Source organism: Aegilops tauschii, chromosome 5, assembly GCF_002575655.3.
Source record: "Aegilops tauschii subsp. strangulata cultivar AL8/78 chromosome 5, Aet v6.0, whole genome shotgun sequence".
Lineage (NCBI taxonomy): Eukaryota > Viridiplantae > Streptophyta > Magnoliopsida > Poales > Poaceae > Aegilops > Aegilops tauschii.
Window position 1 is genome coordinate 531,132,640 of NC_053039.3, and position 71,446 is coordinate 531,204,085.

Below are 71,446 nucleotides of genomic sequence, written 5' to 3' on the forward strand. Positions count from 1 at the left end.
TTATAATTCGTTTTTTATTATTTTTCAGGGGACTGAAATGCAGAATCCAAATCTTACTAATGTTGCTCAGCTCATGTCCATGCGCCGAGAAGACATGCTGGTAACCATATGATGTTCTTTTGTTAACTATATGCTACTGTTTTTTTTTCTAAACTATTTCTTGCTTACAATGTATTCTTGTTCTTGTTGAGGAGGCACAACCTCAAAATGTGGGGTCTTGCTGACTTTCCTCAAGGCATTCATACGCCTCCAGGAGCCATACTGGTTACTTTATTCCTATTTGCTTTTGTTGTTCGGTGTTGTTGGATCTTTAGTTCTTCTAAATATTGTCTATCTTTCATATGTTGTGTTCTTCATGTCACCATATGATCGTATGCCTTTCTTTGAAAACTTTGTATAGATTGCGTTCCTGAGGCTTTTATTCGTTTTTTAGCAAACACAGTCCCATAACGTATGCACTGCTGATGTGCCGGACAAGACTAAGGTGAAGGAGACCAAGAATAAAAGGTTTGGCTACTATTGCATATGATTTTCTTTTTGAGTGAGCATCCTGTAATACAGATGATGTTATGGTATACGCGCAGGTCACGTTGGAGTAATGCAAAGTCGATTGCATCTAAAAACTTGTTCGTTGATGGGAGCGACACAGCTGGACATAGGTATGCTTCAGCATCTGCTATCTTTCTTACTGTTTTCTTGTGAAATTCTTGTGAAAAGAGTAAACTTTAGAAAACACTACTTATGTAATGATTCACCTTTCACTATATTTTTAGGGTGGACGATAAGTGATGGGAGCAGGTGGTTTGCAAGGTGGACGACAAGTGATGGAAGCAGGCTGTTTTCTTAGGCACTTTGTCAGGATTTCGTGTTCCCTAGGCTAGGCATGCTTATATGTGAGAATAGGATTTATGTAGTGGCGGTGCTTAGTGTCTTAGCCTCTGTAAACAGTATCTGTTGCATCCGTGGTGGTATGGTCTATGCGATGGTTAAAAAAGATTTCAGGTAAGCCTGTGTTTTGGAGTGTTGTTGTATGAGACGAGTAAGCCAGTGTTTTGATGTGTTGTTGTATGAAAAACGGGCGCGGCGCAAGCGCGCGTATCCCTCTAGTCAGTTACCATAGCCGACAGAATTGGAACATTGCGCAAACATTTTATCCATTTACAGCCATCACTACTACTATTCGCTTTGTAAACTTTTTTGCCAACTTCGAGCAGAAAACAGGAGCTGATGTTCCGCCTCCTCAAAAGTTAATGGTGCTACTTTGTTACACAATATATATAATAAACAACAGAAAAAAGAAAGAAGAACAAACAGACAGACAGACAATAAACCGTTCTTTTCTATCTAATCTGAAAATAAACAAGTTGAGCTGCAGCCGAGGTCCCTAGGAGAAACTACAGGTTGAACATGCTGGAACACATCTCACGGGCCTCTCTTCAAAATTTCACACTAGCTACCAACTCTATATCTCTATTCAGGACAACTGACAAGGGGGGCTGAATCAGTAGCCATTCAGCCACATTTGGTTAGCCTAGGCGGCGGCGGCAGCACTCAAGTTTTCGTCGCTGGGGTTTCGGTGTTCGGGTCCTAGGCCTGGCTGCGACTGCCCGAGCGTTGTGCCGTACTGCGACGGCATCTGCCCCTGCCTAAGGCCGCCCTGGTGGCCCTGCTGCCCCTGGTAGCCTTGCTGCCCTTGATAGCCATACAAGGGGTTGGCAGCAAGAGGCGGCATTCCTCGCGAACCAGCTCCATGCATCCACATTGCAGGGTTCTCGCCCTGCACAGACAAACATGGAGGTTAGCAATTTTCCTAATATAAATCTAGTTCCCCCACTCTTGCGTGAATCTCTTACCTGCTGTAGAGACATGTAGGGGTTTCCATCCTTGTATTGGGAGGGCATTGCTCCATCAAACCCAGGAGCTGTGGTTGCCGACGGATTGCTTTGGTTCAGGGCAAAGTTTTGAGGCATGCCATTTGCAGTTCCGAAACCTCCAACGTAGTTGGAGAGCATCGAGGCTGGCTGTGGAAGGCTCCCAAGAGGAACATTGCTCTTGTATTGTGGCATTGGGTATTTTACGCCCGAGTTGGGAGCTGCAGCTGCGCCTTGGTGGAATAGACCACTGTTCATGTATGGTTGCTGATAGGCAGCAGGCAGGAGATACGCATAGCTTTGCGGCAAAGATGGGTATCCGATCATGTTTTCATATCCAAGGGGAAGCCCTCCTTGAGCATAAGGATGAAGGGCAGCAAGATGGGAGGCAGAGGGGACCTGGGGCAATGCCGGTGCTTCCCTGAGAGTGGGTCAACTGTGGGTTGGATAAACCACCTTGATTAACATTCTACAAGAACAAACCATATTAGAATGGTGCTGCAGAAATAACTAAGAAAACTGAACATCTAACGTAACAAGAGAACAGCATAATTGCAGCTTTTTCAGTAACAAAAATAACAGCATAATAAAATCCTAATGAGTAATACAACTACAATTTAGCTCTCTAGAGCAAAAATGCCCACGCAGAATTAGACACAAATGTAAGTGTTGCTAGCCACAAGACACAGAACTGAACAAAATAAAGCACGAGGCAGATGTAACTACAACAGGATTTGACCAAACATGACCAAAAAATTGATTGCTAACACTCTGGGCATAGTTAACAATTAACATGCAGCATAGCTGCACTAAGAGCAGTAAGCAAGAGTTATCCTGGTTGCAGGCTGCAACTTCCAGACACATTTTAGAGTGCAGCAAGTAAAACTGTATACAACTAACCCATGTTCCTCACCAAACAAATATATTTTACCCTTTTACCAGAATTCGTACATATAGAATTTGTAACACATGGCTACTCTCAAAAGAGTTGTCGTCTAGTCCATGATTCAGTGAAGTGTTCATACCTCTTGTGGCTGTGAAGAAACAGTTGCATTGTTCACGGACGATTGTGGTGTACCATGAACCATTGTAGCCAATGGAGGGTTAGTAAGCAGCAGTGAGAATGCTGGATCCAACTCACGGAAAGGCGGCATTGCTGGTGCATTGGCAGGCATCATGGAGATGCATCGAGTGTCCCAGACACAAAACTACCGAATGTCAAGTGCGCAAAATCAGCATTGGAAACCTGAAGGTGGCCTGGGATTATTACAGCTGGGTTATCATCAGATGGTTTTGGTCTGTTTTCCTCATGTATGGTCAAGTCTTCCAACTGATACGCTGTAGTAGACATATCACCATTTGAATCTGCATCTAGAAGGATGAAATCATTAAAATTGAGAAAGACGATCTATATAATTAACAAAAGAGAAAGTGACTAGAAAGACAGGGAATTCTGGTCAGTTAGACGAGGGAGCATGCAACATGAAATACAAAAAGAGGTATGCATAAGCTCTACAGTCCGGGAGACCCAAGGTAAAAAGAATTCAGAAAAGAGGCACAAAAATCAGGGTTTGATGTACCACATCACACTGAACCTTGTGTTTGGTAGGTAAGGCATGCTTGTTTGCCAGTGGGTGAGCTGATAATAGGCAATAAACATGCATCAAAAAATAAAAACAGCTCAGGGTCATACAGAAATAGTAACTCCAACATGTCCTAGCATAACAGATCTTCACATAGGCACAAATGAAAGTACAGATAAAAAGAGGTAAATGACATCTTTCATAACTTACTTTGGTTGTGTTCAAATGAATGTTCATCAGAGAGATAGCCATCTGTTTTCTCTATCAAGTCATTATTCAAGACCGCGCCTTCATCAGACGGGGATAATGGTCCTAGAGATGCTAGGCCAATGGCATTGCTTGCACTTGTCTCCTTAGTTTGCTCGTTGGCATCTCCAGCGCCGTCATTCTTGACCTCCAGGGTAAATGATCTTGGTGCACTCACATTTGCGGAAGCAGCACCAATGCCTTCTGGCACATCAGACCCCTGTCCTGGAGGTAATATGCCAACAGAGTCCTCCTTAGGTACAGAGGGGGGCTGAATAGTAATAACTCGAGGCTCGAGTATCCTCAGCTCCTGTTCTTCTTGTTCCACACGACAGCTGTTAGCAAGAGTCTTCCCAGGTTGTTGCTTGGCAGTTTTAGAAGGATTCTTCTTTCTGTGAAGAGATAAAGAAGGTGCAAATCTTTTAGCGTAAAAAGACGACCTCAGGTGATAACCTGCTTACACTAGTTGATAAGATGTCACATGTATATTGGCAAGGAAATAGCAGGTCCAAAGGACGACATCACTCTGATTAAAACACTTATTGGGTTACCATTTGTGTTTCCACCTTCAAATTTCTGCTTCATTTTATTTTGACAAGACCTAGAATCACCCCCCGTTTCCCTGCCATATTTGCAAATACCACAGGTTTACGCAACTATACTTGAGGGGCCAAAACAAAGACATACCTTGCAATGAAGGACATAAACCTTACTGTGACCAAATAGTTACTACTAATCTACTCGATCCAAGGGCAGGTTGCCCCCGCTATCCAGGGTTAGTGAACTACTGCCTGCTTTAGTCCCCTAATGTCGAACAAGTGCAATACTATTTCAGAAATACTAGATAGACGGAAATATATGTAGTAGGACTTGCGTGAGGACCTTTTGCTTTTGGGCGGAAGGTTGAAGACCTCGGTGTTTTCGCTTGTGGCCACCAGATGGTTGGAGAGGTCACTTTGCAGGTACATGAATCTAAAACCCAAGCTTCTTTTACTGGTGAGAGCAGCCACTCCTTTCAGAGTCTTGTTCCTCATGTCAACAGCAAGCATCCACGAGTCGTCGTCCATGTGGTCAACCTTGGCCATGATGTAAACAACATCATCATCATGCAAGCTGAGAAGGATGCCCTGTGTGAAGTCTGCTCAAGGCTGCATTCTTCGTTGTGGCCTTGACATCATGCTGAGGAAGCAACTGGGAGTGAGTCTCGTCCACGATGATGTCCGAGGCTTTGAGCTTGAGGTCGATGTGCCACTTCTTCTTGGACTCCAGCCATGTCAGTATGGCAGCACCCCAGTCCTCGGAGATGTAGGTCGGTGAGCCAGGGACAGGATGAGCCCACACCTCTGAGTATTTGATGGAGCCGTCTCTGCTGACAGAGACGTCCCGGTCACAGGACAAACAGCCCGGGGTCATCTTGTTGGGCGCCAAAAGCACGGGCAAACGGATGAAGCGGAGGACGTTGTTGTCATCGCCGTCGCCGCCGGGGAGCAGATCACCGATGAGGATGCCATTCCATAGGTCGACCCAGCCGACTGAACCGTGATCGCCACCGAGGGCGATCACCTTGGTCGGAGTGCCGTAGTAGCAGTCCTCGTGTGGAGGTTCTGTACGCATGGACCTGGTGATCCATGTGCCTGACCGGGAGTCAAACAGGTCGAGGGCGTACTGCCCAAGGTCGTAAGTTGAACGGAGATTGGCGACCAAGAACCTGCCGTCGTCGGGGCAGCGCAGGAGGGCAACTGACCAGTCGGCGAACAAGCGGGTGGGGTGGGTGGGGAGCACCTCAAGCTTGTTGACGCCGGCACGGTAGATGATGTAGTTGTTGTGGTCCGGGTCGATGTATGAAGAGCCGATCATGACGCGAAAGAGGGCGAGGTCGCCGTCGGTGCGGACAAGGCGTGGCAGAAGGGTGAGCGAGGTGGCGGATCCGTCCTGGAGGAGGGTGGGTAGGTGGACGGTGAAGTAGGAGATGAGCGGCGGATGCGCGGGCCAGAAGGTGAGGCGGATGGCGTCGCCATTGCTGGTGAAGCCCTCGGCGGTGGAGGCGTTGGTGCGGTCGTCGGCGTAGACCAGGGTGTCGAGGACGACCGACTTTGGGGGAGGATCGCCGCAGTCGTGGGGGGCGTGCGGAGGGAACCAGGACATGGGGCGGGAGGTCCGTATCTTCTCCTCTTGGTCGTCACCGACTGCAGTATGATTGGCCATGGAGGATCCCTCAGTCAGAGTCATGGAGGAAATCCGCCGGTGGGGGGCCGCGGCGGCGGCGGGGGGATCAGGGAAGGCGAACCCTAAATCACAATTCTATCAATCAATATGTGGCCAGAGTTTTCGCTTTCCCCTTATTTCCCGCGTGCGAGCGTCGGCAACCTCCTCCTCCTGTCTTTGTTGGGCTGGGCTTCTACCACCTTCTGGACGGGCTCCAAACCGACCACGGCTGGGCTTCCCTTCACTGCCAGCAAATTCTTACCCTAAAAAAAGAACAAGCCCAAGCCCACCGCTAAATGAAGGATGGCGCTACGCGTTATCCGACTGCGTCCCCACTTCTGATCAACTCCCACCATACGTCCCGCTGCGTCCCCTGGTCTGCAAACACTGATGATGTTTCTGAAACATGGGCGACGTTCCAACCGCCGACTTGCATCAACAGCTTATATGCAACATCGAAAATGTTCCTGTAGTTGTAGCAATGTTACAATCCCGTCCGAGCTCTGCATCACCGGCGTTGTCCGCACTGGTCACAAGTTCATGCCGCGGCAGCATGGCCAGGACGGTCAGAAGCCGACAAACCATGGGTGATCGACGACGTCGGGTGAGGGAAGGGGAAGATGGAATGAGGGAGGGTCGCGGCGTGAGAAGCGGAGGATTTGTGTGGAGGGAGTGGATAAGAATGAAGGGATTTTAAGGGTGCCACTCTCAGGAAGCCACGCCACTAGTACGGTTTGTGAGTGATGTTGGCCAGCACGGGGATTACCGGTGGTAATATTTTTCTATAGTGTGAGTGGGAGACATAAATTTTCAAATATGTTAATCAAGTATAAACATTTTGATTTTTTTATGGTATGCTGATCTGACCTTTAAGGGATACACTAGTAGAAAACGGCCCATTAGTCCCGGTTCCAGAGGCCCATTAGTCTCGTTTCAGCAATAAAGGCAAAAAGAACGGGACTAAAGCCCAAATATGTTAGTCCCGGTTGGTCTACGAACCGGGACAAAAGGGGCTCCACGTGGCTGCTGCGCAGCACTCACGTAGGAGGACCTTTAGTCTCGGTTGGTAACACCAACCGGGACCAAAAGGGTTCTTTTTTAAGGGGGGTTTAGGGGTTTTGGAGGGTTTAGGGGTTTCATATTGTGTTAGCTAGCTACTACATATAAAGAGAAGTGACATCTCTTTCTCCGTGCTTGGTCGACCCTAGCTACTATGTAGCTAGTTAGCTAGTGATCTTGGTTGGTTAGTTAGCTAGTGATACCTCTCCGTCGTATCTATAATTGTTGATTGTTTCATGCCAATATTATTCAACTTTTACATACTTTTGACAACTTTTTATATGATTTATTTGGACAAACTTACTTATCCAGTGCCCAATGCCAGTTCCTATTTGTTGCATGTTTTTATTTCGCAGAAAATCCATATCAAACGAAGTCCAAACGCGATAAAAATTTACGGAGAATTATTTTGAAATATATGTGATTTTTAGGAGGTGGAATGAACGCAAACGGGGGCCCACAGTGCCCACAACCCACCAGGGCCCAGGCACGCCCTGGTGTCTTGTGCCCTCCTCGAACGTCGGTTCGAGCCCTTCTTCTGGCGCAAGAAAGATAATTTATGGAAAAAAATCGTGTAAAAATTTCAGCGCAATCGGAGTTACGGATCTCCTGGAATTTAAGAAACCATGAAGCACTACAAAAAAATACACTTCCGTGATGATACGTGTTTGTCACAGTAGGTCACGTTTTGGGCTGGGCTTCTACCACCTTCTGGACGGGCTCCAAACCGACCACGGCTGGGCTTCCCTTCAGGGCCAGCAAATTCTTACCCTAAAATAAATAACAAGCCCAAGCCCGCCGCTAAATTAAGGATGGCGCTACTTTTTCCGACTGCGTCCCCACTGCTGATCAACTCCCATCATACGTCCTGCTGCGTCCCCTGGTCCGCAAACACTGATGATGTTTCTGAAACATGGGCGACATTCTAAACCTCCGACTTGCATCAATGGCTTGTCTGCAACATCAAAAATGTTCTCGTAGTTGTAGCAATGTTGCAATCCCGACCGAGCTCTGCATCACACCGGCGTTGTCCACACTGGCCACAAGTTCATGCCGCGACAGCATGGCCAGGACGGTCAGAAGCCGACGAACCATGGGTGATCGACGACGCCGGGAGAGAGAGGGGGGAGATGAAATGGGGGAGGGCGGCGGCGTGAGAAGCATAGAATTTGTGTGGAGGGAGTGGATAAGAACGAGGGGATTTTAAGGGCGCCACTCTCCCTACTTTGGGCCGGGCCAAATTTGTGGCGTTGGCTCAGGAAGCCACGCCACTAGTATCGTTTGCGAGTGACGTTGGCTAGCATGGCAAATGCCGGTCGTAATATTTTTCTATATTGTGAGAAAGAGACATAATTTTTAAAATGTGTTAATGAAGTCTAAACATTTCGATTTTTTATGGTGTGTTGATCTGACCTTTAAAGGATATAGTTAAACTATTAGAGTGTTGCACACAAGTTCCCTGATGTCTACTACGCAACCTTCTTCTTGTAGACGTTGTTGGGCCTCCAAGTGCAGAGGTTTGTAGGACAGTAGCAAATTTCCCTCAAGTGGATGACCTAAGGTTTATCAATCCGTGGGAGGCGTAGGATGAAGATGGTCTCTCTCAAACAACCCTGCAACCAAATAACAAAGAGTCTCTTGTGTCCCCAACACACCCAATACAATGGTAAATTGTATAGGTGCACTAGTTCGGCGAAGAGATGGTGATACAAGTGCAATATGGATGGTAGATATAGGTTTTTGTAATCTGAAAATACAAAAACAGCAAGGTAACTAATGATAAAAGTGAGCGTAAACGGTATTGCAATGCTAGGAAATAAGGCCTAGGGTTCATACTTTCACTAGTGCAAGTTCTCTCAACAATAATAACATAATTGGATCATATAACTATCCCTCAACATGCAACAAAGAGTCACTCCAAAGTCACTAATAGTGGAGAACAAACGAAGAGATTATGGTAGGGTACAAAACCACCTCAAAGTTATTCTTTCCAATCAATCCGTTGGGCTATTCCTATAAGTGTCACAAACAGCCCTAGAATTCGTACTAGAATAACGCCTTAAGACACAAATCAACCAAAACCCTAATGTCACCTAGATACTCCAATGTCACCTCAAGTATCCGTGGGTATGATTATACGATATGCGTCACACAATCTCAGATTCATCTATTCAACCAACACATAGAACCTCAAAAAGTGCCCCAAAGTTTCTACCGGAGAATCACGACGAAAACGTGTGCCAACCCCTATGCATAAGTTCATGGGCGAAACCCGCAAGTTGATCACCAAAACATACATCAAGTGAATCACGTGATATCCCATTGTCACCACAGATACACGCGGCAAGACATACATCAAGTGTTCTCAAATCATTAAAGACTCAATCCGATAAGATAACTTCAAAGGGAAAACTCAATCCATTACAAGAGAGAAGAGGGGGAGAAGAAACATAAGATCCAACTATAATAGCAAAGCTCGCGATACATCAAGATCGTGCCAAATCAAGAACACGAGAGAGAGAGAGAGAGAGAGATCAAACACATAGCTACTGGTACATACCCTCAGCCCCGAGGGTGAACTACTCCCTCCTCGTCATGGAGAGCGCCGGGATGATGAAGATGGCCACCGGTGAGGGTTCCCCCCTCCGGCAGGGTGCCGGAACAGGGTCCCGATTGACTTTTGGTGGCTACAGAGGCTTGCGGCGGCGGAACTCCCGATCTATTATGTTCTTCGATGTTTTTAGGGTACGTGGGTATATATGGGTGAAAGAAGTACGTCGGTGGACCTCCGGGCTGTCCACGAGGCAGGGGGGGGCGCCCCCCACCCTCGTGGGCAGCCCGGGACTCCCCTGGTGCACTCCCGGTACTTCGTGGGCTTCTTCTGGTCCAAAAATAAGTTCTGTGGAGTTTCAGGTCAATTGGACTCCGTTTGATATTCCTTTTCTTCGAAACACTGAACTAGACAAAAAACAGCAATTCTGGGCTGGGCCTCCGGTTAATAGGTTAGTCCCAAAAATAATATAAAAATGGAGCCTGACTCTGGAGTACGGCCAATTTGAGAGTTCCTCCAGAGCCAAGCCCAAATATGCTTTAAGGTTCGTGTGGGCCAAGATTTAGGTGCAACTCAAGCAACCAAACAAGCCAAAATTGCGTCCATCGGCCCTGACTAATGTAGTCTACCAAACGCATCCTAAGAGAGGCTGTGATTTTATTTTTTATTTTTTTGAGGCTGAGAATTTCAATTACTTGTATAGTGATGATGTTTAGTGGTTTAAGTCTTTTTTTCCTTTGCGCGGATATGTTTATAGTAGTTAAAAGTTATGCATGAACTCGGAATAGTGTTACAGTACAAATTGGAAATCGCTGTTCAGAACGAAATATACAATAACTGAAGTTATAAAGAACCGTGTGGCAAAAATATTTGTCGTTTCATGAGTACTGTATGTGAATGTATCGCTCGCCAGCTTACCTCGCTAGGCAAGGCAATCCTTGCGACGGAGGCGAGCCGATTTGACTAGCTCAGTCAAACCAAGAAAAAGCTGGAAACCGCAGGATACGAGGCAGGCTCGCTCGAGAACCAAATCCCTTGCTTCCTTGCCGAGCCAGGCTAAGCCAACGCTTGCCGGATAACCAAACGCACTGCAGCACGCTGTGGAACCCTTTGCTTAGCATGAGAGGCAATGCCCCTTTTATGGTAGCGACAGCACTAGTGGAAGACTTCTTTCCCGTCTGCACAGGTTCGGTCATCGTACTGCAGATTCCAAAGCCATCGTCGTGGTACTGTGTTCCTTTCCAAGTCAGTCGTGCTCCTTTCAAAGCCATTTCTTCTATCGAAAGTTTGGTTCCCTCATAATCGTTCACACAAGCATTCTCCCACTGTCACTGAAAACCCAGCAATCAGCTAGTAAACTGATTTAATTTGCGAGTACTAGTACCACGAGTGAGCGATGCTCCTCCTCGCCAAAAAAAAAAACGATGCTCCAATGGCCATCGATCAAAATTTCGACGTGTCAATCACACTCGTACAGAATAGCATGCATTTTTCTCTTAGCCCCCCTTTCTATGATTTTTTTTCCCTGTGTTCGCAGAAATAGGTTAATTTTTTACTATGTTATAATCAAGTAATGTTGCTATGTCTGTGTGTGTGTGTGGGGGGGGGGGGGGGGGGGTGGGGGGGGGGACACACACACTAAGGGTATGAAGATATTTTTCATATCACGACTTGGTGAACCTTTCTAATTGGTTAGACATATCAATTAAACAGGAAAATGTGTGTGTGTGTGTGGGGGGGGGGGAGATAATCAAGATAAAAAAATTCATATATATTTTTCATTTATAAATGTTTCTTATCATACAAAAATGAGTGTGGATTAACTGAAAAAAGGGTCATCTTCCTCTATTGGGTCGAGATTGTATATTTCTACACAAGAAACCATCATTGAGTGTAAATACGTGTGGCGGTTGAACGATGCAAGTCGGGTTGGCTGGTAAGATGAAGATGAAGGTGGTTGGCAATAGAACGTGATGGATCCGGCGTCACCGTGCTAAGATCTGAGAGGCGACGGTCACACACGACAAGGTGGGGTGGCCGATAATAGGAGGAGAAAGAGAGGGCAACGAAGTAGGATTGGCAAGGATGGGTGAAGGCGGCACTCGGTAACGGGATGTTGGGTGGATCGAGTCTGAGGTAGAGCATGAGTGAGAGGAGCGGGGGCGGGGGGGGGGGGGGGGGGTAGAAAATTAGTGGGAGGAGGAGAAGAGATATATATTTGAGAATGTTGTTGAGCCTAGTGGGCCATATTAGCTACAAGGCAATTATAAGATAAGGCCCGTCTCAAACGTTTTTAATTATGGAATGTCTCATATGTTTGTATATTGGTGGAGTTAAAAAAAAGACATGTGTCAGATGCTTGGATATTCGTGGCGGTAAAAAAGAGGCATGCTTCGGATGTCTGCTGAAATAACCCGCCTCGGGTAGGACCTATCCGAGACGGTTTTTCCTAGCATGGACCTATCCGAGACATATAGCTCCTTTTGTAGGAGTGCTGAAATGTTAATTATTTGTGTTTAAAAACTAAAATTATGAATAAAAAGTAGCTTTATTACACTCAAACAAGACAATGATCCCAGTGAACCGCAGAATTGAGAGACACAAAAATAATAGAGACCTTAAATGTCTTATATTTGTTTAGTACAGTTACCTAAAACGTCTTATATTTGTTTAGAGAGTGAGTACTAAATATTGGATCCTTATATATGCAAGGCATGCAACAAACCGATGTGTAGTGATTTGGGTGGCGCCCATTCTTTTTACCCAAAAACTATTACTTGTAAAAATTATAAGAAAATTAGTATATATAATTCTACATGAATCTTGTCAAATTCCTGCAAATGGCCTTAGAAATTACTAAACCACTTCAACCAGAAAACCATCATCTAACACTCCTCTCAAATGCCAAAAAAGAAAGAAAGAGAAAGGAAAAGAGCATCAAAAAAAGATCCATTGAGAAAATAAAGCGTCCTCTGCGACCGCAAGGGGTACCCAATAGACGCACACCCAACTCCTTAAAGCCGGCGAGGAAGCCCAGGAACAGCCGCCCACTCCTCCACTTCCCACTTCCCACCTCCGAAACCACCCAACCATCTTCCTCCCCTTCGGAGCCCGATCGACGAGCTCCGGTAACGGTGCAAAAGCTGGTCGTCGTCGTCTCCGACGACGATGGTGGCTGCACGGGCGCACGTGGAGAGGCTCCGGCGGGAGCGGTACTACATCGGGCGCGGCGAGCAGAACCCGCTGGCGGAGGACATGCACCAGGCGGTGAACTACCTGAGCCAGGAGCTCTACTCCAAGGACGTCCACTTCCTCATGGAGCTCGTCCAGGTGACCCTGCTTTCTTGCTTTCTTCTTCCTTCGGCACTCTGTTTTTGTACTACTGTACAAAAAAAATTATGTGGTTATGTACAATGCTACTTACTATACTACTAGTACAAAAAAAATTCAGAGTGTGGATTCTATTATGTGCACTCAGATTAGTGTGGATTTTATTTCTATGCATTCTCAAGAAAGCGTACGGATTTATTTATTTTTCCTGAAAATGCTTTCACAAATTATTTTATGTGCATTTGGTTCATCTTGTGCCTACAAAAATCTACAGTTCTGATTAATTTCGTTATTATACATACCCCCCCACCCCCACCCCCCAAACTGAACTTTCTGGCCTTTTTCATTTATAACTTTATGTTTTATTATTTGCGCAGAAACCCGGTTATTTTTTCCTGCAAAAAAATACGAAGCAACAAATTCTTTTTTTTTCAGTTCGAAAAGGCAGCAATATTTTATTAATGCAGGGTAATTTCCTTTACTTTTCTAAGCACTGTTTAGTAAAGTGACTGTTGGTTTTTCTGCTCACCGCAGTTTCCTGTGAGCTCATTTGATGTCAAGTAGGGCCTACCCTTCAGTTGCATAGTATAGCTAGGATCAATTGATAAAGATGTTTTCCTTGGGATTAGGCACTGTGGCAGCACAAAAGTCACATTAACTCTGAACATATAAACTCGCATTTTCTGTGTTTACTTTGCATTTTCAGTTTTCACACCACAGTACATTTATTCAACAAGCATTTGGCTTCTTCTTTTTTGGCGGGGGGACTCGTATTTGGATTTATGGTGGCTGGTGGCCATGTTCTCCAAAAAATGGAGGGCTAAATGATCTCTTATTTGTATTTATGAAGTAACTGTTTTAGGAACACTACTACGGTAAAGAAAAGAAAAAATAAAAGACCAAATTCAGATCCAGTGTAACCATTTTCTGCTTTACGGAAAACAGAGATCTCCTTTATTTCTTTTCCACATTAAGAAACTATTGCAGATCCGATGTAACCATTGTAGCTTTAGCCTTGAGAACATTTTCAGTTTGCCTGTTGCCTCCACGCTATTTTGCGACCTGTTTGATTTGAAAACTTGATACAATTTTGCCGTCAAGACTGTTGAAATAACTGTGACTCTGACAAACTTGTGTGTTGCTACATGGGCTTGTTTTTCTCAAATCTCATTAACGTTTCGGTATATATATATAGCATTTCAGATTAATGCACTTGATTCAGCTGTATTTGCTCAATATCACATTCATGTTAACATTTTATTCCTGAATAACTAGAACGTTGAAGACAATGAGTACCCTGATGTAGTAGCACCTTCATTGGAGTTTCTAGTAACATCACTGGATCTGGTGCATCGTCAACTTTACTCATTTTCAACAACGAGAAGGGCTTCTCTCCATCGAATATTCAGTCTATTTGTGGCGTGGGCAAATCAACGAAAAAAGGAAACAGGGACATGGGTTACATTGGAGAGAAAGGTGAATCTTTGCAGCTCATGAATCCTTTTGTGTTCACTCGGCCAATTTGAAGCATTTTACCTTTTAATGTTAGAACTTCAATTTTGTTAGCGCGTCACCGGTTGGAATTTTCCCTGTCAAACGTTATGATAGCCGATATATATCAAATGACATATAAGATGGGCAGAATTCTATTTAGCACTTAATCTAGTGCTTAGTTAGAATGGTGGTGGAGCAAATATTCTCATAATGTATATGTATTTTGCAAAACAAATTGGGTGCAGCATGCACAGTATTGCTTGAGATGATTTGTGGTGCAAGATATCATGCGTTCATTTCCTGACACTCAGAAACAGAGATGTGTGCATGTTTTGAAATATTAGTGTAAGAAAATAGCACTGAGTAGAACATATTACCATTGGCCTTTTAAGGTCCATTGTATCTAGAAGTAAGACTTGTTATTTATCATATATATTACTACATCAAATCTTCTTGATGTTAAGTTGTCACTTCTGTATTTCACTATTGTCTCGAAAGTGTGTGGATCTATTTCTTTCTTAGCCTTTCTAGGTAAAGTTTAGTTTTTGACAGGCTCCTAAAAATCTGCCTTTGCATGGCAAATTCATGCACATGGCACATCAACTTTATTACCAATTTTCCCCCTCCTGTAGTATGTTTCTGATTGAGAAACATTACTCTTCATCAATAGCTTGTAATATTGAAACTCACAATTTTTCCCTTCAAGAGTTAGTCTGTGGTTATGTACATGCTTAACGTATATGTTCCCCTTATATTGAAACTCAAAATTTGTAATATCAATGTCTCTTTTTATATAGGTATTGGATTCAAAAGTGTGTTCCTGATATCAAGCCAGCCCCATATATTCAGTAATGGGTATCAAATCAAGTTTAATGAGAAGCCGTGTCCAGAATGCAATATTGGATACATTGTCCCAGAGTGGGTTGAATCCAGGCCTAGCCTTTCAGATATCAAACAGATATATGGGTCTACCAGAGTCCTTCCAACAACCTGTATCGTCCTGCCTTTGAAGGATGAGAAGGTCACTGCGGTGAAGCAGCAGCTGTCAAGCCTGCATCCAGAAATGCTACTGTTTCTGTCAAAGATCAGGCGGCTTTCTATCCATGAAGATAACGGCAACGCTAAAGGAAGCACTGTTAGTGAGATTGCAATATCGAGTGAGAAGAACTTTGATGTGAGGAAGAACATGCACGCGGAGTCTTACACGGTCTTTTTATCTGCTCAGGAGAATGAGAGTGAAGCAGAGTGCGGGTACCATATGTGGAGGCAGAGGTTCCCTGTCAAGGCAGAGAACAGGGTGGACAAGCGTACTGAAATCGATGAGTGGGTCATCACCCTAGCCTTCCCTCTTAAGGAGCGACTATCCCGTGGGAAGCAGCTATCCCCTGGCGTATATGCTTTCCTTCCCATGGAGATGGTAACGAACTTCCCCTTCATCATTCAGGCTGACTTCCTCCTTGCATCATCAAGAGAGGCAATACTGTTCGATAGTCCATGGAACAAGGAAATTCTGGAGTGCATCCCAAGTGCTTTCATGAATGCTTTTGTAGTACTTGTCAAGTCCAAAGCAGATGCGCCAGCAATGTTGATTCCGTCGATGTTCCATTACCTGCCAGTCAGTCCTTCGCTGATCCCTTTACTTGAGCCTGTTAGGTCTGGCATCAAAGAGAAGGTTCTCGTCGAGGATATAGTTCCATGTGAGTCTCACACTCCACAGAAGATGTTTTGCAAGCCTTGCGAGGCTGCGCGGCTCAAACCAGCATTTTGGGATATCCTTGTCAAGGCAAGAGAATCTGGAGTGGACCTTAAGAACCCGTCAACCCATGGAACCTACATTCTGAGTTCCCATTTTGACAAGAGTGCATACAATAGTGTTCTTACATTTCTGGATGTCAAAAGTGTGAGCCATGAATGGTATGCAAAATGCATCGAGGGGTCTAACCTTGTCAGCAATATAGATGAACAACTTTATCTTGAACTTCTATCTTTTGTCGCAGACAGTTGGCAAAACTTTTCCAGTACAAAGATGATGCAAATTCCTCTGCTGAAGTATGTTGACAGGAACAAAAATGTATCTGTCTGGAGCATATCTAGAGCTAGTCAGTGGAGTGATAGACTGTGCATTGCATCTGATGGGAAGTGGATGTCATGGCTTATCAGCTGGAACCAGGAGTTTCCATCTTCTAACCGCCTTTTTGTGTCTCCCCGTACACAAACAGCTCTGCAAGGTTTCGCGCAGAAGGAAAAAGTGACATACTGACTTCAGAGCCATGCAAAAGTGGAGGTTGTACCTGTATACAGTTTCGGGAATATTGTGGTTAAATCCTTGAACTGTGATAGAAGGCCTGCTTTCTCACTTTCTGTACCATTCATCCAATAAGAATTACATGGAGAGCTACCAGTTAGCAGACCTGTGTTGTATCATGCCGGTAATTGACAACTATGGCAATGCCGTCACGGAACGACAAAGCATTCTAGTTCCTGCAAATGGTAGCAAATGGGTTGGACTGATGGGCATAAACCCATGGAGGAATGAGAAATACATCGAACTGTCAGCAGATTACAAGTCAGCAGGTCATTTCGCCGGGAACTACACACCTGAAGATCAGATCTAGGATTTTCTCAAGACAAAGGTGCAGGCCTCAGATGTGCCGTTCATACACCCCCCAAATGCAAGTTTCCCTGCAGCATCGTCACATCTGACTGTGGACAATGCAATCTTGCTACTGCAATGGATACGCAATTTGAAGTCAAAAGGTGTACAACTACCAGCTAGTTTCTTGGCTTCTGTGAAGGAAGGAAGTTGGCTGAAGACATCAGTCGGATACCAGCCCCCGGCTGAATCATTTATGTCCAGTTCTGAGTGGGGTAATCTCTTGCAAAATGGGTCTTCCTGTGTTGATATACCAATGATCGGTCAACAGTTCTATCAAAACGAAATGCATGCGTACAAGGAGGAACTTCAGGTGATCGGGGTAAGATTTGAATTTGGGGAGGCATCCGCTTACATCGGCAGACGGCTCATGTCGATGGCTGCAAGCAATATGCTGACCAGACAACATGTATATGAGCTGCTTCGGCTGATTCGGTTTCTTCAACAGAAGGTTCTGTCACCAAGTAAACTAGTCAACAGCGTGAAAGATGGTCGATGGATGAAGAGTACTCTGGGCTACAGGTCTCCTTCTTGCTGTATAATATATGATTCAGACTGGGCAGCTGCATCTTGTATCAGTACCCAGCCATTCCTTGATGTTGGATTCTATGGCGAGTCCATCCTTGACTACAAACAAGAGCTGAAGTTGCTTGGTGTTCAAGTTGGGTTTGAAAACAGTGAAAAGGTTTACAAGCTTGTAATTGATAATTTCAAGTTCAGTTCTTCATCCATTACTTCAGATGCTACTGCACTAATCCTCAAGTGTATCCGGTATGCTAGCCCATGTGATGATTTCTTGAGGAAGCTCAGAGATTTGAAATGGCTGAAGACCAACGTAGGATTCCGTGCTCCTGGTGAATCTTTTCTTCTGGATCAGGAGTGGGAGTGCCTTCTAAAGGTGTTCGACGTAGTTCCTGTAGTTGATTCTTGGTTTTATGGGAGTAAGATCAGCCCGTACAAAGAAGAGTTGAAGAAGACAGGGTTGATCACAGGATTTGACCAGGCATCGAAGACTGTAGCAAACATTTTCAAGCAGATGGTCCTGAAGTCATCGCTTACAAAGGCAAGTGTCCTGGCTCTTCTAGCTTGTTATCGGAAGCTGAGAACATGCAACCCAATTCCTGTTGATCTTTTCAACTGCATGCGGAGTGAGAAATGGCTGTGCACATCACTGGGATTCAGGTCACCGTCGGAGGCAATCTTATTTGATGAAGGTTGGCAGTCTCTGTCGCCAATAGCAAGCTTGCCTTTCAGCAATGATGGTGACTCTAATGGTGGTTTAGGCAAAGAGATACATGGTTACAAAGCTGAGCTTAAAGATTTAGGTGTCACAACAGAAGTGAAGGCTCATGTTGCCAGTCCTACCGTCACTGGTCTCAACATTTGTGATAACCCTGTAGACATTTCTGCAGCTAGGTTTGTCATCAGTGGTCTCAACATTCCCGCAGACCCTGCAGCCATATCTGCTGCTACCGTGTTGTCACTGCTTGGATCTGTCAAGAGCTGGCTAGCCTGTAAGCAACATTTCCCAAGGAATTTATGAAGGAAATCACTAGCTGCAAGTGGTTGAAGACAACACTTGGATACCAATCTCCTGATGAAAGCATACTCTTTGACCCAAAGCGGTCTTCCATCTGCATAACAGATGGCCCTTTCATCGATGAATCTTTCTATGGTTCAGAGATCGCCTCATTCAAGGATGCACTGGCGGCAATCGGAGTAACTGTGGATGTTCGATGTGGGCATGGCCTTGTTGCTCAGCATCTGAGGAGCCACAAAGAAACTGCTACCATCTCCAGGATCTACTTGTACCTCAAGGAGTGCAGCTGGGGGCCTGGGAAGAACAAAGAGGGTAGTGACTGGATCTGGATACCAAATGAAAAAGGAGGTGGAGAATGGGTGAGGCCGGTAAGCTGTGTTCTTCATGATCAGAACAACCTCTTCAACCAGCAGATGCATGTGTTGGGCAGATACTATGATGACAGGAAGCTGCTGGACTTCTTCTCATCTGTTCTCCGCGTGAGGCATGGCCCCGATGCCGAAGACCACTGCAAGCTCTGGAGCGCATGGGAGAGCTCTGGCGGTGAGATATCCGTAACCAATTGCTCTGCTTTCTGGCAATTCACCGCAAGGAACTGGAGCAAGAACACGGAGAAGCTTCTCTCTGGCTGCATGAAGGTCCCGGTTTGCACTGATGGGAAGATCATCTTATCGCGGAAGGAGGACGTGTTCATTCCTGATGATCTTCTGCTTAAGGATCTGTTCGACAAGCTTCCTCGACAATCCATTTTTATCTGGTACCCTCCTTCCATCTCTCGAGCAAGGCTCAACAACGTGTATGGTAGCATCGGTGTTCAGGCAGTATCCAAAGCCACTGAGAAGAGCGATTCTTTTGTCGCCTTGGGCCAGGATGGCAGTTGCAAAACGGCTGCTGGCCAGCGTGAGGTGATCAGTGCCGGTCTGGTCCAGATAGTCCTTGCTTTCCTTGCTGATCCGGCTCTTGACATTGCTTCCAAAGAGCAGCACACCATGGTCTCTCGCCTGCTGAATGTGAGCGTCCTGGAGACAACGAAGCCGATCACGGTGGGGTACCGCGTGAAGCTGTCCTCTGGAGAGGCTGTGGACGTGGAGGCCAGCCAGATGATCAGGTGGGAGAGGGAGAGCTCAAAGCTGTATGTTCAGCAAAGCAATGGTGCTGGTGCTGCAGCTGGTTACAAAGAGAAGATCGAGTTTGCGACAAACTTTGCTGACGAGGTAGCCCGAGGACTGCTCTTCGAGACGCCGGACCGCATCCCTTCGCTTGCTGAACTCGTGAAGGTCGGCAGCCTGGTGGACTTCCAGGATGATGCTGTTAAGTACCTACTGAAGTCAAAGAATCTGCAGCTGTTCCCTAAAGACGAGGCATTCCTGAACGCTGCATCACTAGGTCTGTCCCTCCCTGACAAACTCAGAGAGTTCATCTCACTATAGCACGTCTGGATTTTTGCCTAGTGATGATGCCACTGTATACAAATCTAATCTTCTTCTGTATGGACAATAGGTGGCAGCAAGAAATGGTAGGGGTCTTCGGATTTCGGATGCTCCGTCGCGTTCCTCCGTGCGGATTAAATGGTGAGGGCAATTTTTTTGATTCTTTTGGGCTTGGGCATGTAGGATGTTGTAAATATGCTGCAATGGAGGCTGACATTTGTCAAATTTTCCTTGATACAGGCTGTTAATGGCCGCAGTGGCAGGGAGCTTTGGTGGTGCTGCTATCTCAAGGCAATTTATTGCTTTCAGTTCAGCACTAAACTAGCTGATGTTTTGCTTGTTTTCGTAGTAACTTGTGTGGATATCTGTCCTGTGGGCCAGAATCTGTTTAAAGTGTCTGAGACTTCTTAATGCTGTTGGAACTGATACTAGTTAGTTATGATGTCTCTCGTTAACTTTCCATTAGTCTTTGGTGTCTGGGATGAATGCTGCATGCACAGTTCTTGTTGGTTAAATTTAAGGGAATTTGTGACCGCCTTTTCGAACCCTGGGTACTTGGTACCAGGTTGCTGATGAATGCGCTGCGAATGTGGGAAAATCGACTACCTCTGTTCAGCCGGTGCACTTTGATTTGCTGAATTATCACGCTAGTTTTCATTGAGTAGTTCATTTGGGAAGCCAGGGTTACCTCTGAAGATCCAAGTGTTTGCTTAGTAGTTGCAGAGTGAGACGATTGACTAATCATGCTCACGGCCACTTGCTTGTGTGCAGTGCTTCTCATCTTCTAAAAACAAGACAATGTATGAGTTTTCGACAAAAATTGAACAATCTGTCAAGAACAATAACAAACGGACCTTGATCATAATCCTTCCAGTTTGTCAGCTGCGAAAACTTGGCGTCAAGTTTGTTTGAGTTTGCTGATGGTATCCGCTGTTTCATGTGCATGTAGAAAACATGGTGCTCTGACAGCAGATAAGGTGTTTTCTCTTCTTTCTTTTTCGAGGAAACGAGAAGGTCTTGCGATCTCAATACATCGATAGAAGAAGAAGCAAAAAACTCTGTTCCACACCAACAAGGATGACCCGGGTTTGCAAGAGCTAGCTAGGCGGCACCGGAACAATCGTCGCCTACCGACCATCGCGCCCACACCCCCGCGGATCTGACGTCGTCAAAGATGGCCCTTATCCAGTTCGTCATGTGGATGCTGAGAACATAATAGACAGGTCATCATTACTTTCTGGAGTGTGCAACGGGGCAAGAAACAACTGTGCCGTGTGGAGTGACCAGCAAAAAAAGCTGACTCGCTGTTGGAGCAAATTGGACCGGCTTTCCACCGTGGCAACTCAAGCGATTACTAAAATTTATTTAGTCTACAAAACTGCCCTTAGAATAAGAAGAACCTTCTGTTCCAACACTCATCAGCAGAGTCACTCACGCTACTTCATTAAAAAAAGTGCAAGGAAATTACACTGGTAAGGCTATCACTGTCTCTGGGTAATCAGTCAGTAGGACTCTTATCCCTCTCTCTCTCTCACACACACACACGCATGGACATTGAAGGTTATGCTAATTAAGTACAGATTACTATTGTCATTCATTATGCAATGCCCAAAACCTAGACTAATCAGGAAACTGCATATAATTATCACATGAATCGGAAAATTTTCGTTTCAGGTGTCAAAAGAACATAAATATTCACTGACAACAAAAACATATATATTCATTGCTGTTAATAAAGCTAAAGGTGCTCAATAAAGAGTTGCATTTATAGTTTCGGTCGGTTATTGCCGTGTACTAGAATTGCATGTCTTTTTCGTTTATCAAAAAGATGAAACAGAAAATCAAAACTAAATCTACAAGGCAAGTGTTGCTGTACTACAGTTTAAGAATGTTTTTACTGCCGTGTGTGAATATTCTAAGTGTGAACTGAAAGTGACTGGCATCCATCTCTTCATGCTGCTCGGCCTGTCTTAGTTGAGATACTAATCCAGCATTAAACTAATCGCGGCAGCTTTCAAACAAAGAATGAACTAAAAGTGATTATTAAAGGAAGAACAAGACCCTTCAGATCTGTGGGCCTCATCCAGCCGCTCCAGGTAGCATATAAGCACATCTCTCGGCCGGTGATTGTCTTCACCTCAGCTCAGCAGCTTCATCCCAAGAAGCCATTCACTACTGCATAAGCTAGCCTTTGTAGGATTACAATGGAGGGCATAAATGATGTCAACATGGACAAATCAGATGAGATCATCATGCCGGGGTTCCGGTTCCATCCTACCGATGAAGAGCTCGTTAGTTTCTACCTCAAGAAGAAGATCCAGCAAAAGTCTATCTCTATTGAGCTCATCAGGCAGCTGGACATCTACAAGTTTGACCCGTGGGACCTCCCAAGTAAGATTGCATCTTCTTACATCTCCTTGTTATACATCTTTTTTTCTCTCTTTAACAGATTGGAACACAATTGACTTTTGAGAATTCCAAAGATTGTACTAGTATCTTCCAAGGAGAGGCTAGGAATTAGGATGCTGATTCAACATAAGTTGGTTTCACCCTTAATCTTTAGTTAAGTAAGTCTTGGGCTCATCCATTCACTGGAGGTTCAGTTTAACAAAATCAGTAGTAGTATTGACCATCTTCTCATCACAAGCTAACCTACAGTACATAGATGGGTTACTCACCTTACTACTGCAAAGTCTAACTTCCATGTCCCTTCTCAACGACAGAGCTTGCGAGCACCGGTGAGACGGACTGGTACTTCTACTGCCCAAGGGACCGGAAATATCGCAACAGCGCGAGGCCAAACCGAGTCACAGCAGTTGGGTTCTGGAAAGCCACAGGGACAGACAGGCCGATCTACTCCTCCGAGGGCACCAGGTGCATAGGCCTGAAGAAGTCCCTTGTCTTCTACAGAGGCAGAGCAGCAAGAGGGATCAAAACCGACTGGATGATGCATGAGTTCAGGCTTCCTTCACTAACCGATCCATCACTTCCCAAGAGACCGATCGACAAGAACATCCCGCTCAACGTAAGCACTTCATTTCATATTATGTAGTTACAGAGCTAAATTCAAATGTTATGTCAAATTCTTAAGGTCACTTTTCTGTTGCCAAAAACAGGACTCTTGGACCATATGTAAGATCTTCAAGAAGACCAGTTCGATGGCACAACAAATGGCGCTGTCCCACACTTGGGGGCCTCCACTACCTGAGACAACTGAGCAAGATCTCTCCTCCGCAATGCAACCGATGCAAGCTTCAAATTTTGCTTCACAGAGCTCCTTCTGCTCATCGCAAGTTGCAGAGGCACCAGCAAGTCAGTTCAACAACAAACATGGGTTCCAGGGACAGCAGCAGCTTCAGAAACCCAGCAACACACAGGATGGCTCTTCATGCAAGGTCATAAGCTTTAACTGCAATCCATCTCTGGAACTGGAAGGTCCCACCATCTTGCCATTCCAAACACAGCCATCACAGAAGCCCGAGCACACTGCACCGCCGCTCTTCAACATGCAGTTTGGGCAGCCTGAGCAGCAGATCACTGGATTTCTGGCTGATTCTTCTGCAGATGTAAATGTCGGCATGAGCAGCAGGAACCAAGATTCATCCACAATGAAGCATGGCAATACTTTCAGTATGAACAATGAGTTGGACGCTCCGGGGAGACTCAACTTCCCATTCGATTTAGGAGCAGACTCTTCAGATGACTGGAAGTGCAACATACCTTGGGAATCCTTTCTTAGCCCAACTGTCCCTGCTGAGATGCCACAGTACTAGATACCTTGCCCTACACAGAGTCAGAGGTGTGCGCCACCTTCATCTGTTAGCATTTCTGTTAGCAAAGATAGACACCAGCTATTGTTGTTCAGTTTTGGGTTAGATGTACTGTACATAGTGAGTTATATATACCCTTGTTAACAGCAGAGCTAACAGAGAGAAGATGGGTGTATTGTGTATATCAGTATATATTTTAAGCTGAGTGCTATTGTGATGCTGTACTTTGTGTGGAGAGTAATGAACATATACAGAAATTACAATATGGGCAGCTTCACAAACTAGCAATGGACTGACTAACTCTGAAACTGATTTTTTATCTGAATTTTGAACCGAGATTATCCTGTTTCCAAATTCATGTTTTTATTCTTTTCCTCTAAATGCATATTACCCTTATCAAACACAAGCTCTTTCCTTTAATCCGCAAATACCAACTAAGAATATCCGCAGCCAATACATGGTCACACAAAGCAGAAAATCATACAAACTTACAGTTCTAAGTTCATCGCCAAGGTCAATCTCTCCGATAAATGCAACCAAAGATGGATTTTATTGGTAAATGACAAGTTAAATCAAGCTCAACATGATACTATTACACTACGAGACAAAGACAGTATGAAGTGTTGGAAGGAAAATAAATCACAACTCGAGAATGATCATCATATGTAGTACCTGAACTTTACTAGCAAAGGTCTTGGATTCATAAGAAACAACAGCTACAGCAAGCCCAGCCCAGTATTTCGAAATCAGAGGCATGCTCAGTTAAGAACATCTCAGTAAGATTCAGAACAGCTTGCACACCAATTTCTGACATTTCAAATACACCATCTGACCAAAAAAAAGGAGGCATAAGTGGCATACATTTGCTTTAGGGTTAGTTTGTGGATGATGCACTGTGCAGTGGAATCGTTACTAATCCCAGTTTGATGCTGTTATTGCGCGAACAAAAAAATTGGAGAGGATTTTATTTCTATTTATTTTCATTTTTTAAGAGACTGTTAATTTTTAATTTTTATTTTCTTTAAAGTAGTTTTGCCCCCCCCCCCTTCTCTTTAAATCCCCTTTATGGCCATTTTCCTTTTCTTTTCGAGAATCCTTTATGGACTAAAAAATCGGGTTGCGGTGGTACCTAGCACAGCCGCGCACGCACTTAACGGAGTGGCCACCGGCCGGCGCCTTCCCCCACTTTCTCTCTTCGGCTCCGGAATGCCGAAGACTGCCGTCCCCAAAGCGCGCGCCTCCCTCCCCCTCCTCCTCCTATCCGGTCGCCGGCTCTCGTCTCCGGCGCCATCCAAGAAAGGCAGACTAGTCTGTCGAGCGTCGACCGCGGTAGCCCGACGGCGGCCGATCGGGGATGGATAGGTGGCTTCGAGGGAGGAACTAGGACGGAGACAACTAGCGACGGAGGATCCCGGCCGGCCGGCGACGTGTCTCCGATCTCCAATGTGGTGGGGGGTTCGAGCAGAGCATCCACGGGAGTGAAGAGGAGCTCCGCTAGTGTGTGGTAGCGCTAGCCCGCTCGGCCCATGCAATCGAGGCCCAGAAATGAACCCGCGCCAGCGAGGCAGCGACTAGGTTGGTTCTGGAGAAAAGAAACCCATGCAATAAAAAGATGTGCACAACTTTTTTTAATTAGCTACCATAACACTGAAAGAAACAAAAATGGGCACACAAAAGACAAATGTGTGTTAAATTTGTCAAAAAGATCCCGTATTTTCAGCAGTAGATGTATGAGGTAGGGTTGCTACTGGGTCGTACTAATAAGAAAACTAATTAGGGCATCCACAATGACGCTATCTTAGAAGTGCCATCTAGGAAACATGCTGAGGTGGAGGAAAGAGAAAGCTAAAAAAAGATTTGCCCTTTCTTAATTAAGAGATGATTTCTTAGCAACAAATCGATCACCACATACTTAGGGGATATCTGTTTGGTAGAGATAAGGCTAAGAGATGTGGATCTCTAAGTACGTAGGGCATTTCGTTCATTCGCTTCCACCTCTCCCTTGAACCTAACCCCTCCCTTGAACCTAACCTCTCCCTCTTTCCAAACCACCTTAAATTTCGTAATACATATACAGACGTGTCATGGCAATCTTATTTTGTATTCAATCTATGTTCATTTCAAGGAAATTTATTTTGCTTTTTAAACTATAAATTATCCATGGCAAACTTTTTTCGGATGTTTTTGCAATGGGCAACTTTTGTAAGTTTATACTACATTTTAAATAACTGTTCTCATGGCATTTTTATTGGATTGGTCATGGCATTTTTATTTATGGCTACCTGCAAATGTATTTAAAACACCATGACAATTGTGTTGACAATGACATTTTACTTATGGCTACCATGGGGGGAAATACCATAGCTATTTTATTTACACCTACAATACATGGCATTAAATATATATTTTGAGATGATCACACAACAATTAAGAACTCACATGGCAAACAAAATTATGTCAACTTAAAAGAAGTCTTTTGAATTTTTACGAAGCTTCTTTTACTTGGCACCTTCTCGTATATAGAGCATGACATGTTTTTATCTATACCATGGCAATTTTATTTTTAAATGCATGGTAATTTTATCATTTGGATCATGACAACTTTCTATTTGTGATCTTATGTTATGAAAAAAATAGATCATGCCATTTTTATTTTTAAGATCATGGCTTTTTTTTATTTTTATTATCATGGAAATTTTATTATCTCGATCATGGTAACTTTTTTATAATATATCTCTAACTTTACCATCCTTTTCTTCAAAAATAACAAATTTATTTTGAAAAATTTCAATAATTTGAAATTTTGAATTTTCTAGAGAACATTGTTTGGTAAACTCACCATGTGCAGTTATACTATAGGTACCTTAGCTTTGGTTTATTTAGACAATAGTAGTTTTATTGTAGCTAGCATTGCACCTTTATTATGTAGACCTTGGCAATTACATTAGTATGATGGCAATTAAAGGATTTTTTAGTATGTGTTCTTACATGCAATTGGAAAATTCATCCTATATATGATGGAAAATCTTTTTCTTTCTTTTTTTGTTTGATGGAAAATGTTCCTTTTTAATATAGAATTTTTGCCTTGTACATTGAAGTTTATATGTTATTTGGCAAATTAAATTTTTACAGCTACGCAAAAAGTTTGCTTGGTATTTGGCAAATTTTCATTTATACACATGACAAAAATATACTTTAGTTTTAAAGGCATGTGTTTTGTGGTGCTAAAGCTGGGTCTTTTTTTGGCCTTTTCTTCCTTGCCCGTGTTGTAGCATCAAAAAGACCTGGAGAGGCTCTCGCTGAGTTGGTTTCGTTCGGGAAGATTAACAATAATGCTAAACACATGAAGGTCTACAGGTGTTTACATGTTGACGGGATCTTTTCAAACTAACTAATCTCCCCCCTCCCCCCCCCCCCCCCCTAGTTTCACGAGGATTAATCCCAGCGAACATCATAGTTTTCCCGGGCTGTGTTTTTCGAGCGAACCAAGTGTTCACTCACACGACGTCTCCGGCTGACGTTTCCCAACTATTGGCATCCATAAATACAGTAATTCATACGAATGTAAAAGAGAAAACAGTGAGCCAAACTAGGAGAAAAGATATTATCCCGTGCATGTCTCAGTCGTTCATTTGGTTGGAGATCTGCATGCATGCCTATTTTTTTTGTCTACAAAAAAGACATAGGAGTAATTAACTATGGAGGGCCCCATGCATAATGCATGCACGCTTTTGTCATAGAGTTACATGCGCCATCCATCTCACCCCCTATGACTTTTTCATTTCATCTTCTAATTTAATTTTACTGTAACTTTTGAACCAAAAATCTAAATTAAGTTTTGTTTACATATTTACGTTCGTCGCGAAGAGAACTTTCGAACAAGACCCATTTTAAATAATTTTTGACAACTTTTTAAAAAATATATATTTCAAATACTAAAACTCGATAATAATAACATTGTTTTACCAAGTTTTACTAAATTTCATGTGCTTTTAGGGTTTTAGGTTTCCGGGCTTAGGGTTTTAGGGTTCAGGGTTTTAGTTTTAGTTTTGAAACTTGCTAAATTTATGATTGTTTTATTAAATTAGTAGTTGAAACTTGCTCGACTACCCAATTTAGCTCACGATTCGTAAAGTTGTTGGATTCCGCACAAGGGCACACCAAATTTTAAGTTTCAGTTGCTGAATTTGCGAGAAACTTAGTGAATTAGAAAAACATATTCAAAATTGATCTTATTTGAAAGCCTTCATCACAAGCAACATTAGTCTGAAAACAAAAATTAAATTGGACTTGTGGTTCAAAATATATTGATGGGAGATGGGATGGGTGGAGCTGCAAAAGGCTGCATGCAAGGGCCATTCCAAAGTTGCACTAATCTATGCACAACCTCGGGTGTGCACGGGAGAAAATCCACTCTCGCCAAACCAGCCTATTATCAGCTAGGAACTTTTTGAACCAAACTGTGAAACCTTTTTTTTTGCGGGTGTAAACTATGAAACCTACTCGTACAAGATTGGTGAATGCAAAGAGAGAGGAAACAAAACAAAAAATCTAAAAAGACCGTGCAAGTTCAGGTCTTAATTATTTCCTGTGCTCGCGCGCGAGCATTTTCGTAGCAGTTCAGTTGATCGCCCCGTGCTCACTTGAGACGTAGAAATCGGTGGTACCTTCTCACCAGGTTCTTAGCGAGAGCCGGCGTCGCCGTCGAAGGTGGTGGTGGCGGCGGCATCGTCGTCCTCGAGGGCGGCGATGGCTGTGCCTGTGCCTGTTGCTGCTGCTGCTGTTGCTCACGAGTCTTCACCGACAGGTCCACCATCTTACGCATGGCGGGAGTCGCGTACCTCGCCCTCCCAACTTTGACCGACGTGCGCTGCTGCGAGTGCGCGCTCATGCCGCACAGCAACGACGCGCGCCCCGACAGGTCGTACTCCCTCCGGTCCCCCACGCGCTCGCTCAGCTTGCCCAGCTCCGCCGCCAGCTCCGCGCACCCGGCGTCGCCGCTTGCGCCCAGCGGCGACCGCCTCAGCGCCATGCGCCGGCGGCTGAGCATCTCCGACGCCTCCGCGTGCTCGCCGCGCTCGGCCGCCGCCCGCGCCGCCGCGATGTCCTCGGCGGCCTGCACGCGGAGGCGCTCCCGCTCGACCTCCACGTCCGGCTCTGCCTCCGGCGCCTCGACCGGCCTCTTCACCGCCACGTCCTCGCCTGCCACGTCCACCGACTGCCCGGTCGCCACGTCGCGGTATGTGCAGCTCACCTTCATCAGCGATGTCACGTCGTCCGTGGCGCCGGCCGTCGGCACGTCCACTAGCAGCAGGAAGCGCCTTTCCTCGTCGGCGTATAGCTCGCCGACTTCCACCGCGGCGGCGCGCCCGTCGGCATCGACGCGGCTCTTGTAGCGCCCCGACTTGATGGACCGAACGCGAACGCCGGGGCAGACGCACTCGACGGCGACGCGCGCCTCCTGCGCGGCGACCGAGAGAAGCCCGCCGATGCACTGCGCGAACGAGTCCTGGATGACGGCCTCGTTCTCGATGAAGGCGAACGTGCCGCCGGTGGCCTCCGCGATGGTGTGCATGGCCGCCGAGTCGTGGTCGGTCCCAAAGCCGAACGTGTGGATCGGCGGCGAGGACCCGTCGCCCGTGCGGATCAGGGAAGGTGGCACGAGCACGCTGTAGTCGGTGGCCACGTCTTGATTGTAAAACCTTGAAGACAGCGTGTAGTTGTCTTGGCCGTCGGAGAGCAGGATGACGCCGGTGACGGCGTTCCTGTAGCGGCGGCCGTCGATCACCTTGGCCGCCTCGCGAAGGCCCTCCTTGATGTTGGTCCCGCCACCCGCGGCCAGGGACTCCACGGTGCGCTCGGTCGAGGCCCGCCCGGCGTCGGACATGCGCGTGAGGCGGGTGAGGCGGCGGGCGTCGCACGAGAAGGACACGAGGCTGAGGCGGTCGTGGGGGCCGAGCTTGTCGACAACGAAGCCCACGGCCTGCTTAAGCAGCGCCAGCTTGCGGCCGCCCATGCTCCCGCTGACGTCGAGCACCATCACGAGATCAAGGGGCGCGCGCGCCGCCTTCGCCGCGGCCGGAGCCAGCGCGGGAGCCTTGGCGTGCACGAGCACCGCGAAGCCGTCGCGGCTGGCGTCCTTGGCGATGGCAGGGTATTCGCAGTGCGTCGTGATGGACATCACTCCGCCGCCGGCAGTCGTCGTCTCCGTGGCGGCAGCTGCGGGCTGCGGCTCGAGCGGCTCGTCGTCGCGGAAGAGCAGGTCCCGGGCGGGCGCCACGCCCGGCACGTCGCGCCACGGCGTGAAGCAGAGCGGGCAGGCGGTCTGGTGGTGGACGCAGCGGAGGTGGAAGCTGTGGGAGCACTCGGCCGTGAAGGTGGCGTGGCCGCGGCCCATGTCGCCATGACAGACGGCGCACCTCGTCTCCATGGGATTAATCATCCTAAGCTCTTGGATTCGCCTTCGTCTCCGATGAAACGTACTATAATTTTGTTCGTGCGTAGCAATGGATCTACTATAGCTGTGGGGTCTGATTTAATATAGCACCGAATCATGATTAATTAATTAGTTGTAATCCCTAACTTTGTGCGTGCTTCCGGGCGTGTTTGTTGGGATATAGAGATCATCAATAGCATCCTTGGCTTCGAGACCAAGCAAACCGGTTTTGGAAGGTTATAAGATTTGTTGCATTTTTTTTTGCGAAAATGATCGGTTTTGGACCATACTGTTCCACCGTGGAAATAATTTGGTGATTGTTAGGAAATTAAATTAATTATGTTTAAGTTTAATTAATCTTGATTCTATACTAGTACTACTTTGTTGGAAAGTCAAAGTCTTTTATGTTTGACCGTATTTATATAATAGTACACCAACATTTCTGCCATCAAATTAGTAGCATTAGATTCATGATAAAATAGCGAATCAACCTGTGATTGGATGGTTAGAGGGACTGTGATATCCCAGCCCACCAGGGTTCAAATCCTGGTGCTCGCTTTTATTTCTAGATTTATTTCAGGATTTCCGGCGATGCACATCTAGGTTTATATGTAAGATCTAAAACTGATCAATACAGTTTCTAATATCAGATTTGGGCATATAGATGGCTCTTAAGAGCATTTCCAATAGATGGTCCAAATTTTGACAGTCCAAGACCGGAGATGTAAAATTTGGACCCCAAAAAATGCGTTTTGGAGCTCCGAAAAAAGGCCAACTCCAACAGATGGTCCAAATTCATGGTCCAAAAGAGCAACTCCAATAGATGGTCCAAAACCCGTTGGAGATGCCTTGGGAAATTCCGTCGAACACCTTGTGCGCGCGGTGGAAGACGATGGCCGCCGGTTGGATTGGCTGCTGCGGTCAGCTCCGGCGACGGCGGTGATAAGAAATGAGTTTGGAGGCCGGCCAAGAGGAGCTTGGCAGGCGGCGAAGAATAGTTCGGCAGCCGGGCGAAGGGCTTGGTGCGGCGGTCGTGCGACCGGCGCAACGGCCGTGGACAGGCTCACGGACAACGGGGAGGAGGTCGGCGGCAGCCTAAGACCCGGCGGAGGCCTACCGCGGCAGCCGGACCGTCGGAGGCGCCGAATCCCGCGCCGGCTGCCTCCCGATTCGGCGGCGTCCGGGGGGCTGCGAGCCGGCTAGCGGCGAGGGAGGCGACGGGGGCGACGGCGGGGATGTGGGGTGGTGGCGGCGCCGACGGCGAGGTTTTGGGCGGCCGCGGCCGCGGATTCCAGTCGGCTGGTCTTCGGGCGGGCGGACGGGCGCGGGCGAGAAAGGAAATGAAGTGGCGGTTGGGCGTTCGCGGGCGGCGGCTGGTTTTGGACCAGATGCACCTCGTGATGTAAATTTGCACCGTAAGGTGTTGTATTTTACATCACGAGGAGGCCGCGGTTCATTTTTTTTGCATATGAACCGTCTGTTGGAGCAACGTTTTTTGCCCAAGACGGTGTATTGTGTATTTTTTTTAGCTGAGTGCTATCATGATGCTGTACTTAGTGTGGAGAGTAATGAACACATATAGAAGTTACAATATGGGCAGAATTAAAAACTCTGAAACTGATATCTGAATTTTGAACAGAGATGATCCTCTTTCCGAATTCATGTCTTAATTCTTTTCCTGCGGATGCACATTGCCCTTATCAAACACATGCTCTTTCCTTTAACCCACAAATACCAACTAAGAAAATTCACAGCCAATACATGGTCACACAAAGCAGAAAGTCATACTCCCTCAATTCCTAAATACAAGTCCGTTTAGAGATTCCAATAGGGACTACATACAAAGCAAAATGAATGAATCTACGCTAAAAAATGTGTCTATACATCCATATATAGCCCATGTTGAAATCTCTAAAAAAACGTTATTTAGAAACGGAGGGAGTACAAACAGTTCTAAGTTAACCACCAAGGTCAATCACTCCAATAAATGCAATGGAAATGTATTTCTTTGGTAAATGACAAGTTAAATTAAGATCAACAAAATACTATTACACTGTGAGACAAAATAAACAATATGAACTGTTGGAAGGAGAATAAATCACAACTCAAGAGTGATCATCATATGTAGTACCTGAAGTTCAACAAAAATGTCTTAGATTAATAAAAAACAACAGTTGCATTGTTTCAGGATCAGATGCACGCTCAGTTAAGAACATCTCACTAAGGATAACAAAGACATGGTGTCATGCATGTGTACTTGAAGCCCTGCTAGATTAGAATACAGGATGCAAACGACTAGGGCATACAACTAGCAACACAAGAGTAGTTAAAAAACGACCCCAAAGGTTCACATCAAGAACAGTTCAAACAGATAGCAATATTATCACAATCATTACTGCCTACAGTAAGAGTATAAGGTGGCCACTGTCAGCCCAACAAAAGAACAGCCAAAACCTCTATAGAGACAGCAACATCAGCCCAGGCAAGAGACAACAGCTTGTTTCACCAGTTAATTAACATAAATTCCTACAGGCACTAAGGTGGCTACATGATCCAATGCTTTCACTGGACCTCAAAATGTCATTTCGTGGACTGCTGTGAAAGACGGGTTCATTCAGAATGTCGATCATCCAATTGTGGAACCAACTTGGAAGTTCATGCAGCAGCAACCTATCAATGGCCGTCTTCTTCCTCTGCTTCCCTACTGAGGCCAACCAGCGCCAGCATATTTTGCACGTCCATATTCGAGAGCTCAAACCCACTGTTCTTGTACAATTCCCAGACAGCCTTCAGCCTGTAAAGCATCAACCATCAAACGTAGTTAGTACAACAGAGCATAAATTGATTTCAATAAGGTACAAACAGAAGTACACCGGTCCCTACTTTCCAGTCATAGCAGATTGATCAAGCAGCTTAGAGATCATCAGAGGCATGATCTCCTCTGAAACAGACGCAACCATAAGCTCCATGACCTCGAATGTGTCTAGCTTCTGTTTTCTCGGCCTATTGCTGTCCCACTGGTTACCCTCCACCTTCCAATATTGAACCCCATCATTATCTGCCGCCTCTTTGTAGTCCTTATCCTCCTTTGAATAGTCTGGGCCGTGGACAATAAGATGCCTCTTGGTGTCAATATAGGATAGACAGTTATTTGCAGTAACATTCACATTATCCGTCAGCAGGTAGCGCCTGAAGGCAGCTTTGTTCTCCCAAATCCAAAACGTGCCATCTGGGCGAAGTATTCTGACCTGACGCGCTCCATCTTTATCAGCATTTCTGGATGCCTGCCGCTTCCGGTAATCAAGAACCTCTTGGATAATATCTATCCCAGAGTTGGCTATCGCATCTACCAGGTTGAAACCAGGGATTGCTAACCTTTTGAGGACCTGCTTGTACCCTGCGTCAGGGTCATAGATGTCGTGCGCCCTGCACGCTTGCTGAACACCGCATATAAATATGGCACGCACTAGAGGGTGCTTAATTGCTGCATGATGCAGAAACTTATCATACAGATCTGAGGCAAAGGCTTGAAGGAATGTGTCATCTGTTGTGTTCATCAGAGCTCTTCTAAACTGGACAAAATATACAGGTAGGTGGCCATTCTGGTTGAACTTGTCAAGTAAGAACTCACAGGCACGAAAGTCATTTCGCAACCAACCAGCAACCTCTATTGAGATGTTAGGGGATGGCGTAAAGGGGTACATGGCAGTTTTAGTGATCTTGAAAAACTTGCCATTGTAAACTTCAATGTCAGTACTTGCGAAGTGGCCATTCCATGAACGCCCTTGCTTGTGATTATGTATGATGTCCGCCAAAATGCCGTGAACCATCGAAAAGCCATCAGCATTTGGGCTAAGGAACCTCAGTTCTTCATATGCATACCAGCCCACCATTGTCCGGGTAAGAAAATTCGCCAGCTTTTCATGCCTGTGAAGGTAAACTGGAATTAAGACTCACAAATAGTTGGATCTTACAGGAATTTAAAATCATATCAAGTACTCATCGTGCTAATGAAACCGTCTAAGAGGGAGCTTTTCCTTCAAAATAATCCAAGAGAACTAATCTCTTCCTAGAAATCCTATATTTGGGTGTATTCAGGTTCTCGGGGCAAGCTAATCAGCCAACTGAGTAGCTAAAATTTCATCATGGAAGTTATCAAAAGACAATTGCATGTTTAGAGTTCATACCAACAAATATTCCCTATTCCATTATTTAAGCATCACATGGGAACAAAAAGGAAAACAAACTAAAAGAAAAGAGTCTACTGATGGATGCAGTCAAACATAAATAATGACATATTTAAAGACGGATGGTGTGGGATGGAGAATGGAAGGTGCGATTCAAGGGGGGCAGGGGGATGCTTTAGCAAGTTCCACATATCAGTTATCTACTTAAGTTTAATCTTTGCACAAAGTAGAATCGGAACTACAAAACAATAATACAGGGTGGGCATCTTCCTTCACACATACATACCTATTCGGCATCCCAACGAACTTGAACCACAGATTCTGCATGATATTAACAATAGCGATATAACCCTCCCTAGGCAGCATTCCTTTCAAAGTCGTCATCACAAATTTACGGGCTATAGCTTCCAACCTTGCCTTCAACCTGCAGGACAGATTTGGTTAGACAATATATACTTTTTCCAGATGTAAAGAAGGGGCTACTATAATTATAAAGTATAGTGGCGCACCGTTTCTGATTGGCACAGATGTTCATGGCCATATCCCGGTTGTAACTCTCCATGTGATGGTAGTGTACATATAACAACTTAGACTGGCGGTTGGCCAGTGAAATTGATTCCTCAATGTAGAAATCCTCCATGTCATCTTCATTTATGAATCTGATGAAAATTCATTGGGTTATAACAGAGAGAGAGAGAGAGAGCGAGCGAGAGAGAGAGGCTGTGAGTGGAGGGTGGATAAAACATTCGTACCGGCCAAAAAAACGCAGAAAGTTTGTGCACAGCTCATCATCATTAATGGAAGACGAAACACCAAGCCATGATCTGAGAGGTGTCCCAGACGAACTGCTAGTGCTGGGTAACTGCAATTCATCTTCAACTTGTTTCTGTAGCAAAACCCTTGTTTTCTCCAGACGCGTGGCTCTGATGTCGCTGCTTTTTCTGAAAACAGTAAATAAACAACATAATGTATGAATATATATTTTGCCAAAAACAAATAAAGCTACGCACTGATTTACATATTTAGCCGACACATTCTAAGTATAATCATCTATTCAGAAATAGGAAAATGGAGTGTTCAGCAATTCCATGAAGCACCCATGGCAACACTATTATATTATATTTGACCAATCAGAATATAGCTCACACTAGCAATACCTCACATTTAAAACATGAGACACCCATAACGAAATCCTTCACACTTTGGGATTTTCAGCGTGCTCGTGTAACAAGAGTACAAGAGGCAAACAATTCTATAACCCAGATTTCAAGGAAATGAGTGTTGAATGTAGTAAACCTTATGAAGTGCAGAGTCGACGTCCTTCTGAAACGCCTCCTTGAGCCGAGCGACCAGAGGCTCGAGCTATTCGAGTACGGAATGGATCGTTGCTTCTTTTGCCTGACGGTCAGAACTAATAGGCTTGCTAGAGATCAGGTTCAGCTTCTTCTTCAGGGATTTGACACGATTAGTGAGCACCTTCATAGTGTCCGTCTTGTCCCACTCGGCTGCCACCGCCGCTGCCAGCGGCGCGGCCACGGGATTCATGACGCCGCCGTCGGGAGGGGGGTGGAGATGCTGGTCGGGAGGGGGTGGAGATGCTGGTCGGGATGGGGTGGAGAGGCTGCACCACGCGGCTTCCTGCGGCGGGGCATGCCTCCGGCAGGCGGGGGCAGGGGCGGGGCGACGCCGGGGGCGGAGGCGGCTGGCTAGGGTTTAGTGTGCCAAGTCGGCTTCCCGATTTCGGGGCTGGGGGAGGACGGGCGTGGGCCTGTAGGTGTGACAAGTGGACACGGCGGCCGTGTCCGCTATTTGTGTTTGAATCGATTTCGAGGCCGGACTTGCTCATTTGAGTCGCTTTTTCTTTTTTCCTATCTCCCATGAGAAAAAATCATCTACATCAATTGGACTTGAGTTTGTGTCTCACTTAGGTAACTACTCCCTCCGTTCCTAAATATAAGTCTCTTTAGACATTTCAAATGGAATACAACATACGAATGTATGTGGACATATTTTAGAATGTAGATTCACTCATTTTGCTCCTATGTAGTCACTTGATGGAATCTCTAGAAAGTAAATAAGTTCACAGTAGGGGGTTTAAGTTGTTAACTACGGTCACTCTGCTTGTTTGCCTATGGTATTTTGCGAAGTATGGTGGGCGACACTTGGGTGGACAACATTGCAGAGACCATATGCGCGCGGTGTCGCTGGAACATACACGTGAAGTTATTGGGCCTTTATGTAAACGTGCGATGAACAAAACCCTAGCTAGTGCGGTCGAACTAAGACCCAAACCACATCGACCACCACCCCTTCGATCCTCTTTTCCCCCAAATCTCTAAATCGTGGTATGTTGGCCACCGATGCGTTGATCCTCACCATTGCCCACCTCCGCGCCCGTTCTCACCACATCAACGAATAGCTTGGTCTGGGCAGGTCTCCGCCGTCGGGCAATTGTAGTGCCTTTCATTGGATGCCCAAATTATGGCATGTCGGTGAAGTTCTCCGTCTTAACTACCGACACCCATGACATATGGGTAATCTACAAGTGTGTAATGTGGGTCACCGCCTTACCCCCATTCTCCCTCCCATGAGCAACCGAGGGAGAGGGACAAACCCTAGCACCGCCGGCCCTCCGCTCCTCTTATCCTCTGTTGGAAATATTCCCTAGTGATAATAATATTGTATTTTTTTTATTTTCATGTTTACAATTACGACTTTATATTCTAAGCTATAACTGTTATGCTCCTAGAATATATGATTTGGTGAAAAATTCATATGCACATGTAGAATGATAGACGGTAAAACCCGATTCCTAGTCTCACCTCTAGGACTAGCTCAAATGTTGTATGTGACCATGTTTTCCGGATCTTGGGATATTGTTAAGTGTAATGATAGTACCAAAACAATTTTGAGGATATGACGTGCTACCTCTTGAGCATGCGTTAGTTTTCCCTTGAAGAGGAAAGGGTGATGCAACAAAGTAGCGTAAGTATTTTCCTCAGTTTTTGAGAATCAAGGTATCAATCCAGTAGGAGGCCACACGCAAGTCCCTCGTACCTACACAAACAAATAAGAACCGGGGGATTAATATGATGGAAAATAGACCCGGGGGCCATAGGTTTCACTAGTGGCTTCTCTCAAGATAGCATAAGTATTACGGTGGGTGAACACATTACTGTCGAGCAATTGATAGAAAAGTGCATAATTATGAGAATATCTAGGCATGATCCTGTATATAGGCATCACGTCCGTGACAAGTAGACCGACTCCAGCCTGCATCTACTACTGTTACTCCACACATCGACCACTATCCAGCATGCATCTAGAGTATTAAGTTCATAAGAACAAAGTAACACATTAGGTAAGATGACATGATGTAGACGGATAAACTCAAGCAATATGATATAAACCCCATCTTTTTATCCTCGATGGCAATAATACAATAGGTGTCGTTTCCCCTACTGTCACTGGGATCGAGCACCGCATGATTGAACCCAAAGCTAAGCACTTCTCCCATTGCAAGAAAGATCAATCTAGTAGGCCAAACCAAAATGATAATTCGAAGAGACTTGCAAAGATAACCAATCATACATAAAAGAATTCAGAGAAGATTCAAATATTGTTCATAGATAATCTTGATCATAAACCCACAATTCATCGGATCTCGACAAACACACCGCAAAAAGAGTTACATCGAATAGATCTCCAAGAAGATCAAGGAGAACTTTGTATTGAGATCCAAAGAGAGAGAAGAAGCCATCTAGCTAATAACTATGGACCCGAAGGTCTGTGGTAAACTACTCACACATCATTGGAGAGGCTATGGTGTTGGTGTAGAAGCCCTCCGTGATCGATGCCCCTTCCGGCGGAGCTCTGGAACAGGCCCCAAGATGGGATCTCACGGGTACAGAAGGTTGCGGCGGTGGAAATAGGTTTTCGTGGTGCTCCTCGATGGTTTTGGGGTACGTAGGTATATATAGGAGGAAGAAGTAGGTCGGTGGAGCCACGAGGGGCCCACGAGGGTGGAGGGCGCGCCCAGGGGGTAGGCGCACCCCCTGCCTCGCGGACTCCTCGGTGATTTCTTGATGTCCACTCCAAGTCCTTTGGATCACATTTGTTCCAAAAATAACTCTTCCGAAGGTTTCATTCCGTTTGGACTCCGTTTGATATTCCTTTTCTGCGAAACAATGAAATAGGCAAAAAATAAATAGCAATTTGCACTGGGCCTTGGGTTAATAGGTTAGTCCCAAAAATAATATAAAAGTGTATAAATAAGCCCATTAAACATCCAAAATAGAATATATAATAGCATGGAGCAATCAAAAATTATAGATACGTTGGAGACGTATCATGACGTTAGAAGAACGATCATATTGAATTGACCAAACTTGTTTGTTATACTTTGAGATAACGTATGCTTTAGTTCCTTTGACCATGAGAATATCGTAGTCACACTACTGCAGGATGCTGCTAACGCGACAGTACAATCAGAGACCCTTCGACGAAACTATGCGTGATGCATTAATCGCAAACGATGATGTAAAAAACTGTCAAAAAAGATGCAAAACGTTTGCGATGGTGGATACATCAAACACGGTTCAGATTTTAGATGTGTGTGCGATGCGGGGCATATACGGTTGATTGATACGTCTCCAACGTATCTATATTTTTTATTGCTTCATGCTATTATATATTCTGTTTTGGATGTTTAATGGGCTTTATTATACACTTTTATATTATTTTTGGGACTAACCTATTAACCCAAGGCCCAGTACAAATAGTTGTTTTTTTGCCTATTTCAGTGTTTCGCAGAAAAGGAATATCAAACGGAGTGCAAACGGAAAAAACCTTCGGGAGCGTGATTTTTGGAACAAACGTGATCTAGAGGACTTGGAGTGGACGTCAAGCAATCAACGAGGAGGCCAAGAGGCAGGGAGGCGCGCCTGCCCCCCTGGGCGCGCCCCCACCCTCGTGGGCCCCTCGTGGCTCCACCGACCTACTTCTTCCTCCTATATATACCTACGTACCCCGTAACCATCCGAGAGCACCATGAAACCCTATTCCACCGCCGCAACCTTCTGTACCCGTGAGATCCCATCTTGGGGCCTTTTCCGGCGCTCCGCCGGAGGGGGAATCGATCATGAAGGGCTTCTACATCAACACCATAGCCTCTCCGATGATGTGTGAGTAGTTTACCACAGACCTTCGAGTCCATAGTTATTAGCTAGATGGCTTCTTCTCTCTCTTTGGATCTCAATACAAAGTTCTCCTCGATCTTCTTGGAGTTCTATTCGATGTAACTCTTTTTGCGGTGTGTTTGTCGAGATCCGATGAATTGTGGGTTTATGATCAAGATTATCTATGAACAATATTTGAATCTTCTCTGAATTCTTTTATGTATGATTGGTTATCTTTGCAAGTCTCTTCGAATTATCAGTTTGGTTTGGCCTACTAGATTGATCTTTCTTGCAATGGGAGAAGTGCTTAGCTTTGGGTTCAATCATGCGGTGCTCAATCCCAGTGACAGTAGGGGAAATGACACGTATTGTATTGTTGCCATCGAGGATAAAAAGATGGGGTTTATATCATATTGCTTGAGTTTATCCCTCTACATCATGTCATCTTGCCTAATGTGTTACTCTATTCTTATGAACTTAATACTCTAGATGCATGCTGAATAGCGGTCGATGTGTGGAGTAATAGTAGTACATGCAGGCAGGAGTCGGTCTACTTGTCACGGACGTGATGCCTATATACATGATCATGCCTAGATATTCTCATAATTATGCACTTTTCTATCAATTGCTCGACAGTAATTTGTTCACCCACCGTAATACTTATGCTATCTTGAGAGAAGCCACTAGTGAAACCTATGGCCCCCGGGTCTATTCTCCGTCATATAAGTTTACATCTATTTTACTTTGCGTTCTTTAGTTTCACTCTTTATCATAAAAATATCAAAAATATTATCTTATCATCTCTATCAGATCTCACTTTTGCAAGTGGCCGTGAAGGGATTGACAACCCCTTTATCGCGTTGGTTGCAAGGTTCTTATTTGTTTGTGTAGGTACGAGGGACTTGCGTGTGGCCTCCTACTGGATTGATACCTTGGTTCTCAAAAACTGAGGGAAATACTTACGCTACTTTGCTGCATCACCCTTTCCTCTTCAAGGGAAAAACCAACGCATGCTCAAGAGGTAGCAAGAAGGATTTCTGGCGCCGTTGCCGGGGAGTCTACGCACAAGTCAAGACATACCAAGTACCCATCACAAACTCTTATCCCTCGCATTAGAGCAACTCTAGCAGACCCCGCAAAATGCCCCGGCCCGCAAAATAACCGCCAAATTGTGGGTCGGGGCCAAAAATCTGCACGAGTAGACCCCGCAAAACGCCCCGGCCCGCAAAAAATTTTGCGGGGCGCGGCAAATCTTCTCCCCCAACCTCTATCTTCACGGGCTGGGAGGCCGACCCGAGCCCAACCCCCATCCGGCGCGAGATTTGGCGGGAGGGACATTTCCGCGCCCCCTTTCCCGCTTCCCGCACCCTCCGCCACCATTGCCCCCCTCCGAAAGCTCCGGCTGCTCCTCCCCGGCCGTCCCTCGCCACCATGGATGACCCAATGCTGCCCCCGTCACCGTCGAGGTCGCGCATGCCCCTTCCCCTCGGGCGGATCTCGTCGCCGGCTATGTAGGCCCCGCCGGCGTCGCCCAAGCACACGCTACGCCTGCCCGCAAGCGGCAGGGCAATGTGCTTGTGCAAGGCGGGAATCCGGCTGCCCGCGCCGCGATGGCCCGCGCTCTGGGCGGCAATGCCGCTGTGCGATCCCGGCGGGCGGCGGAGAAGGCCGGCAAGGCCGCGGGCGCAAAGCGGAGGAAGGTTCCGACTTCAAGGAACAAATCTTCTTCAACCTCTCACTCCATCCCCCCGCAAGGAGGTGCTCTGGCGATGCCATTCAACGGTGTCGCTCCCCCCACGAGCGAGGTGTTCGACGAAATGGCTGGAAGGTATATCTCTTCGGATTTTGGTGATTCTCTTTCATTTTCGCCATTGTTTTTTGATAGCTCGTGACTTGTTATCGTTCGGTATAGCGGTGGTTCGAACAATGCAACAACCGAGTTCGTGAACTTGTTGGACATGAACGCGGTTGACATTGATCAAGCCCCCTTCGAACCTTTCGACTACAATGAAACAGAGTGCGGCATGGACGATCATGGTTGTGCGGACGACTTGGCGGAGATCGAAGCGGAAGCGTTTGAGAATTCACAAGCAAAAGCTGGGAAAAGCCAAAGATCGAAGAACTACACCATCTTGGAAGATCAAGCTTTGATCAAAGCATGGAGTGCGGTGTCTCTTGATGCATGCACGGGTACTAATCAAACCGCCAAGAGATATTGGCAAAGGATCAAAGATCAATACTTCTGCATTATGAAAAACTACCCCAACAAGACTCCACGCACATTTCGGTCGCTTCATTGGGAGAACATCAAGCCTATGTGCAGCTTGCTTGGAGCAAGTACGTAGTGCACCTCCAAGTGGCACCGTGGAGTCCGACTATGTGAGTTTGCTTTGCCTTTGTTCAAGTTGTGCATCATCATTATGTATCATGAAAAATGATTGCAACATCTTGTTCGCATTGTGTAGGACAAGATTGCTCAACATAGATACAAGGACATGGAAGCTTCAGAAGGCAGATTCTTCAAATTAGAGCATTGTTGGGAGTTGCTCCAAAAGTGCGACAAGTGGAAGTTGATCGACAAAGAGTCCCCACCAAAGAGAGGCTCACTTACAAACATGGATGAAGATGAGGATGACGATGGCCCAAGAAATTTGAACAAGCCCGATGGCGACAAGAAGACTAGAGAGAAGATAAAGAGAGAGCAAGAAGCATCGAGCTTGAGGGAGAAGATTGATGCCATGGTGCAATCAAATGAGTTAATGTTGTTGAAGTCGTTGGAGATCAAGAAAGAGTTGGACGAAAAGAAGGCAAAAGAGAAGCAAGAAAAATGGCAAATGCTCAAGGAAGAGGGGCTGCGCAGAGCTGCCATCGAGGAGAGAAAAGTACGCGCCTCTGAAAACAAATCGTTGTCATTGTTGCTCGCCGAAGAGAACAAGATCATGTCAATGAACCGCAATGACATGGACGACGTCACCAAAACATGGCATGATATGGCAAGAAAGAGATCTTGAAGAGGAGAATGGTCGCCTCGGCCGGTCCGTCTGCCAGTTCCGATGATGTTTTCTCTGCTCCATACGGTGGCAATGTGGATGATTTCGGTGCGGGAGTTGGAACAAGCGACGGAGGTGGCTACGGTGGCTACGGTGGGGCCAATGAACTTCAAGATGGACTCCATGGTGCCGAGTGAAGATCGACCCCCAAGATGATGCCGGACATGGGCGCATACCTTTGCATGCCCTCTTTTGTGTAATGAACTTCGCTTTTATTCGCGAGCAAACTGTTTATGTCATTTGAATTTGAACTTGTTTGTGAAGCCCTATGACAAATTTCAGATTTGCAGTTTTTCTGTTTGCGGGTCGTTGCGCTGTTGCGTGAAGGTTGAATTTTTTTTGAGATTACTAAAGTATGAAACAATTGCTTGGCTTGTCATCGGGGTTGTGCACGATGAGAGCATTCTTGTGTGACGAAAATGGATCATGACTAAACTATATGATTTTTTAGGGATGAACTTTCTTTGGCCATGTTATTTTGAGAGGACATAATTGCTTAGTTAGTATGCTTGAAGTATTATTACTTTTATGTCAACATGAACTTTTATCTTGAATCTTTCGGATCTGAATATTCATACCACAATTAAGAAGAATTACATTGAAGTTATGCCAAGTAGCATTCCACATCAAAAAATTTGTTTTTATCATTTACCTACTCGAGGACGAGCATGAATTAAGCTTGGGGATGCTGATACGTCTCCAACGTATCTATAATTTTTTATTGTTCCATGCTATTATATTATCCATCTTGGATGGTTTATGGGCTTTATTAAACACTTTTATATTATTTTTGGGACTAACCTATTGACCCAGAGCCCAGTGCCAGTTCCTGTTTTTCCCTTGTTTCAGTGTTTCGAAGAAAAGGAATATCAAACGGAGTCGAAACGGAATGAAACCTTCTGGAGAAGTTATTTTTGGAAAGAAAGCAACCCGGGAGACTTGGAGTCCACATCAAGAAAGCAACGAGGAAGGCACGAGGCAGGGGTGCGCGCCCACCCCCCTGGGCGTGCCCTCCACCCTCATGGGCCCCTCGTGGCTCCCCTGACGTATTTCTTCCTCCTATATATACCAATATACCCTAAAACCTTCGGGGAACAGAATAGATCGGGAGTTCCGCCGCCGCAAGCCTCTATAGCCACCAAAAACCAATCGGGGCCCTGTTCCGGCACCCTGCCGGAGAGGGGAACCCTCACCGGTGGCCATCTTCACCATCCCGGCGCTCTCCATGACGAGGAGGGAGTAGTTCACCCTCGGGGCTGAGGGTATGTACCAGTAGCTATGTGTTTGATCTCTCTCTCTCTCGTGTTCTTGATTTGGCACGATCTTGATGTATCGCGAGCTTTGCTATTATAGTTGGATCTTATGATGTTTCTCCCTCTCTACTCTCTTGTAATGGATTGAGTTTTCCCTTTGAAGTTATCTTATCGGATTGAGTCTTTAATGATTTGAGAACACTTGATGTATGTCTTGCGTGGGATAACCGTGGTGACAATGGGTTATTCTATTGATTCACTTGATGTATGTTTTGGTGATCAACTTGCGGGTTCCGCCCATGAACCTATGCATAGGGGTTGGCACACGTTTTCGTCTTGACTCTCCAGTAGAAACTTTGGGGCACTCTTTGAGGTTCTATGTGTTGGTTGAATAGATGAATCTGAGATTATGTGATGCATATCGTATAATCATACCCACGGATACTTGAGGTGACATTGGAGTATCTAGGTGACATTAGGGTTTTGGTTGATGTGTGTCTTAAGGTGTTATTTTACTACGAACTCTAGGGCTATTTGTGACACTTATAGGAATAGCCCAATGGATTGATCGGAAAGAATAACTTTGAGGTGGTTTCGTACCCTACCATAATCTCTTCGTTTGTTCTCCGCTATTAGTGAGTTTGGAGTGACTCTTTGTTGCATGTTGAGGGATAGTTATATGATCCAATTATGTTATTATTGTTGAGAGAACTTGCACTAGTGGAAGTATGAACCCTAGGCCTTGTTTCCTAGCATTGCAATACCGTTTGTGCTCGCTTTTATCATTAGTTACCTTGCTGTTTTTATATTTTCAGATTACAAAAACCTATATCTACCATCCATATTGCACTTGTATCACCATCTCTTCGCCGAACTAGTGCACCTATACAATTTACCATTGTATTGGGTGTGTTGGGGACACAAGAGACTCTTTGTTATTTGGTTGCAGGGTTGTTTGAGAGAGACCATCTTCATCCTACGCCTCCCATGGATTGATAAACCTTAGGTCATCCACTTGAGGGAAATTTGCTACTGTCCTACAAACCTCTGCACTTGGAGGCCCAACAACGTCTACAAGAAGAAGGTTGCGTAGTAGACATCACGCATGGGCTCGAAGAGGCGCCAAATGTATCATTGGTGAGCCTGTTCCCGCGGAGTTTACTGTGCAAGATTCTCGCCCAGCTAGTTTGGCCACGCGTCGGTTAGAAGAGGGACAAATCGTGGGTGTTTATTGGCGAAAAGTTTTGTAAAAATGAAGTGTGTGGAATGACATCGATCATAAGTTACCCATGGGTGATGAGGTCAAAGTAACACAGAAGGGTGATGATGGACACCCGAGTGCGATAATTAATTCTGCACTCTACAGGGCACACGGTTGAAGAAACCAATTGTGTGCAATAATATCGAAGATCGTAGTCGAGTTAGCTATACAGATCGTGTGCTATGAGATTGACAAGGTAAACACATTCGAGAATGGCTAATAAAATCTAAGTCCATTGCATATTAAGGTCAAAATAGTGCTATCAATATATGAGTCTCATACGATGCCATTTCGATGATTGTCCCACAAAAGCTCAAAATATTACAAGGTTCAAATTCCAGAGTTATATGGCTCAAATCCGAAGATTACAATGTTCAAACTGATATTAAAATGAAATTCAGCTCATCAGCTGCAAACGCCCGCGCTGATCCGCTGAACATGGATATAAGAGAGGTTAAAACTAATATTACCACTTGTAAGGCTGGTTTCAAAACCTCATAATTTTTGCAAAGGGATCAACCACTGAGAAGTCATGTATGGGGTTGACACGATGACTTCCGATTACTCTGTCATCTGAAGTTCCAAAATGAAATTCAGCTTTTTCGGAGCCTATTCCATTCTGCCACAGCCGTCGGCACTGATCAACAAACTATTCATTTTGCGAAATAAATGTAGGGCAAACCTCATTACCTTCAGCACCCTTACTCTGATAACAAAGAACCTGGCGAATATAATCTATGGTAAGGTCCCCCGGTAGGAGTTCAAAATAATTTCTGAGAGATGCAGATCTAGGCATTCGATGTGATTGTTATATTGTATCACATATTTTCCACCACCGGGCCTAATCTTATCTGCAAAAGAAGAAAACATGTTAGTACCTACATGCAGTTTTAAACACTACTGCAGACCTATTTAGTTCGCAGGATTTGTAAAATGCACTAACGTGTCATCTTCGATCCGACATTATTAACATGGGCATTTGATTACAATTTAAAAAAATGTAGTCTTCTTCACAAGAGGTTGCAGTGGATGAAAAGTTATCTCAGAAAACTAGTACAGATGAATCCAAAGGAGAAATGCTTATGGATTGTAACCATATGGATCAAGCAACCAATATAGGGGGGCATGTATGTACTAAAATCCTCAAAAAATCCTTCAGAAATCGTAGTACATTATCATTGTAAACTTGAAAAAAGGTGTCAAAATTAAACTCCCTTATAGTTAACATTTAACAGGAAAGGAACATCACCTCGATATATAGCTTCTCCAGGCACAAAAAGCATCTCAGGAAACTGACAACTTGGTCCAGGTTGGGCCCGATAGATTCTAGTGCCAAGACCTTCACCGCGCGCAGTTTTGGGGCCAAGCTTGTCAGAATCATTTTCTGGATGACAGACGAACATACATCTTCAAAATTAGAAATAATGTTAATTTCTAGAAGGAGAGATAGAAGGCGACTATTGTACCTGAACGAGTGTGGATCCAGTAACAAGTTCGGAGTATTGGTCAAACGAGTAGCCACCACTATCAATTTCGGCGCAGAAATGACATTGATTCTTGTTGGAACTTCTTGATCAACTACAAGTAATCTCTCAAGTGAAGGTGTGCCCTCAATGACCATACCGTGGTACACATTTTGTGATGTCTTCTTGCAGCACCAGCAACACACATAAATAGTCTGGAGAGTCATGGAGATGATGTGGAACCTACTCAACCCATTGATCGCCTGAAGACGAAGGTACCTGAGTGCAGTACAGCCACGGAGCAGGCGCTCCATGTCACCGTTTGGGAGGCAGACGGTGATGAGCTCGAGGTGCTTCAGTCGTGGTAGAATAAGAGCGGGCGTGTCATTAAGGGGGGATGGCAGTTCATGAACTTGGGGACGCGCAGCGTGGGCGCGAGGCGGAGCGCGGACATTGGCAGTGAGCGCATATGCCCATCATCAAAAGTTAGCTCCTCGAGCTGATCTAGGGCGGGGGATCGGAACCACTCGTCAAGCTTGGCTCGATCCTTGCCGTTGGAACGGAACTTGCCCATGATAAGGCCTCTGGTTGGGCCATGGTGACTGCCGAGGGTCTTGGAGAATGCATCCAAGCTTTTGCGATAGCCATGGCAAAGCTCATGGGTGTCGATGAAGTCGAGAGGGGTGGAGTGCCATAGGGGGCGCCACCGCCGGGAAAGGACAGTTGTCCGCGCCCCATATTTGATTGGGAGAAGGGAGATGATGACTATCAACATATCATCGGGGAGGCTGCTGATGAAGTCTAGGCCTGCTGGAGTCGCTTGCGGTTCTTGCTCGACCCGCCCCCGCTTGTTGGCAGCCCTATTCTCCGCCTTGAGACACAGTGTAGTAACCTCTACAAAGTGTATAACCTATCGATAGCCGTGTCCTCGGTTATGGACACAGTTTGTAGTAGGTCACACTATGGGTCAATAGAAATAATTAACTTGCACACTTAAGAACACTGAGTCTGTGCATGCAGAAGTTGGTGATCGTGTGAGGAAAACTACAGTTGATGTTGGTGTGATCGAGTGATGATCACGATGGTAAGATGCCAATGGTGGTTATGAGGTAACCCCGAGATGGGTAAGTTAGTCGAAGAGGATCGTGATGGTAATCCACGTGCACATTAAGAATGAAATCATCAGGTTCATGCTCATGATTTAATCTGTTAAATGCCTTGTTATTGTTTGTCGTGTTTGCTTTGTTTGCTGTGAGCTTGCGAGTACATTCAAAATACTCACCTCGCGTGTCATGCTTGATGCAGGAGGAGCCGTGCAAGGAGTTGGCGTCGACCGGTACTTCACGTTCTAGGCCGTGTCCTAGCAGTGTCCTTGTGGAGTGGAGTTCCTGTACCTCGTCCTTCCGGTGTCGAGTAGATGTTCCCCTTACCGCCGAGGCCCCTGACTTGTCTATTAAATAATGTACATAAGTGCAGTCGCACCGTGTGTGCCGCTTGGCCTCGCTTTCTTATGTAATCATTGAACCTATGTATTCGCAAGAGATTAATAAAACGGTTATTTCTGTACCAAGTTGTTGTGTGTTGCTAGACGGGTTGATCTCCGGGCTGGCAATGCAAGGTAAACCGGTTGCTCTGAGCCGGGGTGCCACCAAAAAAGACTTGGAGCATGGATGACGATGAAGATTTAGACTGGGTTTACTTCCGGGCATTTTTATTTAATGAAATATGTCGAAAATGTCATGAATATGATCCGGTTTAAGTGAAAATATTAGATTTGCATGAAAATCACCTAGTATGTCAAGTTCCATTTTGAATGTGTGTGGACATACCTCCCGTATCCATATCCATGGACGTGTTCCTACTCAATTATGAACGGATATTTTATCTGTTTTAGAGGTCCACGATTGAAGATGCGCCTTGGAGCATCTACAACTGAAAATACCAAAATTCGTCCCTCAAACGCCCGCGGACGCACCCGGGCGCGTCCACGGATATTGATCAGGCAACACATAAAAATCATCTACCACATTCGTGAACCTTGAACTTCATACCTCAAATTCATACTGGCCATGCAGATAAAAAACCTACGTACTATGTACATATTTAAAACTACTCATTGTTGGAGATGTGAACGATCTTTGTGCCCGGCTTCGGGTAGACAGGCAACAACGGCAACTCTGCCTCGTGATCGCCTGAAATAGAGGTGACGAGCTCGTCGCTCTCCGCCCTCTACTGCAGGATGAAGCGTCCGTCCTCTCCTTGGATGGACTCGAGGATGGCGGACTGCTACGCCATCTCTGCCACTTGCGCGACCTCGCACTCTGCCATGGCGAAGCCCGCAGCCGGCTCTGCCTCCTCCTCTGACTCCACCGTCTCCTCCTCCATGGGCTGGGGCTCCGTTTTCGGCGACTGCTTTGCCTGGTGTTGTTCCCCCTCATCATCATCTCCCGCCTGCTGCTTGTCATCCTCTTCCTCCTCCTCCCGCTCCGGCAAATCCAGAGGCAGGCCAACAGCGAAACGAGCCGCGTGCCTGGCCCGGATCTCCTCCAGGAGTTGCAACCGGCGTTCCGCTGTCAGCATCAAGTACATGGTGATCGACACCTCGACATGGCAAGTGGGCGACAGATTGGAACTGGCGGCGACGTAGAGAAGAAATGTAACGGATAGGGTTCGGCTAAGGACGTCCGGCTTAAATAGACGGAGTTGCTCCCTCGGGCAGCACGTGAAGTGGGGCCATATGGCATGGAGAGAAGGAGGCGCCCGTCAGAATAGTGGTTCCTCTGTGTTCCAGTGTGGGTTGTATCGGTCAATCTGACGTGGCGCCCGTATCCTGGCGCATCCGAATATCCCTATATCCATTTCAGACATGAGCTATGAATAGGAAGTGTCGGTTAGTCCGAAAGTTTGGGTCTGCTATGAAGAGCGCGATTTGGTGGTGTTTTCTCGTCCGTCGGGCAAACCTGCCCTGTTGCACTTGCTCTTGCTCTTATAAGATTTCTTTCAACGAAAATATCCGAAGGCGTTGTTAAAAAACAATAAAATCAAATCGAGAAAGGCACGAAGCCGAGGCAGGCGGGCACGTGACGCGCCCTGGATTTTGTGGCTGAAAACATCCGCCGGGGCTATCCACTCCCCTTCCCAATCCCCAAGAGCTCTCTCCCCTCGCCCGTCTCTGCTGTGCTGTGCTGTGACTCTCCATAGCTCGCCGCCGCAGCAGATCTGCTCTGCCATGGAGATGGAGGCTGATCTTCCCAGATGTCGCCCCATCCGCTGGCTTCCTCCGCATACCCCGCACCACGGCGAACACCTACTGTCGGAGTCCGCCCTCGTCGACACGCTGGTCTACGTCGACGGCCGCACCAGCGCCTCAACCAGCGCCTCAACCAGCTAGTGCATGTGCACCACCGAGAGCGGCGACGTCCTCTGCCTCACCTTCTGGGCCGCGCGCCCGCCGCTCCTCTCCTACTTCACCGTCCACCTCCCCGGCCTCCTCCCTGCCACCCCGCTCGACCGTCTGCCCCGCGTCCTCCGCACCCACGGCGATGTCGCCCTCCTCCGCATCCCCGTCGGCCCGAAAGGCAACGACTACTTTCTCTACAGCGCCAGCGCCCGCTTCAGCATGGTCATGCCCCTCCCCACCTGCCCGCTCACCGACGGTTCTATCGGCCTTCTGCGCTGCCCGGGCCAAGACAGGCTCTTTGTCGCCGTTCTCCACAAGACCTTGGCCCGGGGGTACTACGCCGTCGACCTGTTGGAGTTCGACCACGGGTCGTGGACCTGGAGCACTCGTCTGATGCATGCCGAGTCGCCTCAGGAATGTGACTTTGGCATCCCGACCAAGTCCTTCGCCCTCCCGGGCTCGATCTGCTGGGTCCACCATGTGAAAGGCATCCTTATCTGTGATCTGCTAGATGGTGATGATGAAGTCCTTCGTTTCATACGGTTCCCTGTGCTGGCGCCGCCCAAGAAGAAGAGAATTGCAGGCTATGATCGGGATGTTGCTATCGGCTCGGATGGCTGCATCAGATACATGGAGGTGTGGGCTCATCCCGTGCCTGGATCAGACAATGGCGTCACCTACACTCCGCAGGACTGGGGCGCCGCCATAGAAAGATGGCTGGAGCCCGATAAGAAGTGGATAATCAGCCATGAGCTCAAGGCATCACAGATTGCGGTGGACGACAGCCACTCTGGGTTGCTTCCTCGTGTCGAGGCTGCAATGGAGAGTCCAATCTTGAGTAGACTCCACGCAGGGCATCCTGCTCTCAGCTTGCATGAGGATGATGTTGTTTACATCATGGCCAAGGTTGACCACAGGGACGAACAGTCGTGGATGCTCTTGACATGAGGAGCAAGACTCTGAAGGGGGTAGCTGCTCTAAGAACGGGAAGATCCTTTGGTTACATCTTCTTCCCAAGTGAAATCTTCAAGCTCCTCGAAAAAGGTAATTCTGAATAATGTTGCACATGAATGACAGTATTTATAGAAATTAAAATACTATAGCTGGTTCCTCTTTTGGTCAGTTAGTACTATTGTGTTACTGGTTCCCTGGATCATTAATATCTATCATGCAATTATATGATTGGCCTGATGTAGTTTCAAGGTTACAAGCAGTACTTGCTTCGTGCCCAAAAGGGGATTTTAATATGATGATGATGGTGTAGTTTATTCTAGTTAGTTACAACTTCACTTCTCTCATCATGTCCTTGAATCACTACATTAATTAAACACATGAAAAAGATAGATTCCACAAAGGTGTTTGTTTTGTGGTTTACTTTACCTCCTAACACGATTGATTGGCTGTTTAGATAATCTACTTTGTTGTGCTATGGGCTTGCTTAGAAATTCACTTGGTGTAGCGTTGAATGCGAGTAGACAAGGATGTGTCAAACTCTAATTCCTTGAACATACTTCTGCCACCTGGAGTTCGTCCAATTCCAGTCCACACGCCGCGCCCGACGGGAGGCCTGGGCGAGCCCATTGTTGGCTAAATTGCAGGTTATTCTGCTGGTGCTTGTAAACCATGTCCTTTTAGGCCACAGCTTAATGCACTCCAGCAGATGACTTGATTCATCATGGAGATAGAAAAATAAGTTAGCATGGATGGCAAAAGTTTGAAGGATTGCAGAAATAGAATGGTCTAGTCTGTTTCATCGGTGGAATAATGAAATGTCTTGCCAAGGAGAAAACATAGCCAAACAGAATAGGGAAAGATGGTGGCCAAACAACAGAAGCAGCTACTTCCGATTTAAACAAAATGGGCACCACTGCAATCCGAAGAGCATATTGGTTCAAAGGAGCACACAAACTTAAACTACTTAGTTTAACGGACATGGAAACATGCCGATGACTCGGTTCACATCTACAACGATTTAACCAAAAGGACACCACTGCCACTTGAACAACGCATTTTTCTAAAGAAGCACACAAACATAGGCTACCTAGTTTAACGAACATGCACACATGCCCACAAGACGGTTCATGTTTACAGGACAAAGAGCAACTTTCACGACTATTGGGTAACAACACGTCTGAAATGTAGTCTAGTTGTCTTGAACAACAGCTTCCTCTGTTTTTGCAGGGAGCAATTCTTTTGCGGCATATTATATTGGCTGCCTGTGTTTTCTTGCCATCTGAACTTATTATCTCATTCAATGGCTGGAAAACAATTAGCATACTGTATTAGTAAACGGGAGCATTGATGAATTTAATCTATAGAAATTTAAATCTGTTTTGCATACCTCAGTTTTGTTTTGCTTCTGATGATGAATTCTTCTGTTGGTCATGTTCAGAAGAAGGTGGAGCTGCAAGAGGATCCTCGGTTGCTGTGTGACCTTCTGCTGACATAGAAGACGAAGAGCCTAAACGTCTAAAACAACTGTTGTATTAATCATTGGGAGCGATTCAAGTGGCGCTTCATTTTCTAGATGCTCCGTTGCTTGCACTTTAAAATAGAAGAACTCAGCATTTAAGGTCTGGTCATTTCGGTAACTGACAATGAATTTCTTGCCATGAAGCCTCTCTATGGCGGGTAATTTGCTCTTACCTTTGCATGAGCTGTAGTGCAGTCTGCATCAGCGGATGTTGGGTTTGTTTGATCCTCTGCTTCTATGTCTATTGGAAGGAATGAAATTTTGAATCTGTCAAAGCAGATCTGTATGTGTGCACACCATATGGGCAGAAAATCACACATGATGCATCTACAGAATACCTTGGCCATGGTTCAGTGTCAACACAGGTGGGACAACTATATATGCCATCTCAGTAATTTTTACTATACATGTGCAACTGTGCATCAGTTTATCTCTTTTTACTGAATAATTGTTCGAATTAACATAAATTTAAAGTTATATAAATAAGTTGGATTATGTTTTTTTATGCGGGAAGGCCTTCACTCGGTGTAAACATGGAAACTCAAGCGTGGGTCGTCGGATTTGAAACTTGGGTTGTTGACCAAACATTTTTCATACAAGCGCCCACATGACTGGTTATTACTTCGCACAAAGACCCTAGGCCATTTTTTTGGTAAAGTGCATGGAGTGAGGTTGGTGGGAGAAGAAGCCCTTGGATCATAGATCCAATGGCTCACGTCTTGGTTTCCATGTTGCCACTGAAACACAGGTTTCTAAGAGATACTTCCTCCATGAGCAATTACTCCCTCCGTTTCTTTTTAGTCCGCATATAAGGTTTGGTCAAAGTCAAGTTTTGTAGAGTTTGACTAACTTTATATTAAAAAATATAAACATTCACAATATGAAATCAATATTATTAGATGCATCATGAAACGTATTTTCATACTATAAAATTTTAGTATTGTAGATGCTTATATTTTTTTATATAATTTTGGTCAAATTTTGTGTAGTTTGACTTTGACCAAATTTTATATGCGGAGTAAAAAGAAACGGAGGGAGTACATTTGACTCTATTATAATGCTCAATAGTAACCTTATACGCAATTAACTCCAACAAGTGCCAGACACTTGACTAAACAGATTCTGGCCAACAAGGCAGAGAGCCCCACACATAGTACAAACAAGCAAAACATCGGCTTGTTTAGTGCTGAACTGAAAGCAACAAATTATCTCTGAATCTGAGGTGGTAGTAATGAATCACTTAGTTGCGTTCATGAAAATGCTCCGGATACGCGGCACACACCAAAGCTCCCTGCCACTGTGGCCATCAACAACCTACCATACAAATTACCAAGAAAAAAAAGATCACAAATGTCAGGCTCTATCGCAGCGACTCCGAAAGGGATGCAACATCGGAGGAACCTACATTGTGCAAAAGAAGCGAAAAACAATGCCCTTACCGTTTAACCCGCGACTCACGCAGAGGGACATGAAAGAGTGAAAGCCGAAGAAGACTGCTAATTCTTCTTGCTGCCACCTGCATACATACAGGAGTTTAGAGTTATGCTTAGTTGGCATCAGCAGGGAAAAAATGCAGACGTTGTAGTGAGATGAAATCTTCTGAGTTTGTCAGGGAGGGATAGACCTAGGGGCGTGGCATTCAGGAAAGCCTCGTCTGATCATTATGCCCATCATCAGTGTTGCATTTAATTCTTTCCAGAAGATCCCATTTGAATTTAATAGTTTTCTTCATAAAGGAACCAGTTGAAGAAGAATCGAGCATGGTCTGATCATTATGAGAAAGCCGAGCATAAAAATTCTATAAGATAATTCCTCTTGAGAGCTCATGATTGGGGCATGTGTACATCATGTGCTTATGCCTCCCCCAAGCTTGAGCGATGCTTTCTCCTTCACGAGGCCAAATTTTTTATATATAATTTCGATCATGATGAACCAGATGCACAGGATAAAACTTTTGATGAAATTCAATCTCAATCGGTTCCAATCTCAAGCTCCAATATCATCACATAGCCTATACCATGTCAATGCCTTTCCCTTCAAAGATAAAGTGAAAACCTTCTTCTTAACTTCATCTCCGGGTAAACATGAAAGCTTAAATAATCCAAAAACTTCATCCACATTGATTAAGTGCATATCAGGATGTATCGTTCCATTTCCTGCATAAGGATTAGCTAGCAGTTGCTCTATCATACCCGAAGGAATCTCATAATAAATATTTTCAGTAGGTGCAGTAGGTTGAGGAGCAACTCTTTGTGCTTCCGATCGAGGTGAAGATACCCCGACCAAACAACTCAGAGGATTGTTTTCCATAGTAACAAGTGATAATAAATTTCAGCACATAATATAAAATGTTTCCTTACCAAATTCCACTCACCAAAGGCGCTTCACTCCCCGACAACGGCGCCAGAAAAGAACCTTGATGACCCACAAGTATAGGGGGTCAATTGTAGTCCTTTCGATAAGTAAGAGTGTCGAACCCAACGAGGAGCAGAAGAAAATGACAAGCAGTTTCCAGCAAGGTATTTTCTACAGGCACTGAAATTTTTGGTAACAGATAGTTTGATAGCAAGGTAATTTGTAACGAGAAAATAATAGTAATGGTAACAAAGGTGCAGCAAGGTAGCCCAATCCTTTTTGTAGCAAAGGACAGGCCGGAACAACCTCTTATAATAAGCAAAGTGTTCTTGAGGACACGCGGGAATTTCATCTAGCCACTTTCATCATGTTTATTTGATTCACGTTCGTTACTTTGATAATTTGATATGTGGGTGGACCGGTGCTTGTGTGCTATTCTTACTTGAACAAGCCTCCCACTTATGATTAGCCCCTCTCGCAAGCATCCGCAACTAGGGAAGAAGAATTAAGATAAATCTAACCATAGTATGAAACATATGGATCCAAATCAGCCCCTTGCGGAATAGAGCATAAACTAGGGTTTAAGCTTCTGTCACTCTAGCAACCCATCATCTAATAACTACTCCACAATGCTTTCCCTTAGGCACAAAGATGGTGAAGTGTCGTGTAGTCGACGTTCACATAACACCACTAAGGGAAACAACAACATACATATCATCAAATTATCGAACGAATATCAAATTCACATGATTACTTATGACAAGATTTCTCTCATGTCCTCAAGAACAAACGTAACTACTCGCAAAACATATTCATGCTCAAGATTAGAGGGGTATTGAATAGCATTAATGATCTGAACATATGATCTTCCTGATGGAAATATGCCCTAGAAGCAATAATAAAATGGTAATTATTATATTTCCTTAATCATGATAAAGGTTTATTATTCATGCTAGAATTGCATTGATCGGAAACTTAAATACATGTGTGAATACATAAACAAATACCGTGTCCCTAGTAAGCCTCTACTAGACTAGCTTGTTGATCAAAGATGGTTAAGGTTTCCTAACCATAGACATGTGTTGTCATTTGATAACGAGATCATATCATTAGGAGAATGATGTGATGGACAAGACCCATCCATTAGCTTAGCATATCTATCGTTCAGTTTATTGCTATTGCTTTCTTCATGTCAAATTCATATTCCTTTGACTATGAGATTATGCAACTCCTGGATACCGGAGGAATACCTTGTGTGCTATCAAACGTCACAACATAAATGGGTGATCATAAAGATGCTCTACAGGTATCTCCCAAGGTGTTTGTTGAGTTGGCATAGATCGAGATTATGATTTGTCACTCCGAGTATCGGAGAGGTATCTCTGGGCCCTCTCGGTAATACACATCATAAGCTTGCAAGCAAATGACTAAGGAGTTAGTTACGAGGTGATGTATTACGGAACAAGTAAAGAGACTTGCCGGTAACGAGATTGAACTAGGTATGAACATTGGAGCTAATTAGTTAACCAATTAAATTTTCCTTAAGACACTAATCAAACCATAAAACTCTCAATATAAGTCCACTAATTACTTAAATTAGCATAAGGGTTTAAAAAAATCTCACCTATTGACTCCGGCACACATTGGAAACGCGGAAAGATCAACACACTTGTTGGGTAGATCGATCTTGCCGCAGTTGGTCCACTAAGAAAACCATAATGCTGCACTTGGTGTAAACTGTAGGGGGGGAGATATTTCAGCTAGAACCAATATTTTTGACCTGATGCACTGATAAGAGAACACGCAGGAAGCCGTTTAAGAAAAACTAAACCACATGCATTTTATACAGACCGTGCACACACTATTGATACAGAGCCGACCCATCCATCTTGAATATTTCTGAACTTACAATCTAGTTAAATATATAAAACCCAGTATGGTACTACATATCCAACTATCTGGATTTCTCTACAAACAATCTCAACTTGGAACCAGCACTAGTACAAAACAGGGCTTTCGTCACAGGGCAATATTCACATTAGTCCCGGTTCAGTCACGAACCAGGACTAATGTGAGCATTGGTCCCGGTTCGTGCGGCTAAGGCATTAGTCCCGGTTCACCTGGGCCCTTTAGTCCCGGTTGGTGCCACGAACCGGGACAAAAGGGTGCGATGCCCATTAGTACCGGTTGGTGGCACCAACCGGGACTAAAGGTTAGTCCTTTGGTCCCGGTTGGTGCCCCCAACCGGTACTAATGGGCTTTGAGGCATTAGTACCGGTTCATGGCACGAACCGGTACTAAAGGGCCCATCAAACTCTACCCCCCCCCCCCCCCCCCCCCGTGGACGCTTGCTGAACACCGCATATAAATATGGCACGCACTAGAGGGTGCTTAATTGCTGCATGATGCAGAAACTTATCATACAGATCTGAGACAAAGGCTTGAAGGAATGTGTCATCTGTTGTGTTCATCAGAGCTCTTCTAAACTGGACAAAATATACAGGTAGGTGGCCATTCTGGTTGAACTTGTCAAGTAAGAACTCACAGGCACGAAAGTCATTTCGCAACCAACCAGCAACCTCTATTGAGATGTTAGGGGATGGCGTAAAGGGGTACATGGCAGTTTTAGATCGAGATTATGATTTGTCACTCCGAGTATCGGAGAGGTATCTCTGGGCCCTCTCGGTAATACACATCATAAGCTTGCAAGCAAATGACTAAGGAGTTAGTTACGAGGTGATGTATTACGGAACAAGTAAAGAGACTTGCCGGTAACGAGATTGAACTAGGTATGAACATTGGAGCTAATTAGTTAACCAATTAAATTTTCCTTAAGACACTAATCAAACCATAAAACTCTCAATATAAGTCCACTAATTACTTAAATTAGCATAAGGGTTTAAAAAAATCTCACCTATTGACTCCGGCACACATTGGAAACGCGGAAAGATCAACACACTTGTTGGGTAGATCGATCTTGCCGCAGTTGGTCCACTAAGAAAACCATAATGCTGCACTTGGTGTAAACTGTAGGGGGGGAGATATTTCAGCTAGAACCAATATTTTTGACCTGATGCACTGATAAGAGAACACGCAGGAAGCCGTTTAAGAAAAACTAAACCACATGCATTTTATACAGACCGTGCACACACTATTGATACAGAGCCGACCCATCCATCTTGAATATTTCTGAACTTACAATCTAGTTAAATATATAAAACCCAGTATGGTACTACATATCCAACTATCTGGATTTCTCTACAAACAATCTCAACTTGGAACCAGCACTAGTACAAAACAGGGCTTTCGTCACAGGGCAATATTCACATTAGTCCCGGTTCAGTCACGAACCAGGACTAATGTGAGCATTGGTCCCGGTTCGTGCGGCTAAGGCATTAGTCCCGGTTCACCTGGGCCCTTTAGTCCCGGTTGGTGCCACGAACCGGGACAAAAGGGTGCGATGCCCATTAGTACCGGTTGGTGGCACCAACCGGGACTAAAGGTTAGTCCTTTGGTCCCGGTTGGTGCCACCAACCGGTACTAATGGGCTTTGAGGCATTAGTACCGGTTCATGGCACGAACCGGTACTAAAGGGCCCATCAAACTCTACCCCCCCCCCCCCCCCCCCCCGTGGACGCTTGCTGAACACCGCATATAAATATGGCACGCACTAGAGGGTGCTTAATTGCTGCATGATGCAGAAACTTATCATACAGATCTGAGACAAAGGCTTGAAGGAATGTGTCATCTGTTGTGTTCATCAGAGCTCTTCTAAACTGGACAAAATATACAGGTAGGTGGCCATTCTGGTTGAACTTGTCAAGTAAGAACTCACAGGCACGAAAGTCATTTCGCAACCAACCAGCAACCTCTATTGAGATGTTAGGGGATGGCGTAAAGGGGTACATGGCAGTTTTAGTGATCTTGAAAAACTTGCCATTGTAAACTTCAATGTCAGTACTTGCGAAGTGGCCATTCCATGAACGCCCTTGCTTGTGGTTATGTATGATGTCCGCCAAAATGCCGTGAACCATCGAAAATCCATCAGCATTTGGGCTAAGGAACCTCAGTTCTTCATATGCATACAAGCCCACCATTGTCCGGGTAAGAAAATTAGCCAGCTTTTCATGCCTGTGAAGGTAAACTGAAATTAAGACTCGCAAATAGTTGGATCTTATAGGAATTTAAAATCATATCAAGTACTCATCGTGCTAATGAAACCATCTAAGAGGGAGCTTTTCCTTCAAAATAATCCAAGAGAAGTAATCTCTTCCTAGAAATCCTATATTTGGGTGTATTCAGGTTCTCGGGGCAAGCTAATCAGCCAACTGAGTAGCTAAAATTTCATCATGGAAGTTATTAAAAGACAATTGCATGTTTAGAGTTCATACCAACAAATATTCCCTATTCCATTATTTAAGCATCACATGGGAACAAAAAGGAAAACAAACTAAAAGAAAAGAGTCTACTGATGGATGCAGTCAAACATAAATAATGACATATTTAAAGACGGATGGTGTGGGATGGAGAATGGAAGGTGCGATTCAAGGGGGGCAGGGGGATGCTTTAGCAAGTTCCACATATCAGTTATCTACTTAAGTTTAGTCTTTGCACAAAGTACAATCGGAACTACAAAACAATAATACAAGGTGGGCATCATCCTTCACACATACATACCTATTCGGCATCCCAACGAACTTGAACCGCGGATTCTGCATGATATTAACAATAGCGATATAACCCTCCCTAGGCAGCATTCCTTTCAAAGTCGTCATCACAAATTTACGGGCTATAGCTTCCAACCTTGCCTTCAACCTGCAGGACAGATATTTCAGCTAGAACCAATATTTTTGACCTGATGCACTGATAAGAGAACACGCAGGAAGCCGTTTAAGAAAAACTAAACCACATGCACTTTATACAGAACGTGCACACACTATTGATACAGAGCCGACCCATCCGTCTTGAATATTTCTGAACTTACACTCCAGTTAAATATATAAAACCTAGTATGGTACTACATATCCAACTATCTGGATTTCTCTACAAACAATCTCAACTTGGAACCAGCACTAGTACAAAACAAGGCATTCGTCACAGGGCAATATTCACATTAGTCCCGGTTCAGTCACGAAGCGGGACTAATGTGAGCATTGGTCCCAGTTCGTGCGGCTAAAGCATTAGTCCCGGTTCACCTGGGCCCTTTAGTCCCGGTTGGTGCCACGAACCGGGACTAAAGGGTGCGATGCCCATTAGTACCGGTTGGTGGCACCAACCGGGACTAAAGGTTAGTCCTTTGGTCCCGGTTGATGCCACCAACCGGTACTAATGGCCTTTGAGGCATTAGTACCGGTTCATGGCACGAACTGGTACTAAAGGGCCCATCAAACTCTACCCCCCCCCCCCCCCCCCCCCCGTGGACCGCCTTTTCAGTTTTAGAAAAAACAAAAGAAAATGATGGAAATGTCAATAAAGTAAAATAAAATAAGTTTCCCATGTGATATGTGGTCTAGTTGTTGGGAAAATTAACAAATATGAATTTCGACTTTATTTGCAAAACCTCTCTGGAATTTCTTAAAATGGGCATAACTTTTGCATACGAACTCAGATGAAAAAGTTTTTTATATGAAAAATCATCTACTCGAAAAGTTACATCAGCCCAGGCAAGAGACAACAGCTTGTTTCACCAGTTAATTAACATAAATTCCTACAGGCACTAAGGTGGCTACATGATCCAATGCTTTCACTGGACCGCAAAATGTCATTTCGTGGACTGCTGTGAAAGACGGGTTCATTCAGAATGTCGATCATCAAATTGTGGAACCAACTTGGAAGTTCATGCAGCAGCAACCTTTCAATGGTCGTCTTCTTCCTCTGCTTCCCTACCGAGGCCAACCAGCGCCAAACCCATATTGAGATGAACCAGGACTAATGTGAGCATTGGTCCCGGTTCGTGCGGCTAAGGCATTAGTCCCGGTTCACCTGGGCCCTTTAGTCCCGGTTGGTGCCATGAACCGGGACAAAAGGGTGCGATGCCCATTAGTACCGGTTGGTGGCACCAACCGGGACTAAAGGTTAGTCCTTTGGTCCCGGTTGGTGCCACCAACCGGTACTAATGGGCTTTGAGGCATTAGTACCGGTTCATGGCACGAACCGGTACTAAAGGGCCCATCAAACTCTACCCCCCCCCCCCCCCCCCCCCCCCCGTGGACCGCCTTTTCAGTTTTAGAAAAAACAAAAGAAAATGATGGAAATGTCAATAAAATAAAATAAAATAAGTTTCCCATGTTATATGTGGTCTAGTTGTTGGGAAAATTAACAAATATGAATTTCGACTTTATTTGCAAAATCTCTGTGGAATTTCTTAAAATGGGCATAACTTTTGCATACAAACTCGGATGAAAAAGTTTTTTATATGAAAAATCATCTACTCGAAAAGTTACGTCAGCCCAGGCAAGAGACAACAGCTTGTTTCACCAGTTAATTAACATAAATTCCTACAGGCACTAAGGTGGCTACATGATCCAATGCTTTCACTGGACCTCAAAATGTCATTTTGTGGACTGCTATGAAAGACGGGTTCATTCAGAATGTCGATCATCCAATTGTGGAACCAACTTGGAAGTTCATGCAGCAGCAACCTATCAATGGTCGTCTTCTTCCTCTGCTTCCCTACTGAGGCCAACCAGCGCCAGCATATTTTGCACGTCCATATTCGAGAGCTCAAACCCACTGTTCTTGTACAATTCCCAGACAGCCTTCAGCCTGTAAAGCATCAACCATCAAACGTAGTTAGTACAACAGAGCATAGATTGATTTCAATAAGGTACCAACAGAAGTACACCGGTACCTACTTTCCAGTCATAGCAGATTGATCAAGCAGCTCAGAGATCATCAGAGGCATGATCTCCTCTGAAACAGACGCAACCATAAGCTCCATGACCTTGAATGTGTCCAGCTTCTGTTTTCTCGGCCTATTGCTGTCCCACTGGTTACCCTCCACCTTCCAATATTGAACCCCATCATTATCTGCCGCCTCTTTGTAGTCCTTATCCTCCTTTGAATAGTCTGGGTCGTGGACAATAAGATGCCTCTCGGTGTCAATATAGGATAGACAGTTATTTGCAGTAACATTCACATTATCCGTCAGCACGTAGCGCCTGAAGGCAGCTTTCTTCTCCCAAATCCAAAACGTGCCATCTGGGCGAAGTATTCTGACCTGACACGCTGCATCTTTATCAACATTTCTGGATGCCTGCCGCTTCTGGTAATCAAGAACCTCTTGGAGAATATCTATCCCAGAGTTGGCTATCGCATCTACCAGGTTGAAACCAGGGATTGCTAACCTTTTGAGGACCTGCTTGAACCCTGCGTCAGGGTCCTAGATGTCGTGCGCCCTGCACGCTTGCTGAACACCGCATATAAATATGGCACGCACCAGAGGGTGCTTAATTGCTGCATCATAGAGGAAACTTATCATACAGATCTGAGGCAAAGGCTTGAAGGAATGTGTCATCTGTTGTGTTCATCAGAGCTCTTCTAAACTGGGCAAAATATACAGGTAGGTGGCCATACAGGTAGGTGGCCATTCGTGCGGCTGAGGCATTAGTTCCGGTTCAACTGGGCCCTTTAGTCCCGGTTGGTGCCACGAACCGGGACTAAAGGATGCGATGCCCATTAGTACCGGTTGGTGGCACCAACCGGTACTAATGGGCTTTGAGGCATTAGTACCGGTTCATGGCATGAACTGGTACTAAAGGGCCCATCAAACTCTACCCCCCCCCCCCCCCCGGTGGACCGCCTTTTCAGTTTTAGAAGAAACAAAATAAAATGATGGAAATGTCAAAAAATTAAAATAAAATAAGTTTCCCATGTGATATGTGGTCTAGTTGTTGGGAAAATTAACAAATATGAATTTCGACTTTATTTGAAAAATCTCTCTGGAATTTCTTAAAATGGGCATAACTTTTGCATACGAACTCGGATGAAAAAGTTTTTTATATGAAAAATCATCTACTCGAAAAGTTACATCAGCCCAGGCAAGAGACAACAGCTTGTTTCACCAGTTAATTAACATAAATTCCTAGAGGCACTAAGGTGGCTACATGATCCAATGCTTTCACTGGACCTCAAAATGTCATTTCGTGGACTGCTGTGAAAGACGGGTTCATTCAGAATGTCGATCATCCAATTGTGGAACCAACTTGGAAGTTCATGCAGCAGCAACCTATCAATGGTCGTCTTCTTCCTCTGCTTCCCTACTGAGGCCAACTAGCGCCAGCATATTTTGCACGTCCATATTCGAGAGCTCAAACCCACTGTTCTTGTACAATTCCCAGACAGCCTTCAGCCTGTAAAGCATCAACCATCAAACGTAGTTAGTACAACAGAGCATAAATTGATTTCAATAAGGTACAAACAGAAGTACACCGGTACCTACTTTCCAGTCATAGCAGATTGATCAAGCAGCTCAGAGATCATCAGAGGCATGATCTCCTCTGAAACAGATGCAACCATAAGCTCCATGACCTCGAATGTGTCCAGCTTCTGTTTTCTCGGCCTATTGATGTCCCACTGGTTACCCTCCACCTTCCAGTATTGAACCCCATCATTATCTGCCACCTCTTTGTAGTCCTTATCCTCCATTGAATAGTCTAGGCCGTGGACAATAAGATGCCTCTCGGTGTCAATATAGGATAGACAGTTATTTGCAGTAACATTCACATTATCCGTCAGCAGGTAGCGCCTGAAGGCAGCTTTGTTCTCCCAAATCCAAAACGTGCCATCTGGGCGAAGTATTCTGACCTGACGCGCTCCATCTTTATCAGCATTTCTGGATGCCTGCCGCTTCTGGTAATCAAGAACCTCTTGGAGAATATCTATCCCAGAGTTGGCTATCGCATCTACCAGGTTGAAACCAGGGATTGCTAACCTTTTGAGGACCTGCTTGTACCCTGCGTCAGGGTTATAGATGTCGTGCGCCCTGCACGCTTGCTGAACACCGCATATAAATATGGCACGCACTAGAGGGTGCTTAATTGCTGCAAGATGCAGAAACTTATCATACAGATCTGAGGCAAAGGCTTGAAGGAATGTGTCAACTGTTGTGTTCATCAGAGCTCTTCTAAACTGGACAAAATATACAGGTAGGTGGCCATTCGTGCGGCTAAGGCATTAGTCCCGGTTCACCTGGGCCCTTTAGTCCCGGTTGGTGCCACGAACCGGGACTAAAGGGTGCGATGCCCATTCGCACCGGTTGGTGGCACCAACCAGGACTAAAGGTTAGTCCTTTGGTCCCGGTTGGTGCCACCAACCGGTACTAATGGGCTTTGAGGCATTAGTACCGGTTCATGGCACGACCGGTACTAAAGGGCCCATCAAACTCTACCCCCCCCGGTGGACTGCCTTTTCAGTTTTAGAAAAAACAAAAGAAAATGATGGAAATGTCAAAAAAATAAAATAAAATAAGTTTCCCATGTGATATGTGGTCTAGTAGTTGGGAAAATTAACAAATATGAATTTTGACTTTATTGCTAAATCTCTCTGGAATTTCTTAAAATGGGCATAACTTTTGCATACGAACTCGGATGAAAAAGTTTTTTATATGAAAAATCATCTACTTGAAAAGTTACATCAGCCCAGGCAAGAGACAACAGCTTGTTTCACCAGTTAATTAACAGAAATTCCTACAGGCACTAAGGTGGCTACATGATCCAATGCTTTCACTGGACCTCAAAATGTCATTTCGTGGACTGCTGTGAAAGACGGGTTCATTCAGAATGTCGATCATCCAATTGTGGAACCAACTTGGAAGTTCATGCAGCAGCAACCTATCAATGGTCGTCTTCTTCCTCTGCTTCCCTACTGAGGCCAACTAGCGCCAGCATATTTTGCACGTCCATATTCGAGAGCTCAATCCCACTATTCTTGTACAATTCCCAGACAGCCTTCAGCCTGTAAGCATCAACCATCAAACGTAGTTAGTACAACAGAGCATAAATTGATTTCAATAAGGTACAAACAGAAGTACACCGGTACCTACTTTCCAGTCATAGCAGATTGATCAAGCAGCTCAGAGATCATCAGAGGCATGATCTCCTCTGAAACAGACGCAACCATAAGCTCCATGACCTCGAATGTGTCGAGCTTCTGTTTTCTCGGCCTATTATTGTCCCACTGGTTACCCTCCACCTTCCAGTATTGAACCCCATCATTATCTGCCGCCTCTTTGTAGTCCTTATCCTCCTTTGAATAGTCTAGGCTGTGGACAATAAGATGCCTCTCGGTGTCAATATAGGATAGACAGTTATTTGCAGTAACATTCACATTATCCGTCAGCAGGTAGCGCCTGAAGGCAACTTTGTTCTCCCAAATCCAAAACGTGCCATCTGGGCGAAGTATTCTGACCTGACGCGCTCCATCTTTATCAGCATTTCTGGATGCCCGCCGCTTCTGGTAATCAAGAACCTCTTGGAGAATATCTATCCCAGAGTTGGCTATCGCATCTACCAGGTTGAAACCAGGGATTGCTAACCTTTTGAGGACCTGCTTGTACCCTGCGTCAGGGTCATAGATGTCGTGCGCTTTGCACGCTTGCTGAACACCGCATATAAATATGGCACGCACTAGAGGGTGCTTAATTGTTGCATGATGCAGAAACTTATCATACAGAACTGAGGCAAAGGCTTGAAGGAATGTGTCATCTGTTGTGTTCATCAGAGCTCTTCTAAACTGGACAAAATATACAGGTAGGTGGCCATTCGTGCGGCTAAGGCATTAGTCCCGGTTCTCCTGGGCCCTTTAGTCCCGGTTGGTGCCACGAACCGGGACTAAAGGGTGCGATGCCCATTAGTACCGGTTGGTGGCACCAACCGGGACTAAAGGTTAGTCCTTTGGTCCCGGTTGGTGCCACCAACCGGTACTAATGGGCTTTGAGGCATTAGTGCCGGTTCATGACACGAACCGGTACTAAAGGCCCCATCAAACTCTACCCCACCCCCCCCCCCCCCCCCCCCCCCCGTGGACCGCCTTTTCAGTTTTAGAAAAAACAAAAGAAAATGATGGAAATGTCAAAAAAATAAAATAAAATAAGTTTCCCATGTGATATGTGGTCTAGTTGTTGGGAAAATTAACAAATATGAAATTTGACTTTATTTGCAGAATCTCTCTGGAATTTCTTAAAATGGGCATAACTTTTGCATACGAACTCGGATGAAAAAGTTTTTATATGAAAAATCATCTACTCGAAAAGTTACATCAGCCCAGGCAAGAAACAACAGCTTGTTTCACCAGTTAATTAACATAAATTCCTACAGGCACTAAGGTGGCTACATGATCCAATGCTTTCACTGGACCTCAAAATGTCATTTCGTGGACTGCTGTGAAAGACGGGTTCATTCAGAATGTCGATCATCCAATTGTGGAACCAATTTGGAAGTTCATGCAGCAGCAACCTATCAATGGTCGTCTTCTTCCTCTGCTTCCCTACTGAGGCCAACCAGCGCCAGCATATTTTGCACGTCCATATTTGAGAGCTCAAACCCATTGTTCTTGTACAATTTCCAGACAGCCTTCAGCCTGTAAAGCATCAACCATCAAACGTAGTTAGTACAACAGAGCATAAATTGATTTAAGTAAGGTACAAACAGAAGTACACCGGTACCTACTTTCCATTCATAGCAGATTGATCAAGCAGCTCAGAGATCATCAGAGGCATGATCTCCTCTGAAACAGACGCAACGATAAGCTCCATGACCTCGAATGTGTCCAGCTTCTGTTTTCTCGGCCTATTGTTGTCCCACTGGTTACCCTCCACCTTCCAATATTGAACCCCATCATTATCTGCCGCCTCTTTGTAGTCCTTATCCTCCTTTGAATAGTCTGGGCCGTGGACAATAAGATGCCTCTCGGTGTCAATATAGGATAGACAGTTATTTGCAGTAACATTCACATTATCCGTCAGTAGGTAGCGCCTGAAGGCAGCTTTGTTCTCCCAAATCCAAAACATGCCATCTGGTTGAAGTATTCTGACCTGACGCGCTCCATCTTTATCAGCATTTCTGGATGCCTGCCGCTTCTGGTAATCAAGAACCTCTTGGAGAATATCTATCCCAGAGTTGGCTATCGCATCTACCAGGTTGAACACCAACCGGGACTAAAGGTGGAGCTCCAGGCTGCGTCCACGTGGACGGCCTTTAGTCCCGGTTCGTGTAAGAACCGGGACTAAAGGGGGGAGGCATTAGTAACGACCCTTTAGTCCCGGTTCAAAAACCGGGACTAAAGGCCCTTACCAACCGGGACAAAAGCCCCCTTTTCTACTAGTGCAGTATAGTCTGAAAACTTTCCTGGTAGGATTGAGGAAACAGAGGTACCTTGATCACATGGATTTTGCTCTGCCGCGTTTGCTGGAAATCCTTAATTACCGGCTAGAAAATTCTCACCCACTCCAAGCCGCACAAACTGTTCTTCTCACCCTCAGTCCTTCTTCATATGCACACATTCGTCATTTGGTTAAATGATAGAAAAAAATTGCATGAACAATCAATGTATATACCTGAATTAAGCAGTAGCTACAATGGTCACGCACTTCATGTTCTTTTCTATTCGAGTGGACACCAGATCAAGCTAGTTGATGGTGCTCTGAAAGTCAATGTAGGAGTACATCTGATACACCATGTTGATAATTTTTTGCTGTTTCATGGCCCACACTATTGCTATCTCATGCGAATCTCCCGCAGATTTCCTCTGAACCGACCTAAATCTGATACACCACGCAGCCTAACAAAGCAAGAAAATGCACCAAACTGAAATCATGTTTTGCATAAGCAGGTTATAAGATAATTTTGAAGGGTTCTGTGTAATAAACAATTTAAAGAAGCACATGCATGTCGGAGGACCATATACTGACGAATACAATACATAACACTGTACTCTGAAAGTCAATGTCGTTGTACTCACTTATTTCCTCTTACAGCAAATACATAGTGACGAATTAATGCAGGCGATCTTTACTTTAATCCATATGTTGTTTTATTAACTACATGAACATGAGAAACTGAGGCTCAAATATTTCGTTTGTACCATTGCAAACCTAGTTACGTCTCTTCTCTCCAATAATCAAAAGAGAATACATGCATCCAAAGAAAGCACATAGATACCTCCAGTTAAAACCATCTAAACCATTTGGGCAAAAATATGCATAGTCATTGATCAGCTATACATGCCTGATGCAACCGCATGGCTTTGTTTCTTGTGTTCTCCTCCAGCCGACCATCGTCACCACTCCCCACCATTGCATGTGCCAAGTTCGTCCTTGTCACACACACTTGCAGTATGTTCGCTGACACAGGAATAGTGATCTCCATGCCCGCCCTTACCCACCCGTCGGGCCCCTACTAAACCCGTCTCCGCGTGCACCCTCGCCATCAAGTGCCTTTCAACGACACAGAGAGACTATGCCAGCGCACGTGCTTGCTTAATGATAGAAAATTATGAAGGAGATGAGGGCCCACGAGCCTCGGTAGCGTATTATGCCTCTGGTGGAAAATTTCGCGTGCCCAAGGTAACTGCTACGGGCACGCTCGACATCCAGTTAGATTCATCCGAGTCATTAGATTTAATTAAGTGAGATAATATGACGGTAGTAATTTCACTGGGTACCCTTGACGGTGGTCTTAGAAAAGAAATATGTTTGCTTTTTAAAAAGTAGTATAGATAAAAAAAGAAACCGGACAGAGAAACCATCCGGACCAGGGCCTTTATCATTTTTGTTTTAGTAACACGGCCTTTATCACTTGCCATGTCGCGGATGGGCTGGGCCTGCTGCCTGCTGGCCAGGCTACCTATACCTGGCGCGAACCCATTTACCCGGTAGACACGCAACTAAATCCTCTGCAGCGTACCCTCTCGTTTAGGGTTTCTCGTCCTCCGACGGCGATCTCATCGCCGTTGCGAGTTTTACCCGGCTGCCGGTCCTCCTCCTGCTAGCGCACACCTCCCTGGTCTGCTGCTGGGAGTTTAGGATCGGTGGATTTTCTTTTTTCCCACGTGGGGCTGCTACCCTGGTCTAACCCTAGATGGCGACTCCGGAAGGATTCTCATCGACGGCCGGCTGGACCGGCAAGAACTTGGAGGAGATGCTGCAGCACCTCGATCTGAAGGACGAGGAGTTGGATGACGTGGTCGTAGGCGAGGAGGAGTTGAGGAATTTTGAGGCAGAGGCACGTTGGATGGCAATCGGGAAGCTGAACACGATGCGCCGTTTTAGTTCCACCGCTATGTTCGAGACTCTGAAAGCGATCTGGGGGCTAGCGTAGGTGCCGAAGTTCAGAGAGGCAGGCGACAATCTGTTCGTGTTCCAGATGTTCTCCTTGGGAGACTGGAAGAAGGTTGTCCATGGTGGCCCATGGTTGTTCAAGGGGATGGGCCTTTTGATCGAGGACTACGATGGCAAGACAGATCCGGAATCAGTGGTCTTTGATGGTCTGTATGTTTGGGCACAAATCCATAATATCCCTGAGCTATATCGTAAAACAGAAATTGTGGATCAACTTGCTCGTCGCATTGGCAGAGTCAAGGAGGTGGTACTTGCTCCAAAGCTCTACTATGAGGGAGATTATGTCAGAGTTCGCGCAAGGGTGCTGGTTAATAAGCCCCTGACTAGAGTTACGCCATTGAATGTCACGGGCGAGGGCGTCGCTTCCTCCCAGTCAAATATGAGAAGATCCCTTACTTTTGTCAGGTATGCGGTTTCATGGGGCACAACCATGAAGAATGCGGAGATGGGGTGTGGGAACCAAAACAGCGGCAGTTTGGAAGCTGGATGCTCACCCAACGCAAGGAGGTGGCCCCTGATCAGCAGCAGTATGGGCGTTCCACTCGAGAGGGCTGGTCCCGGGGCCGAGGCAGAGCCGGGAGGGGGCGTGGTAGAGCCCCACCAAGTAATCAGGAAGGCCCGCGCAAAAGGTCATCCCAGGAGGCTGGCTTTGAAGATGGAGAGGATATAGATGCTGAGGTGACTAGCCCCCTGAAACCTACTGCTGGCGCTAGCCCGCCTAGTGAGGAGCCAGCAGCACGGCGTAACCTGAATGATGTCCTTACTGCTAGTAGCAACATTCCTGAAGAGAGAAGTAACACGGGGACAAACTCAATCATCACTGATCAAAACCAAGCGCTAGTGCTGGCACAGAAGGGAGCTGCAAGTGCTATACCTGCCAGTGATTCTGATATACCACCGCCTCCACCGGTGTATGTGTCTCCAAGGGAATCGAAGAAAGCTAAGAAAGGCTCCTCACCGATGAAGGATAATAAGATGGCGTTATTGGCGGGCTCCGAGCCGGGGCGCCGCCAGGCCCAATGAAAACATTATGCTGGAACTGTCGCAGGATTGGCGACCCTGCGACGGTCAGAGAACTCCGTGATCTCGTCGAGAGGAGTTCGCCGTTGATTCTTTGTTTAGTTGAAACTCAACTGCCAAAGAATCATGTTGAAGGTCTACGTTTTTCGTTAGGTTTTGATTTCAGTTTTGGAGTTGGTAGTTCTGGCCGCAGTGGCGGCATATGTATCTTTTGGAAAAATTCTCTGGATGTTTCAATAAAAACCTTTTCTCGGTATCATGTGGATGCATGGGTTAAGGAACCATTGAAGGAACAATGGCGGCACTCGTGTTTCTATGGTGAAGCAAATAGAAGCCTCCGCTATAAAACGTGGGATATGATGAAGCGTTTGAGAGGCAAAAGCACTCTGTCGTGGCTGTGTATTGGGGACTTTAATGAAATTCTCAGGAAAGAAGAGCAGATGGGAGTAAATGAGAGAGATAGTGCGCAGATGGAGGCTTTCCGTGAGGCAACTGATTTATGTGCCCTAGCGGACTTGGGCTATAGGGGGCTGGACTGGACATGGGAGAAGAAGGTTTCTGGTGGTCATTACTGTCGAGTTCGCCTCGACAGGGCACTTGCGTCAGCTTCTTGGTCCACCCTTCCGTTTTCCAGTGTAGAGCATCTCACGGCGGTCAAGTCGGACCACTCCCCAATTCTATTGGCGACTGACTTAGTCAGTGAGAGTGTTCGGGCAGCCCAGCGGCCCTTCCGGTATGAATGCATGTGGGAACGAGATGGTCGGTTTGGGGCTGTTCTGGAGAATGTATGGAAAGCCAAAGACAGGGCTCAGTCAGTTTCTAAATTTTCAGAAAAGCTAGCTAGTTTGGCGACAGACCTACAGAAGTGGGGGCGATTCACTTTTGGTTCAGTTTGATCTGAACTCAGACAACTCCGCAAGAGGCTTGAGGAATTGCGAGCGGCACCTATGCGAGTCGGACCAAGCACGGAAGAGGAGGAAGTTGAAGCTCGGATGGTTGAGTTGTGCTGTCGGGAAGAGATCATGTGGCGTCAAAGGGCCCGTATACAATGGCTCGCTGAAGGGGACAGTAATACAAAATTTTTTCACAAAAAAGCTAGTGCAAGGAAAGCCAAGAATCACATTTTGGAGCTCCAGAGAGCTGATGGCTCTATGACGTCTGATCCGGAGGAGATGGCAGCGATGGCAACTAGTTTCTACGAGAACTTATATGCTTCGGAAAATACCATTGGAATGGAAGAAGTTCTCTCTCACATACCGGTTAAAGTGAATGGCCAAATGAATAGTATGTTGAACGCCCCTTAT

The 71,446-nt window shown here is 45.5% G+C and overlaps 5 protein-coding genes and 2 pseudogenes across 10 annotated transcripts in view; 5 read left to right on the forward strand and 2 right to left on the reverse strand.

The window, feature by feature from the left end:
* LOC120965393 (uncharacterized) overlaps positions 1-1,006 on the forward strand; it is a 3,493-nt gene extending 2,487 nt beyond the window's left edge. For 3 of the 5 annotated variants that reach the window (XM_040391082.3, XM_040391083.3, XM_040391084.3), the window contains 4 exons: positions 29-100; positions 434-507; positions 585-659; positions 774-1,006. In XM_040391082.3, the coding sequence (XP_040247016.1) occupies positions 29-100; positions 434-507; positions 585-659; positions 774-789 (237 nt within the window). In that variant the 3' untranslated portion in view covers positions 790-1,006. Of the gene's footprint in view, positions 1-28; positions 101-191; positions 508-584; positions 660-773 lie in introns of those variants that run through there. The other 2 variants (XR_005758257.3, XR_005758258.3) reach the window with 2 other exon arrangements.
* Positions 1,007-1,214: 208 nt separating this feature from the next.
* LOC109761381 (uncharacterized) lies at positions 1,215-4,859 on the reverse strand (annotated as a pseudogene).
* Positions 4,860-15,060: 10,201 nt separating this feature from the next.
* Positions 15,061-19,980, forward strand: LOC109761383 (uncharacterized; annotated as a pseudogene).
* A 2,186-nt stretch (positions 19,981-22,166) lies between these two features.
* LOC109761374 (putative NAC domain-containing protein 94) lies at positions 22,167-23,735 on the forward strand. Its single transcript, XM_073498809.1, has 4 exons — positions 22,167-22,353; positions 22,686-22,987; positions 23,079-23,280; positions 23,359-23,735. Exons 1-4 carry the CDS (start codon positions 22,167-22,169, stop codon positions 23,733-23,735), a joined length of 1,068 nt encoding a protein of 355 aa, XP_073354910.1.
* A 4,546-nt stretch (positions 23,736-28,281) lies between these two features.
* LOC109761392 (E3 ubiquitin-protein ligase WAV3-like) lies at positions 28,282-30,446 on the reverse strand. The gene has a single exon (XM_020320205.4). It carries the CDS (start codon positions 30,172-30,174, stop codon positions 28,372-28,374), a length of 1,803 nt encoding a protein of 600 aa, XP_020175794.3. The 5' UTR covers positions 30,175-30,446; the 3' UTR covers positions 28,282-28,371.
* Positions 30,447-49,639: 19,193 nt separating this feature from the next.
* LOC109761398 (uncharacterized) lies at positions 49,640-52,710 on the forward strand. 2 transcript variants are annotated; one of them, XM_020320212.4, is made up of 2 exons: positions 49,640-51,003; positions 52,352-52,710. In XM_020320212.4, exon 1 carries the CDS (start codon positions 49,954-49,956, stop codon positions 50,905-50,907), a length of 954 nt encoding a protein of 317 aa, XP_020175801.3. In that variant the 5' UTR covers positions 49,640-49,953; the 3' UTR covers positions 50,908-51,003; positions 52,352-52,710. The 2 variants fall into 2 exon arrangements, with proteins under 2 accessions (XP_020175801.3, XP_020175802.3); XM_020320213.4 differs by having other exon boundaries at positions 49,695-51,003; positions 52,355-52,575.
* A 17,902-nt stretch (positions 52,711-70,612) lies between these two features.
* Positions 70,613-71,446, forward strand: part of LOC141023110 (uncharacterized) — a 4,303-nt gene continuing 3,469 nt past the window's right edge. Inside the window, exons 1-2 of the mRNA XM_073499434.1 lie at positions 70,613-70,953; positions 71,050-71,446. The exon at positions 71,050-71,446 is cut by the window's right edge and continues 2,676 nt beyond it. Of these exons, the coding sequence (XP_073355535.1) occupies positions 70,613-70,953; positions 71,050-71,446 (738 nt within the window). The remainder of the gene's footprint in view (positions 70,954-71,049) is intronic.

Coding starts and splice junctions, on each gene's coding strand:
- LOC109761392 (XM_020320205.4), bottom strand. CDS start 30,174: ATGATTAATCCCATGGAGACGAGGTGCGCCGTCTGTCATGGCGACATG.
- LOC109761374 (XM_073498809.1), top strand. CDS start 22,167: ATGGAGGGCATAAATGATGTCAACATGGACAAATCAGATGAGATCATC. Junction 22,354..22,685: donor TGACCCGTGGGACCTCCCAA/GTAAGATTGCAT, acceptor TCTCAACGACAG/AGCTTGCGAGCACCGGTGAG. Junction 22,988..23,078: donor ACAAGAACATCCCGCTCAAC/GTAAGCACTTCA, acceptor TGCCAAAAACAG/GACTCTTGGACCATATGTAA.
- LOC109761398 (XM_020320212.4), top strand. CDS start 49,954: ATGTGCACCACCGAGAGCGGCGACGTCCTCTGCCTCACCTTCTGGGCC.